The 72,089-nt window shown below is 44.4% G+C and overlaps 2 protein-coding genes and 1 long non-coding RNA gene across 3 annotated transcripts; all 3 read right to left on the reverse strand.

Moving 5' to 3' along the window:
• Nucleotides 1-2,437: 2,437 nt before the first annotated feature.
• On the reverse strand, nt 2,438-39,050 carry LOC134529423 (uncharacterized). Its single transcript, XM_063363486.1, has 3 exons — nt 38,869-39,050; nt 37,532-37,668; nt 2,438-2,735 (listed from the first exon to the last, which is right to left on the reverse strand). The coding sequence occupies exons 1-3, from the start codon at nt 38,968-38,970 to the stop codon at nt 2,510-2,512; spliced, it is 465 nt and encodes a 154-aa protein (XP_063219556.1). The 5' UTR covers nt 38,971-39,050; the 3' UTR covers nt 2,438-2,509.
• Nucleotides 39,051-39,303: 253 nt separating this feature from the next.
• On the reverse strand, nt 39,304-46,629 carry LOC134533895 (uncharacterized). Its single transcript, XM_063371713.1, has 5 exons — nt 46,422-46,629; nt 45,404-45,827; nt 44,357-44,530; nt 42,229-43,347; nt 39,304-39,456 (listed from the first exon to the last, which is right to left on the reverse strand). Exons 1-5 carry the CDS (start codon nt 46,586-46,588, stop codon nt 39,304-39,306), a joined length of 2,037 nt encoding a protein of 678 aa, XP_063227783.1. The 5' UTR covers nt 46,589-46,629.
• A 670-nt stretch (nt 46,630-47,299) lies between these two features.
• On the reverse strand, nt 47,300-59,894 carry LOC134542115 (uncharacterized). The gene is made up of 3 exons (XR_010076739.1): nt 59,286-59,894; nt 47,508-47,717; nt 47,300-47,384 (listed from the first exon to the last, which is right to left on the reverse strand). It is a non-coding gene; the product is annotated as an uncharacterized LOC134542115 (long non-coding RNA).
• Between the last annotated feature and the right edge of the window lie 12,195 nt (nt 59,895-72,089).

Genomic DNA, 72,089 nt, shown 5'->3' on the forward strand with positions numbered 1-72,089 from the left:
GTCAAAACGGCAATAGAGACGCAGTTTACTGTGAATAAAGGCTTCGATGCTTTCACCTTCTGCCTGTGATGTGCAGTACTGCTGATGACAGCTTGCCCGCGCCTGTGGCCCGTCGAAAAGCCTCTCAAATGTCCGCACAAATTCCTCCCAGTCTGTTAGGTAATCTCCGATGTCCATCCACCAAGTCTGTGCGGGACCCCGAAGTTGTCTACTCACTCTGGACACCCAACTGTCCCGTGGCGCCCTCGCCAATCTGTCCCGACACGTACCTAGGAACGACCACGGACACTCATGCACTTCCCCCGAAAATTCTAGCAACAAGATCGTGCTCTCCGTCACTCGCATCACTATTGGTGAATGACCATGGCATTGTCTGTGACTTTCCAGTGTCCCTGTCTGCTTCGCCTTCCCCTTCCGGCCCTTTCACATCGGAGTCCATGGTGACACTCTTCACCCGATACTGCAGAGCCCTTCGGCGAGCTCGAATATTATCCCCCGCGCGATAAGCTCGTATGCGAAGAAGCTGCGAACTCGACACTGTTGTAAGACACTCCTCCCGTGGCTCGCTATCTCGCCACGCGATCCGATCCTAGCGTGGGACGTGACGCATTATCACCCATTGTCGCGCCGCCCTGTCGAGCATGTTTCCGCAACACGCCACCCTGTTTTTGCATGGTTAACATCCTGTCCTACTACTCTGTATGCCACTACAATTATGCACTTTTGTCTGTTGCACTTTGTAAAGATTGTGGCCACACTAGTTGGGCGCCACTTGTCATAGTCCAGGCCGAGCCCCTGTGGCGTACTAGGTGCTCCGGCTGCTCTGGGGTAGAGGGGTTCGAGCAATGTGGCCGTGTCCTCCCAACTCCGCTTCGCACACTCGCACAACCACTCGCTCCACTCGCTCCCGGCCGACTGCTGCGCCGCGCACCCGCTCCATGCCTGCTCCCCCCCTCCATGGCTACACTGCCCCGCACATGCGTAACTGGCAGGAGGGGCGTCGGCACGTCATAACGGCCTGTAGGAAGCCAGGGTGGCACTTGGGTCGACGTCAAGCTACATATTGTAATTTTTCATCAATGTTTTTCTTTTCACTCTGGGGCCGGCCAACATCTAGCTTGATTTAAAGCATTAGCTCCTTCACCTAAATAACCTAATCCTCCTGATGCTTTCGCGGTTTTGTACATCATAAATTTGTAATTGAAGGGCAACTATGCATATATGACCTCTTCGGTCACTGTGGACTAATCACTGAACTTTGAACTTTGCCTGCATTGGGCTGCCTACAGGCTAAACAGATAAACTGATCAACAAATTTTCATGTCCACATTATGGCCTCGGCCGACATTCAAGTCAGAGAAACAATTTTTATACCAACATGGCCGCCTCCCCAAATAAACAGTGTCCCACAGGCTTCTCTACGCAAGCCTATTGGTCTAGGCGACGATTGGTACCACAACCAAACCTAGATGGCACCAATTGTTATTGCCATTTGTTACAGTGTGGATATATTGTATATAGTCCATCCACGGTAACCTCCTACTTTTCTGAAGCCCTGCTTTTCACCGGATCTACTTTAATGTCACTATGTATCCTTCCGCCGTATGTAAACAAAAACATTGCCATGTGACAAATGTCAAATGGTTTGTTTACAATCACCAGCTGTCAAAACAATGTGTGTGTGTGTGTATGTATGTGTGTGTATATATATATATATATATATATATATATATATATATATATATAAAAGTAATTTGAATATGATCTAAGTATACATGTATATGTTCATAACATTTATGATACCCAATGGTAAAAATATTAAAAAATAAGTTTGTTAGCTAAAGAAATAACATATAATTTAAAGTAAATTTTTAGGAGAACATATAAATTTTCAACATTTATGTAAGCAATAAATATCATCCTTTAGTACAGTTCAACACAGTTTTCTGCATCTGAAAAAAAAAGTATTGTAAATTATACATATGGCTGTCCATCTAAGCAATCTGGAAAAGACTAAGGATTGAAGGTTTAATAAAATTAACAAATTCAGATGAAAACATTTAAAAATGAATTTTCTTCTTTTATTTAATAAACCCCTACCATTTTGCCGGTTAAGGCCACAAATAAAAATATGGTTATATACATTTTCCTGAGTATACTTATTAGACAAAATCATAATTTTATGAACAGTAAAATTGTGGTAAAGAATTGACAGTAATTTCTATACCACTTATATGCATTATTTATTTGTGGCCCTGGATGGGGACTGGCTTTTTGTTTTCCAAGTAAGTTCACTGAAAAATGAAGACACACAACAAAATAAAATGTTTCACATACACCTATACGAATCCAGAAATGAAATTTATTATTAATTTCATAATATGTGTAATATAAAGTTAATACATAAAGTTCCAGTAATCAACATACTTAATGGGAATGCATAAAAGAAAAAAAAAATGTTTCAAACCCCAGTACTTACAGTTGCCCAGGTGTTTATTACATACAGACCTCAATAAGAACACCCGGGTAAATCATCAAGAGGAACTGCCAGTACTTCACTGTCTCCATCTACTTGCTGTGTCGTAACCTCAAATTCTTCGCTGTCACTGTCTTCACTTGAACTATCCTCGCCGAGGTGGATGATGAGTGGAGGAATGGTGCCGCTGTCTATGTGGACTTCTCTCTCCCAGTCTGCTTGAATTAGCTTCTCCACGTGATCCACACACCTCGCCCATCTAAAAAAATTAATGTATACAGTAAAACCTCTATATAAATGACCTGTTTATAGCAAAAACCACTCTATAACAAAATATGTTTGTTTCTGTCAAAACGGCATAGTAAACAATGCATGGCATGCTCTTTATTACATACAATTTTGAACTCACTCCACAAGAAACTATTTTTAAACACAACAAAACTCATTTAATGTGTTTTCCTCAACTATCAAAGCTATTATTTAATACTTGAAGTAACATGTTTTGTTTTATGTTATCTGAAAAAAAAATTTATAGTGGTTTATTCAAGATATAATAAAGCTGTAAATATTTTCTATGTTATCAATAAAGGCTTAGAATGCATATGATAAAATATTTATTTCATAAGTTTTGTGTTTGTTTTTGGTTAAAATTTGTCCCAGACAAAAACAGTGAGATATAGCGAAAATTTAATTTTTTGAATAGTTTTGATGATTTACTGTAGTAGTATATAATAGCCAGAGCTGGGACTGGCGCTGGCGCGTGGAGCCGGAGCCGGTGTCTGCCATATTGGATTGTGACGTCACGGCGGCCATCTTGGATGGTTGTGACCTTGACCTTTGACCTTGACCCCGGCGGCCATTTTGGATCCGCCATCTTGGATCCGCCATATTGGATGACGTCATTGTGTTCTCGAAAATTCCGGCGATGTGTTTTCCGCCATATTGGATGACGTCACCGTTGCATTTTCCGTTACGGCCGCCATCTTTAACTTTTTTATTTATTATCCGATTTCAACGAAATTTCTTTTAAAAATTATTAATAAATCCATTTAATAAAATTTTAATAATAAATAATTTTAAAATTTACAATTACGACACGGAGTTTGGAGTCCTCGGTTCGAACCCGACGGGTGCAAAAAAAATTAAAAATGGCGACCGATCCTTCCCTCACAGTGGGTGCTGGCAGACTGACCCCCACCACTTCTTACCAATGCATATACGAACTTACACCCCCCCCCCCTCCACCACCACCCCCCCCCCATAAAAAAATTATGTTTTTCGCACACGACGATCCACCCCTCCCCTTTTTTATTTTATTATTATTTTTTCATCGTAATAGCCACCCTCCTCCACCACTACTCTAGTTTTCTCCCCACCCTCCCTCACTTTACCGTCATTCCCACCCCTACCCTCCTCCTCACCCCTATTCTACCTTTTAAAGTATAAATACCGGCCGCAGGACCCGGGAGCCGTCAGTTTTTTGCCTCAGTTCCTCCTCCTCCGCTACCGAGTACTTACTTCGTGCCGCGGAGATGTCCGTCGACGTCGAGTACTTACTTCGTGTCGCGGAGACTGATGGTTATTTTTTTTTTCACGTAATAAATATAATCATGGTTTCGCTTGCTGAAATGCATGATTTCATCGGTGAACTAATCACAGGATATGAAGGGATGTCGTTCGATCAAATTCGCCAGTCACTAACTGCTACCATCATAAGTACCCTCGAAGCATTTCCCGGATGCGAGGAATTCATCCTGTACCTACACCACCGCATCCTGTGTACGGTGGAGGCGGCCATAGAGCTACAGCAGCAGCAGCAGCAAGACGCACAAGACTCCGGCATCGAAGAGTGAGGCGCCATCGTCGCGGCATCCCCGTAACAACATGTCGACGCCGGGTGACAGCGTCGACGAGGGTCATCGTCGAAGCCCATCGATGTCGCCATCGTCCGACACGTTTTGGACATCTTTCGCAGAGGGGCCGTGGCAGCCGCGCGTCCCAAACGAGGACGTCTCAGCCGTCGTGACGCGACAGCTGCCCCGGAGATCGTCAACGTGGTTCGCCCAGAGGACATCTTCTATCAGGTACCCAGACTTTGTGGATCACGTCGACAACGTCGACGACGTCGTCGACAACGACGATGACGAAGATGTCATCACGTGGTGCTGGGACCTCTGTCCGGACCCACGCCCTCACGAGACTGAAAAGTGTACCTTGTTCGACATCGGTCAAGAAAACTATTCTTTCGTACGATCAGGACAGCAGTGTGTTCAATATCAAGTGTTTTATTACGGTTCCACTACCGACGTGTTCACCACTGAAATTACGTATTTTGAATCTTGTCGTGACGACACGCACTTTAGGCTTAAATGGGATTCCAAGGATCCCTTCGGTACCGTGAAACCTATAATCGCATATGACTGTACGAACCCAAATTGTGTAAACAAACTATGCCATCCGCAAGCGTATTTTCCGTGTTCGATTGATGAACTAAATACATCGAAAATCGGTAATCGTAAATACCGCTACAGTGAACAGTGCGGTGGACTAAAACATTGTAGGTACATGTACCACGATGATTTAGGTTATTGTTCAAAGTTTGAGACACCTTGCTGTCGTGAACTGTGTCCCGTGGCCAGATCGAAACTATTGTGTGACGCTAACTTTAACGCGGCAATGCATATTCATAGGCAATGCAAAATTCAACCGTCATATATTTTATAAATATTATTTTGAAGTTGTATATTTTATGCAGTGAATCTTTTTAATCAAAACGTGAACGAAGAAAAAAAAATTGCCATGTTCTTACAATTATTTGTTTTTTTGCATCTTTGTAAAAAAACTTTGTAATCAAGAAATACTTTTTTAAAAATGTATATCTACAAAACTAAATTAAAATTCTTATAATGTTTTTGATGTTAAAGTATGTATAAAAAAACTTGTTAAACAAATGAATATAAAAAAAAAACTACGTCTAAACGGTACGAAGAAGGTACTTGGTAGGGGGGAGGGGGAATTGGGGCAAAAACTAATGTGTGAGCGATGTATATATATATATGTATGTATGAAACGCAGAGAAAATAAAATGGAAAAAAAATTTTAATGTTTGTGTTTTATCGTATTAATAAATCCCCCAAGTCACTATACACACATTGTTTTTAAAAACAAAAAATTATCTCTTCATGTTTATACTTGAAAAAAAAAATACTTAAAAAAAATTATACATCGTTATACTTGGAAAAAAAATTATTCATCTTTATACTTGAAAAAAAAATTATACATATTAATACTTGTAAAAAAAATTATACATCTTTATACTTGTAAAAAAAAAATCTTTACGACTCTATACGTGTAAAGAAAAATAAATTCTTTATACTTGGAATAAATATTAAAAGTTATTCTTTATAAAATAATTTTTGTAATACATTGTTAGCACGTGGCGACCAGCACACGAGTCCTTGAAGAGGACGTTAGGTCTCTGCACCCAGCGCCGGGTCCCACGGTTCGGCGAGCCACATGGAGGGGGAAGATGCACCTTCATGGTCCAGGGGAGAGGAGGGAAATTTTTGCAAACTAAGATTCCCACCACCTCCACCCCACCTCCACCGCCGCGGCCAGGGGACGCTAGGCCCCCACCACCGTCGCGGGCGCTGTGGAGTAGTGATGGGCAGAACGGTTCTTTTGACCGAACCGGTACTTTCGGATCAGTTCCGAGAAAGATTCGTTCAGAACGATTCGTTCATCTCGGTCATTTCGTTCTTTTCTGTGAATAGGATCTGGCTCTTTTATCAGGTGTCGTAACTCGTTCATCCTTTAGAGTATTGGCTACGTGTTTGCTTCCAGCCTCCCCTCGTTATCGCGTGACCCGATAACGAGAGGAGGCTGGATCGCGTGGGTGGTTATCTTTATCTACTCTGCATGGGTAAATGAAATTTCAAACGTCTAGTTGTATACTGACTGTTATAAAATTATTGACTGTTGATCGCTGCAAATGCTTCATGCAGTGATTCTATATAATACGGGAGCATTAAATCTAAGAATGTTAGGTACGAAAGTGATCTTTCTTAACTTTAATTTGTAATCGCACTATTATAGCTAGTACTTGAACATTGCTTTTCGTAGCCAGTGAATCACAGTTGCGTATATGAAACAAGATTATTTATATTGTATTACTTTTTAAGTTACAAATATTAATATACAGGCTATTTACACTCTAGAGAGAGTAAAGTGTTTACATGTAGACCAACACATTTAGAGAAAAAAAGACAAAAATTGAATACTACTACTGCGATTCAGTATGAAGAGAGAAAAATTAAGTAGGTACATTAATTAACACCTAAATGGTAAGTGTGAACATTTGTAGTTACTTTCCCTGTTATTTTTAATTCATGTTTTTTTTCCCCCCAAATTTGTGTATGTGAATGTGAAAACGCAATTTTAAACCACTACTTAACAGTTTACATTTTCAGGTATAGATACTTTTCATGTTACCCTATTTTATTTTATCAGTTATCGTTTGCTCTTATGAACATGCTCACGCTGTGATTACTAATTCTTCAGACTCCTGACGTCATCAATCATTTCACGAACGAATCAGACCGGGCGCGTGGCCGGTTCTCTCATCTCGTTCTCTCGTTCTCTCCGCGTTTTCGTTCTTCCGAATCTTTCAAGGTACCGGCTCTCAAAGAGCCGGTTGGTTCTCTCGTTCTCTCCGCATTTACGTTCTACCGAATCTTTCAAGGTACCGGCTCTCAAAGAGCCGGTTCTTTACATCGCGAACGAATCGCAAGATTTCGTTCTCTCAAAGATTCGTTCTTTTTGAACGAATCGTTAACGAACGACCCATCACTACTGTGGAGGGGGTAAAAGTCGCCTCACTGCACCGGCGACCGCGTAACGGAGCAGCCGCGCTTCTCGCACGCTCCCCGCATGACGCATATATACACGTACAGAAATAAAAAAAATACAATTTATTACATACAAAGTTTTATTTATACAAAATATGTTTTACACACACAAGTATTTACACAAACTCATTGTATTAAAATATCCTTTTCATCAATCCACGAGTCAAACTCTGGTCCATGATGCAACCATCGTATTAAGACCTTACCATTCTTACGCCGTACCACTTTTTCAACGAGAAAAGTATCTGGATATTTAGTTTTCATAATCTCTTCTCCATAAAACGCCCCTGTTATACGTTTTCCCTTCAGATCCTCGAGAAAATAAGTACGCGGATACGTATTTTTTATTCTGCATACGCGAAATAGTTCACCAGTCCAATTCCCCTTGTAAGGTCTGTGAAAAATTCCGCAATTTTTCGAAATCCGCACAATGTCGCCGATATTCGCTTTTTTCTTTCGCGAATCAAGTATATTCGTCTTGGAGTACACAGTTCGAAGCAGTCGATTGTCCTTTACGTCCTTCGGCTTGAGTTTCGTTGTAGAATGCACAGTAGAATTGTATTCTCGCACGAGTTTAGGAAGTAAATTCAGCCACTTGTAATTACCGTTCGCTGTAAAATTCCTATACAGTTTATTCTTCATCGTACGAATCACACGTTCTGCCATTGACGCTTTGACACCGCTAAACGTAGAATAATGCGTAATGTCAAACTTTTTCATCAATGCCTTGAATGATGCATTGTAGAATTCTTTCCCGTCGTCAGTCTGCAGTAACGAAGGTCTTCGTTTATGTTTCAAAATATTCGCCATGGCATTCGTAACTTCTACAGCGGTTTTTCGTTTTAAGGGTCTAGCCCACAGGAACTTTGAATAGGTGTCTATGACTATGAGAATGTACCTGTAGCCCTTGTTCACACGTGAATACTCAATCATCTCGATCAGGTCAGACTGCCAATTGTCGTCTAATCCTTTGATTTTTATTTTTCGTCGCGGATAATTACGTCTTGCGGGTTTATGCAACTCGCCCGCAATGGCAAACTTTGACATGATCACTATTCAATATAACCCGCTTCCCGTAATTCTTCAAGTATGGAAGTGATTTCGTTGGTGTGCGAATTATTTCCCACGCTCTGAGATGCCTGCAGCAGTCTAAGACGATCAACTAATTCATTGGGGTCGTCATAATATACATAGTCCAATTTTCTACCAGTGTCAAGTTTATAAATTCCGGCCCCTTCGATGTCTAAGAAAAGACTAGCTATCAAAGGATATTTCTCATGTTCATAATCTTTGAATCGACCCGTTTTCGGGTCATTTTTCGCGTAAACGGCGTTGGAAGCATCTAGCAATCTTCTATATTTTCGCAAATCCACCTCTGAATATCGCCGCGGTTTTTTACGAAACAAAAGTTCGCATAATCCGCGAGTAAGTTTTATCACCTCTTTGCCACATTCAATATTATCGCCGGACACGAAATGTACTTCCTTCGAACCAAGGACCCATTTACTACCTCGTTTATGCACGCCATACGTCGCATCGCTGTTTCGAGGCACAGAGGAGGCCAGGTACTCGCTAGCGAGAGGACCGACTTCGAATCCTTTTTTATTTCGCGGTTTCTTCCTAAGAGTTCGACCGACACGAACTTCGTCTTCGCTAGTAGATACGTTGGAATCGTCTGTTAATTGTGGACTTCGCTTTCGTTTGCCCGCGGACGTAGTTGACGGCTCCTCTTTTACCTCGATTTTAGTCGGTTTCTCGTTTTCGACGCTCCCTCGCTTGGCTATGAAGCTATCCAGACGGGCACTCAAGGGCTTCAATTTTTCCTCTCTTCGAACCTCGTCGCTTAATCTATGTTGCTTGGCGAGCAAGTACTTTGTTCGTATGGCCTCGATGACTTCGTGCAGTTGCTTAGCCAAATCGGTGTTAACATCCATACTGTTTATCTCGAAGCACCTTTAGACACCAGACGTGAATTAAGTTTTGACAGAAGCGACTTTAGGTCGTCGCGTCTTTGTGCATTCGAAACTTCGATCATGTCGCGAATTCGAGAATCCGAAGCTTCCACGCGCTGGTCTATGGCTACGAGGTACACTATTATTTCGTCTTTTGCGCGTTTTATTTCTTGGCCAAGTAGCGAAATGTATTTACGTATTTCATCATCGTGTTTCACGGTGCATAGTTCGGTACGCGGAGCTCGACTGCTGCGTCCAAATTTAGAAATGCTATGATTCATGTTTGACGATAAACTGATCGAAACCCTGTCTGTACCTGCCCTTATATAGAGGCCAGTCCTTTACAATGACTAGAAATCCGTGATCGTCTTTCCAACACAAGGAACACATGTCTTTAAATTCCTGAAACGACATGTCGGTGTTTACGTGATCGTCGTAAGCGTGGCGTAAATTAAGTTCGTCCATGCGAAACAAAACTATGACATTCGCATTATCTCGCAGCAAATGTTTGGGTAGTCTACCGTACGTCTGACACAGGTATACGCAGTCTACCTTGGCGTGTCTACCCATGGAAAAGTACTCTTGTATTATGCCTTGTTTCGCACAAGCCACATCATCGAACACAAACACGGAATTAGGCTTTGCCTCGTCGGTAGACACCACATCGGTATTATCGCTAAACGGAAAATACTCCAGACCATCCACCGAGCGCAGAACGGCGGCCAAGCGCTGGTACTTTGGCTGTTGCAACGACTTGGAATACAAGTAAACGTTCTCGAACCGAAGACCGTTTGGCTCCTCCAGTAAACTCAGTAAAACACACGTCTTGCCGCAGTTTGACGGTCCCGCTATGATGCAACGTACGGTGGACGGTAATAATATACCATGTCGCGATTCACGACCGACAGTTTCATCATCTTGCGTAATGCACACTGGCAAACAAATGTCTTGCTTGACTACCTCCATCGTACTGACGTGAATTCTATAAGAGCAATCGTATTTATTGATTTTAGGTCAGTTGCATGTAATGTCTCGAAGAGGCAGGAACAAACAACACATCGGCGCGGGACTCGTAAACTCGCTGATAAACAACCTACCATTCGAGCTACACATTCCCGGCTACAGATTTTGCGGCCCCGGCACGAAACTAGCGAAAAGGTTAGCTCGTGGTGACGTGGGCATTAATTCTCTCGACGAAAAGTGCAAGCAGCACGATATCGCATATTCATTAAGCAAGGATCTGGAATCTAGGCACAGAGCAGATCAGATACTGGCACAGGAAGCCGAGGTAATAAGCAAATCGCCGGACGCGGGACTAGGAGAGAAAATCGCAGCGTGGGGCGTATCTAAAATCATGAAGGCAAAGACGAAATTAGGAATGGGTGCTCATCGCCGGACCAGGTCTCGCAAGACCAAGAAGCGCAAGACACAAAGATCCAATAAGAAAAAGGGCGGGTTTTTACCGCTGCTGGTGCCTGCTATAGGTGCACTAGGCGGGATCGCAGCAGCCGCGGCAAATATCGCTAGAGCAGTCAACACTTCGAAGAACCAGAAAAATCAATTAAAGGAAGCACGTAGACATAATGCAAGCATGGAAGCCATTGCCATCGGTAAAAAAAACGGCGCAGGACTGTACCTACGACCTCACAAGGCAGGCCGAGGCATAAAAAAGAAACGTGTAAAGAGAAAATCCTAAGTTCCCTACCGAAACGACCGCTCACCAACGTAGATTTAATAAAGTACGCACGCAAACTTAAAATACCAAACTTCCGTGGCGTGTTTATGCGAGACACTTTGCCCAGCAAGCCAAACACACGTGAGTGTGCCATAATTAATTTAGACACGTCGACGGGTCGCGGCACGCACTGGGTGGCCTATGTAAAGACGGGGAAAAAAGCAACTTACTACGACAGTTTCGGTAATTTACGCCCTCCGCCCGAACTGCGACAGTACCTGGGCCGGACCACTACGATGTTTTACAATTACGAAACGGAACAGAGGCCTAATCAAACAAATTGCGGACACCTGTGCTTGAGATTTCTGACCAAATATGAAGTATATAAAATAAACGTACAGTAGCGAAAATCAATCAGTCATGTCCGTAACACTCATATTGACAGGTCGTAGCTCGCAGCTACGAGCCACATTCTACCCACCGCTGGTCTTGAACGGAGAATGGAGCATCGGACTCGTAGATTTTCAAACGTATAATGCCATACCTAATATCGACGAGGAAAACTGAAAAATGTGCTTCTTGAAAAGTGATGGAACAACAGCTCGGGAAGTTGTCATACCTACCGGCGCATACGAGTTGAGCGATATTACAAATTACATCAAGCAAGCCCTGTCTCCAAACACAATTTTCGAATTGCGAGATAATCCAAACACGCTACAGTGCGAACTTTACTGCAGTGAAAATGTCGACTTTACGAAACCTGGCACCATAGGTACCATGTTCGGATTCGAACCGAAAATATACGCAGCCAAGACCTTGCACGTCTCCACGCGACCTGTAAATATCATGTCGACAAATGTAATACGCATAAACTGTAATTTGGCAAGTGGAACGTACCTCGACGGAAAACTAAACAACATGGTACACGAGTTTTCGCCGACGGTTTCGCCCGGATATAAACTGGTTGAAGTACCGCAAAGTATCATTTACGCCCCTGTGCTCGCCAAAACAGTACACGAAGTGGTAGTGGACATAGTCGATCAAAACGATAAACTAGTAAATTTTAGAAACGAAGAAATTACACTACGTTTACACTTGAAGCGATGGGACTGATTTTCAAGACCTATAAATCAAAGAAGCGACACGAACCCAGGACCAGTCTGTTGCGAGGCCGCGGCGCGTTAACACCTCTTAACGTTAAGCATCTCCGCAGTTTAGGCTACAAAGTTCACAAGCATGGAAGATTATTTAAACGTGTCAGAAAAAGCTCAGTTTAGCGACGATGTAAATAAATTTGAATATCACTGCTACGCACCCTACCTCCAAGGGCCGTACATGCCCGGTAGGGAAATACGCATCCCGGTACAGAAACAAGACGTATATACTCTACCCTGCCAATCGTTTATTCGTATAAGAGGCACGTTGACAAAGGCGGACGGAACACATCCTACAACTGCGTATTTCGGACGAAACGGAATATTACATTTATTCGAACGAGTTATTTTCGAATTGAATAATATTGCGATCGATGAATCGTGGGACTTGGGCATTACCGCCACGATGAAAAATTACTTGTCTCTAACACCGAACGACCTGAGTGCGACCAAAATCGCGGGTTTTGGAATGGAACCCGATTTCAAAATTCCCATCTACGAATCTGGAAAATTCGAAGTTAGCATACCGCTTTCGATGCTTCTCGGCTTCGCGGAGGATTACAAGAAAATATTGATTCAAGCCCGCCAAGAACTCGTGTTAATTCTAGCGACATCGCACCTGAATGCTGTCGTGGGAGCACCCGGAAACGACCCCCAGCCGGTCGCAGTCACCGTCACGAGCACCGAGTGGTTTGTTCCGCACATAACCGTCAGCACGAAAGAAAGAGTCAGACTTTTAAGTTACGTCAAAAAGGACAAGACGGTCGAAATTGCGTTCAGGAGCTGGAATCTCGTAACGTGCCCCTTACTGACCCAGAATAGACGCAATCACTGGGTCGTCAAGACGTCGAGCAGTACGGAAAAACCTAGATATAAAATATTAGCTTTGCAGACAGACAGACAAATGAACCTCAAGACCGACAGATCGGTGTTTGACCACTGTTTTATGGAAAATGTAAAATTATTTTTAAACAGCGAAAGTTACCCGTACGTGGACATGAACATTGATTTTGAAAATGGCGGTATTTCATTGCCGTATCACATGTACACGCAGTTCCAATCTTCGTACCACGGACGAGAATCGCACCCGATCCTAAGTCCAGACACCTATAAAACATTAGCTCCGCTAATCGTATTTGACGTGAGCAAACAAGACGAATCGATTCGCAGTTCTATGATTGATTGTCGATTGGAAATTTCCACGAAAGATGACGTACCACCGCTCACAACGGCGTACTGTCTAATCCTACACGACAGAGTAATTAATTACGACGCGTTTTCAGGTCTCGTGAAAATATTGAACTAGATATAAATACAACTGCATGTACCATCCCATCATCAGTCGGTTTCAGGATGTACTGCAACCTGCAAGGTTTCCAGAGCCAAAATGGATTCGTGCTCAAGGAAATTGCCGTCACTCACGACGGTCAGACTCGAACCCGCAGCTTCCGACCCCCGTATCCGTGGAAACTACTAGACGAAAAAAGTAAACGGTCGAACGAATGGCTATGTAAATACTATCACGGACTAGAGTGGGACGAAGGAAAAATTCCGTACCACCAAGTGAAAAACACACTTCAAGATTTACTACTGCAAAATCCGCGTGGTATAATCTACGTTGCCGGACCTGAACAGAAGAAATGGCTACGAGAACTGTGTGACGACGGAGCAGCTGAAATCGTAGATATACAGACCGACTACGGCTGTCCGTCCCTGCGCAAACTCTGTTCAATGTACGACGTTAAGCATCCAAACGACAAGTTTGAACGTGTCTGTGCCTGCACAAACTCGCAGCTAATGCAGAAATGGCACGCGCAGCAGTGCGAATAACTTTTTTAAATATTGGCAAACCCGATTTTTTTTTGTCAAATAGTGGCACACCTGAATTGTAATTTTAGTATAAATAGCTCGACAATCGAGCTCTATCAATCAGTTGACGTTCGAACACGATGACGCCATTCCAGCCGGAAACCGAGTACCTGAGTGCGAAACCAGACTACAGCTGTATTGAATACAGTTTCCTGGACGAAGAAGAAAATTTACGCACGTATACGGAAATATGTTACGGTGGAGTATTACATTTCCTAATGGCTCATTCACCACGCATTCATGAGCCATCACAACAACAAATAAACTGTTGCGGGGCGGAAAAGTGCGTCGTGTTTAACCTCAGACCAACATCCGTTCTTCCATGCACCAAGGAAGAAATTCTCGGTACAACTCTAAACGCATCCGACTGCACGTCAGAAGACTGTAGCGGTATCGACCCCGGCACCCCGGGCTGCAGTGAGCAGTCCAAACCCGAGGTTTCGAAGCGCAGAGACCTGTCCAAACTCGTCGCTTCGAAGCGCAGCGACCTGTCCAGACCTGAACTCAAGACTAGGACTCGACGTCGACCCTCTCCCAGACTCGAACCGCCAACTCGACGCCGAAGCACCAAGAAACGTGGATTGAGCGCCGATACGCCGCAGATCTACAGTGATAATGCTACGGACTTTTACGAATTTGATTCTGTAAAAACCATTCGTACCGCCCTGTGTTCTGTACTCTATGCCTTGCTAGATGTTTTGAAGTAATAAAAAAAAATTAAAAAACTATTGTAATGACTTTTTATTTATTTCCCCTTCCGTTTAAAACAATAATAATTTGGGATTGAAAAGGTAATCATAAAATTAAAAAAAAAAAAATTATATTTTACAGTAAATTATTTAAATATGAAAGTGATGAAAATAACCTAATCTATAAAGTTTCATAATATATAAATTTTCAATAACTTAATAAATTTTTTCCTTTGGAGCATGGCGATTCACGTGGTGAATCTTCCAGCCGCCAGGAGCTGAGTGAATCTGATTGGCCAGTGGATATCCCCACCATACCGTCGGTCCTAGGCGGGGATTGTCAGCCTCCCTCCCGATTCCCGCAACATTCGCTCCGCCCACTTTTCCCTCAACCCTTCCCCTGATTGCAAAAAATCGTCCTGACCATGCTGCAGTTTTCGCATGGCCTGATTGGCTAGAGTCTGTGACCAAGGGGGGAATTTACCTATAAATTGGCGTGTGAGACGTCGGGGGCTTCACTTTTGGTCTTGCCGCCGTCACCGCATGTTCCCGTTTGAGCTTCGTTGCGACTCCTTCCACCTCTTCAACTCCAGCAGCTTGGTAAGTACAACTTCTCCGTAAATTTTAACTTTGAAATTTTTTCCGAACGTTTTCAACTTTGAAAATTTTTCGTAAATTTCAACTTTGAAATTTTTTCCAATCGTTTTCAACTTTGAAAATTTTTCCGATCGTTTTCAACTTTGAAAATTTTTTCGGAACATTTTTCAACTTTGAATTTCTTTTAATCTTTTACATTGCGGTTTCGCGTGTGTGTACGCCTTCGCTACGTCCTTCACTCAGTCAGCAAGCCTAACAGCTGGCCACTGGGTGAAGGCCGCTGCTGAGCCAGCTAGTACGTGACGTGGTGATAACACCCGAGCGAGCGCGCGCACGGCTGACGCGACACCTGCCGGCTCCCCGGGCAGCCGGCCGGCAGAGAGAGAGAGTAGAAATAATAATAATAAAGAAAAGAAGCAAGGCGTACGCACGAGGAGTAGTAACCGCCTGTTTTCCAAAAAATTTTAAGAAATTATTACAATTTCCGTCTCGTAATTTTTCGAGTATATTCTTTCACGTCCAAGATTGGTACTGTTTAGATGATGTGTGTGAGTGGTACTGTTTTAGATGTCATGCGTTCGTTAGTTTCAATAGTAATATTTTACAGTCGTGATTATTACAATTACTTTTCTAGTCGAAATTATTAGAGCCATCAGTTGCAGTATATTACATCTTGAAATAATATTTTTTTTCCCCCGGGCACGAAATGTTAGTTATTATTCATGCATGAACGTCTTAGCTTGTGACAAGATGGATGTCGTGTACACCCGTGTCCTACCGACGGGGGACAGCGCGCGCAGAGCGTGCCCTCCCCCCTCCCTGCTTCTCCACTCCACCCGTGGTGCACGGAGCGATGTTTCCGCCGCGCCGTGCGGCTTACGTCTGGCTAGTTACCGGTTACCGCGCACCGCCGCATGGAGCGTTCAAGTCGTCCTGCCTGCCCCCTCGCCTGGCCCAAAAAAAAAAAAACAGATGCACGCGCACTTGCTATCATAATCAAATAGAAAAATAAATTTGTTTCATAATCAAATAGAAAAAAATATTTTGTTTCATAAAGAAAATAGAAATTTTTTTATACTTAATAAAATACAGAATATCTAATCACAACTAAATACAGAAATATATTTTCACATAAATAAAAAAACGAGTAAATTACTATTGTAGTACATTTCGTAAAAAAAAATATTGTATGTGTTGCAGGTATTCAGTGCTTCTCCTTGCGTCGAGCTACTTCCCAGTGTGATCCGCTTGGAGAACGCCTGTCTGCCCTCTGGAGTCCTGCACCGTTCCTCTTCGATTCCGGTCAGTACATAAAACATAAAATTTTGACGTCAGTGTCTTTGCGCTGTCTTGAAAAAAAAAAAAAATTCGAGTGCTAAGCCAGGTGGTCTCTTTTCTGTGTTACAGGTTCCTGTGTGCTGTGCGGCGTTCCAGCCCTCCTCGTTGTGCGTGCGTACAGTACACACAGAGTCGTTTCTGTGTTCTTCTGGTGAGTTGAATTTAATTTTTTGTCATGTGTGTGTGTAGTTGTTTCTGCGTGCGTGTAGCTGTCTTTATGCAAGTGTATTTTGTTTGTGTGTAGGTGTGGTTGTATTTATGCACATGTACTTGTTTGCGCGCGCGCGTGTGTGTGTGTGTGTGATAATTATGATGTTCTTGTTGCTATAATTTTTCCGTTGGTGTTACAGACTTCATCATGAAGAGGACCGCGTCTGGTGTTCCCATGGCAGCCGGCCAGCCCTCGACATCGGGAGCCTGCCAGCCCGCCTCCGGAGCCGTCCAGCCCTCAACATCGGGGCCAGCACAGGTATGTGCACCAACACCACCAGGGCTTGGGTGTGCTTTCTGTGGCAAAGTTTTTACTGCTACTCGTAATGCCAGACGGCACGAGAAAGTGTGTGCATCTAATCCTGGCCGCACTGTTAACAACCAATGCCATACTTGCGGCATGACAATAAGCCGCAAGGACAGTTTGACCCGCCATATGCGAACTTGTGGGGGCACCGTCGAGCACAGCTCGGGCTCGAGGTGCATTCACTGCGGGCAGCATTTCAAATATACCCGCGATGCCAGACGCCACGAAAAGAGCCAGTGCCAGTTCAATCCCGGCCGCATTTCATTTACATGCGTACAGTGCCAGGGAGAATTTATGCGTAAAGATACGCTGTTTGTGCACATCAAAACGTGCAAGGGCCTGGCTCCCAAGAGACGACGCGTAGACGTGACCTCTGGCCTGCAACAGCCCGGCCCCAGCACTCGTCCGCAATACGTGGCGAGTGTGCCCGACCAGGCTCGAGTAGACTTGGAGGCGCAAGCGCCTGACCAGGCTCAGGTAGACTTGGAGGCAGGCGGTACCGGGTTCGTTGAGGCGGAGACTGCGTTCCGCAGAAATTTAAAGACGTATGTTGCAGAAAATAATGGTGCGACAAAAGATATTTGCACGTACATGGTCCAAATGAAGCCGAACCTAATAAATCAGATATCACATGAAGTGCAGGAAAACGGCCCAGTAAAATTCAATATCTGGCTCGAGTGCGACTATGCAAAGCCTGCTCCCTTCGATGAAGGCGTGGACAAAAGAGCGTTCAAGACAAAAAATATTCCCATATATGAGGTAAGCGAAATCGAGGAAGCAATTGATGACAGTATCCTGAAAATATGCAAGGAGGAGGAAGATTATGCCAGCAAGGGATCCGGGTGGACTCTGTCTGTCGTGAAGCGAATCCAGCTCCGCTTCAACAAGCTAGTGCCTCTTAGAGTATCTTCATACATTGACCTGCCTGCCGCCATCAAGAACAGGAAAGCAGTAATAAATCCCATGAACCTGGAAGATAACGAGTGCTTCAAGTGGGCCATACTGGCGCGATATGTAGAGGGGGTACATGCTGAACGTGTGGACAAGAGGTACCACGACCTGGAGGGAAAATTTAATTTTTCAGGTCTTGAGTTCCCTACCCCCCTCCACCAAATCAAAGTATTCGAACGGAACAATCTCGATGTTTCCGTCAACGTCTACAGCATTGACGATGACAACAAAATCGCGCCGGTGCGTGTGGGGAAGGAGGAAAAGCAACACCATTTCGACCTCCTGTTGCTAACGTCCGAAGAAAACAACTCTCATTTCTGCTTTATAAAAAATTTCTCAAGACTCGTCCGGCCTCAGATCACATCTCATGACCACAAAATCCATGTCTGCAAGAGGTGCTTCACGTACTACGATGACCAGCACCGAGTTTCAGGACTGTCAGGGCAGCAGTGTCTCGACGCGCACAAGAAATTCTGCAAAACCCATGCTCCCGTGCGCGTCGAGATGCCTAAGCCAGACAAGAACGGCCAGCCCCCAGTCCTGGAGTTTAAAAACTATCACCACATGTCCAAGATGCCCATTGTTGCATACGCAGACTTTGAGGCCATGCTCGTGCCCGTACAGACATGCCAGCAGGACCCCCAGCAGTCAAGCACTCATGCGTACCAAAAACACGAGGCATACAGCTATTGTATCTATGTAAAGGTCGACAATAGCGTGATCCCAGCCACGCTCACTTCCTCGCTGCCGCAAGAACCAATTCTATATAGGGGTCCCGATGCTGAGAAGAAATTCGTGGAGACCATTGTTGACATTGGTAAAAAGGTTAAGGACATATACGAGACAAGCCTGCCAATGACGTCGCTGACGGCACAGGAGTATGCCAGCTTCGCCGCAGCCCATCAGTGCTGCTACTGCAATGCGGTATTTACCATGGGTAATTACAAGGTCCGAGACCACGACCACTTCAGTGGGAAGTACCTTGGCGCCGCCTGCAACAGCTGCAATCTTCTGCGCAGGCGGCCCAAGAAACTCGTGGTTTACTTCCACAATCTGGCCTATGATGAGAAGTTCATCATCAAGAAACTGGGCTACGACAATAAAGAAATATTCATCATCCCCCACACGCAGGAAAAAATGATTACCTTCTCGAAAAGTCTGGGCAACAAATTCTCCGTACAGTTTGTCGATAGTTTCAGGTTCATGGCTCACAGTTTGGCGTCCCTTGCCTCGTACCTGCCAGCCGACCAATTCACGGACACCATGAAATTTTTTACTCGTGACGAAATGGCCCTCGTCACGAGAAAAGGTGTTTTCCCGTACGACTATGTTTCCAGCTGGGAGAAACTGGACGAGCCGCAACTGCCACCACAAGATAGCTTTTATAATATATTGAATGACTCGCACATAACTAATGATGATTACGAACATGCAAAGGCAGTGTGGGAAACATTCGGCTGCGTGACCCTGGGCGACTACAGCGACGTCTACCTAAAGACAGACGTGCTGCTGTTGACTGACGTGTTTGAAAACTTTCGTCGACTGTGCCTGCAGACGTACGGCCTTGACTGCAGCCATTACGTCAGCGCACCAGGGTTCGCGTTCGACGCAATGTTGAGGCAGACGGGGGTACGACTTGAGTTGATGATAGATTACGATATGTACATGTTCGTCGAAGCTGGGATCAGGGGTGGGGTCGCGCAAGTGATAAAGAGACACTGCAAGGCGAACAACATCTGCCTGCCCCATACCTACGATCCCAGCCAACCATGAACTCATGTTGCGTACCTGGACGCCAACAATCTGTATGGGTGGGCCATGTCGTTGCCTCTTCCAGTCAGCGGCTTCAAGTGGGTGGGCGCTGATATCGACGTGATGTCGATACCTGACGAGGGGCAGACGGGCTACATCCTTGAAGTCGATGTGGAGTATCCGTCTGCCCTCCACGAGGACCACAAAGATCTACCGTTCCTGCCCGTCAGCCAGTGCCCACCCGGATCGCGTCAAACTAAATTAATCACAACACTGGAATCCAAAGAAAATTATATAATTCATTTTAGAAACCTGAAACAGGCCATCCAGCACGGACTGAGACTCAAGAAAATTCATAGAGTCCTTGAATTCAAGCAGCGTGCCTGGATGGAGCCATTCATCACGAAAAATACGTTGAAACGACAGGCAGCTACAAACGACTTTGAAAAAGAATTCTTCAAGCTTGCCAACAACTCCTGCTTTGGCAAGCTCATGGAAAATAAATTCAAGCGGCAGCGTATGGAACTTGTATGTAGTGAAGGCAGGCTACGTAAAGTTGTGGCAAAGCCAGCGTTCCAGGACCGCACCATCCTTGATGAGTCTCTGACGCTGGTGAGACTACAACAAGAAACCATCTTTCTTGACCGCCCAATATATGCGGGGTTCGCGGTCCTGGACTTGTCCAAGACGTTAATGTATGGGTTCCATTACGACATAATGAAAGAAAAATATAAGGATGACATCACGCTGACGTACATGGACACGGACAGCTTCATATACGAGATCAAGACGCGCGACTTCTACCAGGACCTGGCCGACGACGCTGCGCTCCTGGACGAGTTTGACACCAGCAGCTATCCCATTGACCACCCCTGCTACTCACCTACGAACAAGAAGGTAGTTGGCAAGTTCAAAGACGAGTGCAGTGGAGTGGCAATGGAGGAGTTCGTCGGCCTAAGGGCAAAGCTGTACACCTACAAATACAATAGTAATATCACAAAAAGGGCCAAAGGTATACAGAAATGCGTGGTGAGAAATAAAATATCGTTTGAAGATTTTCTCGAGGTCCTGGAGCAGCACACGGAGAAGCGCGCAAACGTCCGGTCCATACGTTCACATAATATGGTCTTGTATACAGAATGCTCAAATAAATTAGCACTAACATGGCACGACGATAAACGCATAATATGCGACGATGGAATTCATACATTACCGTACGGATATATGGCCTGAATAGAAATATATATACATACGCGAAAGAAAGAGAATGCTATAAAGACTGAATGGTTTTTAATGAATTTTTTTCTCCACATAAAAAACCTTATAACATGAAATGTTGAAACTTGCGTCTGTGCTCGTACGTTTCGCACAGGATTCTCTGTCGGGGTCCCAGGCTGCTGTGGGAGCCGAGAAAATGACCTTGACGGGAATCTGAACCGGAATGTGCGAGCACAGAGCCGGTGTTTGCCACTTGCTAGCCACTCATGTACCTGTTGATGATGTTGTACATAGCCTTCACCGTTGGATTTTTCATCGTTGGTTTCCTGAGTCCGCTCGTTGTAATTATGTTGCACCCACACTGTTTCGTGGTGCTCTTTTTTTAAATTTTTTTGCACCTACATTTTTATGGTTTTCTGGTGCTATTTTTCCTTGTTTTGTTCATGCACCCACACACACTGTTTCGTGGTGCTATCTTTTTCATTGATTTTTTTTGCTCCTACATTTTTATGGTTTTCTGACGCTATTTTACCTTAATTTTTTGCACCCACGCTGTTTCGTGGTGCGTTTTGTTTTGTTCATGCACCCACAATATTCGTGGTGCTTATTTGGTTGGATGGTTGGGATGGAAGTGGTGGTGTTTTGCATCCTCGTTGTTTGCGATGCTACGTTTTTTTTGGTTGGTTGGTTGGGATGGAAGTGGTGGTGTTTTGCATCCTCGTTGTTTGCGATGCTACGTTTTTTTTGGTTGGTTGGTTGGGATGGAAGTGGTGGTGTTTTGCATCCTCGTTGTTTGCGGTGCTACGTTTTTTTGGTTGGTTGGTTGGGATGGAAGTGGTGGTGTTTTGCATCATCGTTGTTTGTGGTGCTACGTTTTTTTGGTTGGTTGGTTGGGATGGAAGTGGTGGTGTTTTGCATCCTTGTTGTTTGCGATGCTACTTTTTTTTTTGGTTGGTTGGTTGGGTTGGTGGTTGGTTGGTTTTCTGCACCTACGTTGTTGTTTTGTGGTGCTGCGTTTTTTGGTTGGTCGGTTGGGATGGCAGTGGTGGTGTTTTGCATCCTTGTTGTTTGCGATGCTACTTTTTTTTGGTTGGCTGGTTGGGATGGAAGTGGTGGTTTTATGCATCTACGTTAATTTGTGGTGCTACTTTTCTTTTGGTTGGTTTGTTGGGTTGGTGGTTGGTTGGTTTTCTGCACCTACGTTAATTTGTGGTGCTGCATTTTTTGGTTGGTTGGTTGGGTTGGAAGTGGTGGTGTTTTGCACCTACGTTGTTTGCGATGCTACATTTTTTGGTTGGTTGGTTGGGTTGGAAGTGGTGGTTTTATGCACCTAAGTTGTTTTGTGGTGCTACTTTTTTTTGGTTGGTTGGTTGGGTTGGTGGTTGGTTGGTTTTCTGCACCTACGTTGTTTTGTGGTGCATGCATTTTCTTGGTTGGTTGGTTGGGATGGAAGTGGTGGTGTTTTGCGCCTACGTTAATTTGTGGTGCTACTTTTTTGGTTGGTTGGTTGGGATGGCGGTGGTGGTTTATGCACCTACGTTGATTTGTGGTGCTGTATTTTCTTGGTTGGTTGGTTGGGATGGAAGTGGTGGTGTTTTGCGCCTACGTTAATTTGTGGTGCTACTTTTTTTTTGGTTGGTTGGTTGGGTTGGTGGTTGGTTGGTTTTCTGCACCTACGTTAATTTGTGGTGCTGCAATTTTTGGTTGGTTGGTTGGGTTGGAAGTGGTGGTTTTATGCACCTACGATGTTTTGTGGTGCTGCATTTTTTGGTTGGTTGGTTGGGTTGGAAGTGGTGGTTTCATGCACCTATGTTGATTTTGGTGCAATACATTTTTTTTACACCGATGCGTTTTTTTACACCAATGCGTTTTACACTGATGCGTTTTTTTACACCAATGCGTTTTACACTGATGCGTTTTTTTACACCAATGCGTTTTACACTGATGCGTTTTTTTACACCAATGCGTTTTTTTTACACCGATGCGTTTTTTTATGCATCGATGGGCTCCTTACGACGTTGGTGTCAAGACGATGGGCTCCTAACATCGATGGTGTCCTAATGATGGGGTCACTACGGTGGGCTCCTATCATCGATGGGGTCATGACGTTGGGCTCCTTACATCGATGGTGTCATGTCGACGGTGTCAACGCTGGACTGTTACGTCGCTGGGTTCCGCAGTCGTTGGCATGCAAGATTTCGGCGTTGTGTGTCAACGATGGACTGTTACGCCGCTGGGTTCCGCAGTGGTTGGCATGCAAGATTTCGGCGTTGATACATCGTTGTTACTGGACAATTTCAGCGTTTGTATGTGACATATGCTAATTTAAGCACGTGCTTTGTGTCAATGTATCATATGCTAGTTCTTTCTGGTAGGCTTGCATCGTTGTAATGGGCCACGGCTAAATAGAGACGTTGTTCATAAGTACTTGACTACATATGTGACGTATATTGCATATGGAGGCAAGGGGCTTGTGCGTGACCTGCCTGTTTAGCGGTGTCGGTCTCAAGCCCGTTCCGAACACAGAGAGCTGCGATGCAAGCTTTTTGTTTGGTTACTAATATTCTGTTTAAGTATTTAGCAGGTGAGCAGTTGCTGGGGATGGAGAGAGAGATTTGGCATGAGGAGGAGAGAGAGACGGCGGGGCGAGAATGGTCTGCTGGGAGAGAGAGAGAGAGACCTGCGAATCTAAACACACATGCATACATGTCAAATAAAATATGGATATATATTTAATTGTATATGTTAACGAAAATATATCTGTAAAATTTTTGAACTTTGAGTTTTATTTCTATACTACTAATACCCTTGTTTTTTAAATTGTTAATTTTTTAATATAATTTATGCTTGGAATTTAATTGCTGAGAATAATGTAAAATGATTATTATATTTTAATTTTTTTTCGAAAGAGTATAATTGTTAGACTTTACAAAAAGAAATACAATGAAATAAAGGTGAAAAGAATAAAACGAATACATTGGTAATTATTTTTTTTATTTACATAATTTCATCAGTCGATGACATTGGAAACAATATTTACAATTGTAATAAGGAATAAAAAACAATTAAACATCACTGTAGTAATAAGGATGCTCATAGAGCCACAGTTTCAGTAACTGGCTATTACAATGTGCACAGTGGAAACCATTATAGAATTTATCACACTTTTCAATTTGGTTTCCGTACATTTTTAACAGTGTTTTGAAGCCAGGACAGTTAGTAGTATACAAATGTATTTCCTGAAACTGGGTTCTGGGTGTGGATTGAAGATTGTCGACGCCATATTGGATTGTGACGTCACGGCGGCCATCTTGGATGGTTGTGACCTTGACCTTTGACCTTGACCTTGACCCCGGCGGCCATTTTGGATCCGCCATCTTGGATCCGCCATTTTGGATGACGTCATTGTGTTCTAGAAAATTCCGGCGTTGTGTGTTCCGCCATATTGGATTATGACGTCACCGTTGCAATTTCCGTTACGGCCGCCATCTTTAACTTTTTTATTTATTATCCGATTTTAATGAAATTTTTTTTAAAAATTATAAAAAAAATTAAATAATAAAATTTTAATAAAATAATTACAAAAAACAAACATGTACGACACGGAGTTCGGAGTCCTCGGTTCGAACCCGACGAGTGCAAAAAAAATTAAAAATGGCGACAGGCTCCTTCCTTAATGGTGTCTGCAGGCAGACTGACTCCCACCACTTTTCTTAAAGCATATATATCGTCACCTAGTATGACGTCATGTCCGCCATCTTGTCTTCGTTGCTGGAGACCACCATCTTGTTTTCGGCCGCTAGAGTGCGCTGACACCATGTTAGTTTAGTTCTTATCCGCTAGAGTGCAGTAATCATTTATTACTGTGACACCCGCCATCTTGAAATTTGGACGCCATCTTGAAAATCCGTAATTATTTAGCTAGAAATTCGGGAAAAATTCTAAAAATTCATTAAATAAATCACTCATTAACTTACATATTGATTCGATGGATTCCCGTCTTTGGTTCGATACCCGATCGATGCAATAATGTTTAATTTTATGTAAAAAAATAATTGCCATAAACCATGTTCAAAATTCATTAAATAAATTTGTAATCTATATACTGATTGAATAGATCGACTAAGGTCCATGGTTCGATCCCTGACCTATACCAAACAACAACTTTAATTTTAAAAAATACCACTAAAGTGTAAGGTTTGAGTAAATAAAAACACCGCAAGTTCTTTTAAAAAAACTTTTATTACATACATACTACACTACTACAAGTACAAAAAAAATACACAGACAAATTACTAAAGTCTTGTGGATTTCTCGACGTCTGCATCTGCCACCCACGAATTGAAGCGAGGTGGAAAGCCCCACCACTTGACGTAGGACAGTCCATTTCTTCGTTTTATAATCTTCTCCACCAAGTACGTATCGGGATACAACGTAGGCTGAATCTCTTCGGCATAGAAGCCGCCATGGATAGGTTTGTGGTCCAAATCTTCGAGGTAGTAGGTCCTAGGCTCTGATTCACGAACATGTGTCACACGGAAAAGTTCGGGACTCCAGTTTGCAGTGAAACCTTTCTCGAAGATACCTTTCTGCTTGGAGATTCGCACAATGTCGCCGACGTTAGCTTTACGCTTTCGTGGATCTTTCTTCTTCGTGTTGGGAAAAACTGTTTGAAGCAGGCGATTATCCTTTACGTCCTTTGGCTTCATTTTCGTGGTAGAATACACAGTGGAATTATACTCGCTTATTAGTTTCGGCAAGATGTCAAGCCACTTGTAATTTCCGTTAGCCGTGAACTGCCGCCACATCTTGGAACGCAAAGTTCTGTTAAACCTTTCGACAACGGAGGCTTTGACGTTACTAAATGTAGACTAGTGTTTGATGCCATACTTCTTCATCAAAGCCTTGAAGGTCGCATTGTAGAATTCTTTCCCGAGGTCCGTTTGCAGGTGCGACGGTACACGTCCATCACGCAAAATATTGTTCATGGCCTTGGCTACGTCAGTTGCAGTCTTTGATTTGACAGGTCTAGCCCAAGCGAACTTGCTATAAACATCGATGACTGTCAACATGTACTTGAAACCTTTATTCAATCGGGAATACGGTATCATCTCAACAAGGTCCGCCTGGAATAAATCATCAATTCCACGAACTATGACTTTGCGACGAAGGTATTTCCGTCTAGCAGGAGCATGAAGTTCGCGAGCGATTCCGGTTCGACTCATTGTATGTAGCCGGCTTCCTTCAGTTCTTCAAGTATGGAGACTATTTCGTTGATGTGCGAATAGTTTCCTACACTAAGCGATGCATGTAGAATTCTAAGGCGATCAACTAATTCATTAGGGTCGTCCCAATATACATAGTCAAATGTCTGACCACTTTCTAGCTTTTTCAAAACTTCGCCATGTATTGTTAGTTCACTGAAGAGATTAGCGAGAATGTCGATTTTTTCATGATCTACGTCTTTATATACACCACTATCTGGATCGTTATCGCGAAAATGTGCATTGGTTAGCTCTAGCAGTTTTTTGTACTCTTGTAAGTCGTTGTGAGAATATCCTTTAGGCTCCCTGCGAAACAGCAATTCGTACAGACCCGGAGTCCCGCGCGTTTTGAACTCTGCTACGCGCACGATATTTCCTGGTAGAAACTCTATTTCTTTAGCACCGAGGAACCATTTATTATGTTTTCTGTACACTCCGTAGGTCGTGTCATTATTCCGGCTCGTAAACGATATCAGGTATGGTCGGACCATTGCATTAACTTGATGTCCCTTTTTCGGTATTTTTTTCTTGTGCATGGACTCTGTACTTGTTAAGTCCTCTTCTTCTCGATCTGGTTCATACTTTCTCTTCTTTACAGTCGGCATTTCATCTTCAACTTCTGTCTTCACAATGAAGGCTGGTTCTTCCTTGTTTTTAAGTTCGTCGAGGCGACTAGTGATTGGTTTAAATATCTCCTCATTTTCCATCTCACGTGCAAGTCTGGTTCGTCTAGCAAGTAAATATTTTTCGCGAACAGACTGTATAGCTCGATGAAGGTCACTGGCCAGGTCCGACATTGTACTGGCTGAAAACTTATTGCAAGACCTCCTTTTATACTTTTCTATTCGTTCGCAGAAACTTCTTTCTTGTGTTTGGCCAAATCTGAATTTGTTGATTGAGATAGTGATGCTTTCAGACTACTTTGAAAAGTCCTCAGATCGTCCCGTCTTTGTGCATTCGAAACTTCGATCATGTCGCGAATGCGAGAATCCGAAGCTTCCACGCGCTGGTCTATGGCTACGAGGTACTCAAGTAATTCCTTTTTCACCCCGTTTATTTTTTGAGCCAGTAGCGAAATGTATTTGCGGATAACGTCGTCATGAGACTTGAGAGCAGTACGTAAGTCTCGACTGCTACGACCGAATTTCGAAATGCTATGATTCATGTTTGACGATAAACTGATCGAAACCTCGTCTGTACCTGCCCTTATATAGAGGCCAGTCTTTGACTATAACTAGAAATCCGTGATCGTCTTTCCAACACAAGGAACACATGTCTTTGAATTCCTGGAATGTCATGTCGGTGTTTACGTGATCGTCGTAAGCGTGGCGTAAATTAAGTTCGTCCATGCGAAACAAAACTATGACATTCGCATTATCTCGCAGCAAATGTTTGGGTATTCTACCGTACGTCTGACACAGGTATACGCAGTCTACCTTGGCGTGTCTGCCCATGGAAAAGTACTCTTGTATTATGCCTTGTTTCTCGCACATTACATCGTCGAAAACAAACACGGAATTGGCTTTTGCTGCGCTTGGAGGTACAACATCGGTATTATCGCTAAACGGAAAATACTCCAGACCATCCACCGAGCGTAGAACAGTGGCCAAGCGCTGGTACTTTGGCTGTTGCAACGACTTGGAATACAAGTAAACGTTCTCGAACCGAAGACCGTTTGGCTCCTCCAGTAAACTCAGTAAAACACATGTTTTACCGCAGTTTGACGGACCCGCCATTATGCATCGTACGGCAGAAGGCAACAGTAAGCCATGTCGTGATTCACGTGCACTAAATACATCGTCTTGCGTAATGCACACTGGCAAACAAATGTCTTGCTTGACGACCTGCATTGTACTAAAGTAATTGTATAAAAGAAGCGTATTTATACTTTCTGGTCAGTTGTGCGTAATGACTCGAAGAGGTAAGAACAAAAAACACATCGGCGCAGGACTCGTGAACTCTCTGATAAACAATCTACCATTCGAGCTACACATTCCTGGCTACAGATTTTGCGGCCCCGGCACGAAACTAGCGAAAAGGTTAGCTCGCGGTGACGTGGGCATTAATTCTCTCGACGAAAAGTGCAAGCAGCACGATATCGCATATTCATTAAGCAAGGATCTGGAATCTAGGCACAGAGCAGATCAGATACTGGCACAGGAAGCCGAGGTAATAAGCAAATCGCCGGACGCGGGACTAGGAGAAAAAATCGCAGCGTGGGGCGTATCTAAAATCATGAAGGCAAAGACGAAATTAGGACTGGGTGCTCGTCGAACCAGCTACATCAAGTCAAAGACTAACTCACGCAAGACCAAGAAGCGCAAGATCGGTGCAGGCGTGCAAAAATCCAAGCAAAAACTACAGACTCTCGACAAGAAGATTATAGGAGGATTTCTTCCTTTGCTTTTGCCTGCATTGGGTGCTCTCGGAGGCTTTATCGGTGCAACGAGCGGTATAGTGCGGGCAGTCAACACTTCGAAGAATGAGCGCAAGCAGTTAAAAGAAGCACAGCGACACAATGCCAGCATGGAAGCCATTGCCATCGGTAAAAAAAACGGCGCAGGACTGTACTTGCATCCTCACAAGACAGGACGAGGCATAAAAAAGAAACGTGTAAAGAGAAAATCCTAAGTTCCCTACCGAAACGACCGCTCACCAACGTAGATTTAATAAAGTACGCACGCAAACTGAAAATACCAAATTTCCGCGGCGTGTTTATGCGAGACACTTTGCCCAGCAAGCCAAAGACACGTGAGTGCGCCATAATTAATTTAGACACGTCGGCGGGTCGCGGCACGCACTGGGTGGCGTATATAAAGTCTGGAAAAAAAGCTACTTACTACGACAGTTTTGGAAATTTACGCCCTCCGCCCGAACTTAGGCGGTACCTGGGCCGGTCCACTACATTGTTTTACAATTACGAAACGGAACAGAAGCCTAATCAAACAAACTGCGGACACTTGTGTCTTCGCTTTTTAACAAACAAAAATTAGCTGACAAATAAAAAGTGCTACTTAAAGGTTGTGCAGTGATGTTAATTTATTAGTCATGTCGATAACACTTACCCTGACAGGTCACGCATCTGAGCTGCGGGCGGTTCATTTCCCGCCTCTGGATTTAGACGGAGAATGGTGTATCGGACTCGTAGATTTTCAAACGTATAATGCCATACCGAACATTGACGAAGAAAATTGCAAGATCTGCTTCCTGAAAAGTGATGGGACCGCTCATGAAATACGGTTACCTGTTGGCTCTTACGAAATTGACGACATTGCAAATTACATCAGGGATATGTTACCACAGGATGTAGACTTTCAACTGCGTGGAAATCCAAACACTCAAAAAAGCATTCTAACATGCAGTGAAAATGTCGACTTTACGAAACCTGGCACCATAGGTACGATGCTCGGATTCGAATCAAAGGTTTATGATACGGGAAGAACGTACGAATCAACACGCGCAGTAAACATTTTGCCTGTGAATGTCATAAGAATAAACTGTAATTTGGCAAGTGGAACGTATCTCAACGGAAGACTAAGCAACATGCTGCACGAGTTTTCGCCGATGGTCCCGCCAGGATATAAACTGGTAGAAGTACCGCAAAGTATCATTTACGTTCCAGTCGTCGTGAAGTGCGCACACGAAGTCGTCGTCCGAATCGTTGACCAGCGAGGACGATTGGTGAATTTTCAAGACGAAGAAATTACATTTACGTCTGCACTTGAAGCGATGGGCATAAAGTTCGTAACACCGAACAATTATAAAAGAAATCGTATTGCCGTGAACAAGAACAGTTCTCTACCAGACATCGGTGCATTAACACCTGACAACATAAAGTATCTTCTCAGTATTGGACAAGTGCCGAATAAATATGGAAGACGAAATCCTCAACGTGGAAGATCCAGTCATTTTTGATGACAGCATTACGAAAATGGAATTGCACGAGTACCAGCCTTTCCTGCTCGGACCGTACGCACTACCATCGGAAGTACGCATTGCAGTACAGCACCAAGATATTTGTACTTTACCTTCGCAGTCATTTCTACGTATAAGAGGCACGCTTACAAAAGCGGATGGTACGCATCCGACAACGACGTCAATATCCTGCAATGGTATTCTTCACCTAATCGAGCGCATTACTTATGTACTCAATGGTGTCGAGGTAGACCAGACGAGAGATGTAGGCATAACATCTGCTATGAAAATTTACCTTTCGCTCACGCCAAATGAACTGTCTGCTGCAAAGATGGCCGGTTGGGCTCTCGAGGATGAATATAAGCTTCCGGTTTATGCCGAAGGGAAGTTCGAAGTTTGTGTTCCTCTGTCCATGCTTCTTGGATTCGCTGAGGACTACAAGCATATAATCATTAATTCGAAACAAGAGCTCGTACTGCTTCTAGCCAACACGCACATTAATGCAATTGTCGCCGCTGCAGAAAACCCTCAAGATGTCTCGCTAACACTACAGTCTATCGAGTGGATGCTGCCCCACATCCAAGTGAGCACCGTTGAACGAGTCAAGATGTTGAAGAACATAGAAAATGGCAAGAATTTCGATGTGCCATTCCGATCCTGGAGCCTGGAAACTTATCCTGGCTTGCCTCATAGTCAGCGTATCAATTGGATAGTAAAGTCCAGCTTCGCTACGGAAAAACCAAGATACATCATCGTCGGGCTTCAGACCGGAAGACAGCTCAATGCAGGAGTAAGTCGCTCCGTATTCGATAACTGTCAAATACGTAATGTAAAAATATTTTTAAACAGCGAAAGTTATCCGTACGTTGACATGAACATGGACTTTGAAAGTGGAAGATTTCTTCTAACATATCAAATGTATGCCAAGTTTCAGCAAGCTTACTATGGACGGAGACAGTCACCGATACTGAGTCCCGACAGTTTCAAGAACAAGGCACCGTTAATGGTGTTTGACGTTTCCAAACAGGATGATCGAATAAATTCAAACATCATCGGCTGTAGGATCGAGATAACGACTAGCGGAAATATTCCGCCAAACACCTATGCTTTTTGTCTGATACTTCACGATCGGCTTGCATCGTACAATTGTCGAGACAAACTTGTGAAAATCCTGACATAAATACTGTTTCGTTTTCGATAATAATTTAGTTACGACCGAGCATTGCTAGCGACAACATGTACTGCAACCTGCAAGGTTTCCAGAGTCAAAATGGATTCGTGCTCAAGGAAATTGCCGTCACTCACGACGGCCGGACTCGAACCCGCAGCTTCCGACCTCCGTATCTGTGGAAACTACTAGACGAAAAAAGTAAACGGTCGAACGAATGGCTATGTAAATACTATCACGGACTAGAGTGGGACGAAGGAAAAATTCCGTACCACCAAGTGAAAAACACACTTCAAGATTTACTAGTTCAAAACGAAATAATCTACGTTGCCGGACCCGAACAGAAGAAATGGCTACGAGAACTGTGCGACGTTGGAGCAGCTGAAATCGTAGATATACAGACCGACTACGGCTGTCCTTCCCTGCGCAAGCTTAGTGCAATATACGACATGCAGCCATGTGACAAGTTTGAACGTGTCTCTGCCTGTACAAACTCGCAGCTAATGCAGAAATGGCACACACAATGTTAGTAGGAGCCTGCATATATAAATGGCGTACATACGTACGTGCCTTCAGTTGACGTTCGACCTGCAAGAAGATGTTTACGTTTCATCCTGCTAACGTGTACGTGAGCGCAAGACCTAGCTTCAGCAGTGTCGAGTACAGCTACTGGGATTCCGGGTATCTACGTACATATACAGAAACCTGTGATGGAGGCGCTCAGCATTGGCGGTTTGCGCACTTTCCTGTGTCCTACGAACCGACCCAGCAGCTGGTAGATTGTTGCGAACCTGGAAACTGTGTCGTCTATCACATGAGACCACACACAATCCTTCCTGCTAGCATCGCTGAGATAGTCGCCTCGTCTTCACGTGCAACACCAAACATGGACGTGTTGCAACCTGTTGCGACCTGTGATGCTTCTACGCAGACGTCCAAACGGTGTGTGTCTCGTCGTCGCAGTTCAGGCAGTGAATCTGTCCCAATTAGCACTGAGCCAAAGCCCAGGCGTAGACGTGGTCACAGACGTCATCGACCATGTCTTGTCGGAGTTGTCAACGTCGCAGAAGATGACCAGCTGGAAACCTGTGTTCCTGATCCTGTGGCCTGCGAACCAGTTGGAACCGGAGTCAACGAACCAGTTGGAACCGGAGTCGACGTGTCAGTTCGTGCGGCATTAAAGACTGTGCTTGTGAAAATGCTTGATTCCTTAACCTAATATGTATTTGTGTAATTTTTATAAATAAATGTGTAAAACTTGAACTCGTATGCTTTTTATTTCTACAATTTTTAGATACCTAATAAAAAAATTTTAAATACAGACAATATTTTGACTCATGAGGTATACCAGTAGACCGCGGGTATATAAGCGAGGTTCGGACGACTGGACCCGCAGTTCACCTCTGGTCGCGGTGCAGTACGGACGTGCTCTCTCCATTAAGTTTCGTGAGATTTAGTTATGTCGACCGGAATAGAATGTTTACCGACAGCAGCTGGGACCTCGATGGCAGCAACGATGATTGAGTCGGAGATCCCGATACCATTTGCAGAGGAGACCACGGCAGCGGAGAGCTCAATGGCTGAGGTGTCGACAGCTGTGGAGATCCCGATACCTGCTGCAGAGAAGACAACGATACGTGCTGTTCCACCATCAGCTGAAGTTTCATCATCAGCAATGGATTCTTCAACTAATGAAGAGCGTACATCACATCAATGCAAATATTGTGGTGCATCAATAACCTGCAGTAGGTCTCTGACAATCTCTCGAGAGACATATAAGTGCGACAAATGCGATAAGGTTTTTTCGCATTGTAACAGTCTGGACAGGCACAAGATTATGTGCATAGGAAACGAATCAAGTGATAGTATGCTTCCATACCATCAGACATCATCATTTATTGCCTTACCTGAGGCGATAGTCAACAAAAGAGCAGTAGTCAATTGCCAAAACTTCAAGGACCAGTTTTGTTTTAAATGGAGTATTTTGGCAAGATTTGTCGAGGGAAGTCATCAAAACCGTGTTGATAAGAGGTATTATGCTTTGGAGAATAAGTACAACTTCGATGGACTGTGCTATCCGCCACCGTTAAATCAGATAAAAGTTTTTGAGAAAAATAACCCTGAAGTCTCAGTTAATGTGTATGCGCTAAATGAGGATAATAAGGTGTGTCCGATTCGGGTAACCAAACAAGAAAGAAAAAATCATTTCGATTTGTTGCTTGTGACAAGTGAAGGCGGTTCTGCACACTACTGCTACATCAAAAACTTCTCCCGACTTGTGAGACCCCAGGTTACAAAACATCAACATAAGATTTATATGTGTAAGATGTGCTTTAAGTATTTTGCTAATCGACCTCGAAAATCAGGACTCACAGCTATACAGTGTCTTGAACAGCACAAGATTAAATGCGGAAATAAATCTTAACCAAGACTTTAGTAATTTGTCTGTGTATTTTTTTGTACTTGTAGTAGTGTAGTATGTATGTAATAAAAGTTTTTTTAAAAGAACTTGCGGTGTTTTTATTTACTCAAACCTTACACTTTAGTGGTATTTTTTAAAATTAAAGTTGTTGTTTGGTATAGGTCAGGGATCGAACCATGGACCTTAGTCGATCTATTCAATCAGTATATAGATTACAAATTTATTTAATGAATTTTGAACATGGTTTATGGCAATTATTTTTTTACATAAAATTAAACATTATTGCATCGATCGGGTATCGAACCAAAGACGGGAATCCATCGAATCAATATGTAAGTTAATGAGTGATTTATTTAATGAATTTTAGAATTTTTCCCGAATTTCTAGCTAAATAATTACGGATTTTCAAGATGGCGTCCAAATTTCAAGATGGCGGGTGTCACAGTAATAAATGATTACTGCACTCTAGCGGATAAGAACTAAACTAACATGGTGTCAGCGCACTCTAGCGGCCGAAAACAAGATGGTGGTCTCCAGCAACGAAGACAAGATGGCGGACATGACGTCATACTAGGTGACGATATATGCTTTAAGAAAAGTGGTGGGAGTCAGTCTGCCTGCAGACACCATTAAGGAAGGAGCCTGTCGCCATTTTTAATTTTTTTTGCACTCGTCGGGTTCGAACCGAGGACTCCGAACTCCGTGTCGTACATGTTTGTTTTTTGTAATTATTTTATTAAAATTTTATTATTTAATTTTTTTTATAATTTTTAAAAAAAATTTCATTAAAATCGGATAATAAATAAAAAAGTTAAAGATGGCGGCCGTAACGGAAATTGCAACAGTGACGTCATAGTCCAATATGGCGGAACACACAACGCCGGAATTTTCTAGAACACAATGACGTCATCCAAAATGGCGGATCCAAGATGGCGGATCCAAAATGGCCGCCGGGGTCAAGGTCAAGGTCAAAGGTCAAGGTCACAACCATCCAAGATGGCCGCCGTGACGTCACAATCCAATATGGCGTCGACAATCTTCAATCCACACCCAGAACCCAGTTTCAGGAAATACATTTGTATACTACTACAGTTGCCTTGTTTACGTAGGTCAATTACATTGCCACTGCACAAATCACTCACAATACGTTTCTGTTCATTACCACGGACGTAAACAGCATCGTCTTCTGGCTCGACGAGATCACGTAGCACGGATGTAAGTTGTTCATAGTCCACATCACCTTCATTCCACGAGAGTCCGTTCACTTCATAGGTCAGACGTCGGTTCTCGCGTTGAGAGAATCTGTCTAGCTTAGTCCAGTCACACGGCGGTTTAAAGATGTATTCGCTAGTCTTGACTTCGTCACCGCCAATGACGGATGTCACGGACAGTTGCTTCACTACAGGCCCCTTTTGGGACGTAAGACACTGGACGTTGACAAGAAAGAGTGTCATATTGTCATTACTCACAGTTACGCATACGACGAGGCTGGAGTGACGTGGCTAAGATGCTGGCTCTGCAGAAATGCTGGGGTGGTACCTAGATGCCGACTGTGGCACGGCGCTCAGGATCTAGGCTGCTGCCGCCACGCATCTCGTCGCTTCTTGCACCATGACTTCATGTGCGGTGTGTCGGGGACGCTGGAGCTTCCTCTGTCGCACTCGGTGCATGGTAGACAGTCTTGGATGTCTGGGTCTAGCTGTAGGTACACCGGCAGGAACTTGTACACATATCTAATCTCGTACGGGGCGTATACCAGGAGAAACTCCTTTGGTAGGTAAGGTAACTCCGTCTCCTTATCCAGTGCCGCAAGCGTGCGCACTTTACCATAAGCTAAGATGGCCGACAAGATCTTTGCTCCGCTCGCACAACAAGCATACATCGTCTTTCCTTCAGGATGGGAGCGACTGCAAAACTGAAGGCTCCCGGGTCCTGCAGCCGGTATTTATACTTTAAAAGGTAGAATAGGGGTGAGGAGGAGGGTAGGGGTGGGAATGACGGTAAAGTGAGGGAGGGAGGGGAAAAAACTAGAGTAGTAGTAGTGGTGGTTATTACGATGAAAAAATAATAATAAAATAAAAAAGGGGAGGGGTGGATCGTCGTGTGCGAAAAACATAATTTTTTTATGGGGGGGGGGTGGTGGTGGAGGGGGGGGGGGGGTGTTAGTTCGTATATGCATTGGTAAGAAGTGGTGGGGGTCAGTCTGCCAGCACCCACTGTGAGGGAAGGATCGGTCGCCATTTTTAATTTTTTTTGCACCCGTCGGGTTCGAACCGAGGACTCCAAACTCCGTGTCGTAATTGTAAATTTTAAAATTATTTATTATTAAAATTTTATTAAATGGATTTATTAATAATTTTTAAAAGAAATTTCGTTGAAATCGGATAATAAATAAAAAAGTTAAAGATGGCGGCCGTAACGGAAAATGCAACGGTGATGTCATCCAATATGGCGGAAAACACATCGCCGGAATTTTCGAGAACACAATGACGTCATCCAATATGGCGGATCCAAGATGGCGGATCCAAATTGGCCGCCGGGGTCAAGGTCAAAGGTCAAGGTCACAACCATCCAAGATGGCCGCCGTGACGTCACAATCCAATATGGCAGACACCGGCTCCGGCTCCACGCGCCAGCGCCAGTCCCAGCTCCGGCTATTATATACTACTTACTGTATATGTATTTCACTATAATAACATAACTTTTGAAAATACTAATGTGCAAGAACTGCATGTGTAAATACCTATTCAAGTTCGCTAGATGAAAATATTCAAAATTCTCTACGTTGAAATTTTATCTGAATATTGAAATCTGCCTACAGCACTGAACCCACCATAACTTTAAAGTCATTGACACAAGATTAAGCATAACAGAAAGTAATATCACAATTACTAATAAATACAAAACTATTTATGGAAATGAAACAATTGCAAATGGACTGCAATTACAAAAAAAAAACCTTGCAAATAAGTCACCACTGTTAGATCTAGAAACTACACAGATATGTATGAATCACATGGGAATAAAATTACAAACACAAACACAAACACAAACACGAACACAAACACATACATGCAACACATTTTCAAAACGACAACTACACAAATTCAAACCACTTATTTTTACCAATTGTTTTAAAACTGTATTACTGGTATATGAATATACACAAAATGATAATCACACTATACACACACTAGCACACAAAGTTATCAAAAGGAATGGTAGGACCAGGCTGCTAGGCAACAATACTTACGTATTATGTAAAAATGTATGGTAAGGGTTTTGCTGAAGCTTGAGGAATGTTCTACAGGAAAATAAAACAATTTCTACTTCAAAAGGAATACCCCATTGGTCATGCAACATGAAAATACCTCTCTGGTGTGGAAGCATCAAGAGCCTCTTTCCAGATGGCTGCAACTGCATCATTGTCAAATCTCTTGGCCCGCCCCACGTTACTATTGTAATGGTGTTTACATTGAGCCCAAACTAGTTCGATTGCATTATAGTGGCAGTGATAGGGTGGGAGTCGTAGAATTTCGTGGCCATAGTTACGAGCCAACTCGTCTACCTCATATCTGAAAAGTGTGTTAGAACAAGGCGTATACGTAATTTTTTGCAACTATCTCACTTTTAAAGAAATGCTGTAAAAAAAAACGAAATAATATACCGTATTCGGGGCTTGTTTTGTTTAGCTATTCTCAGCAGCCCCACTTTCAACAAATTATTTTCATGTTTTATCTCATTCTTCTCCAGCCACGCGATCAGTGCATCCTTGCTCCAGTTCGTTGTAGGTGTTTTCTCAACCTACGTTATGCCAACATTTAACTAAATACTCAAGTAGCTGATAAGAATTCATGACAGTAGAACCCTGTTACAATTTTACTGCTTATAAAGTTTTCCTGCCTATAATGTATTATTTTTCAAGTCCAATATTTTCCCTATAAGGACAATGTATTTAATTCCTGGATATAATGTTTCACAAATTATGCGTTTCGTGCTTGTAATGTTCACTTCATAAAATTTTAGAAGACGAAAAAAATTAAAAGCCTTTGTCTATACTGTCTATGTATATGTGTATGTTAGCAGTTAACTGCCTGTTGACACCCTTGGAAAACAAATAAATTCATAAATTTTTAGCCATTCTGTGTGTTTTCAAATGTATTCACTTAAATCACATGTTCAAGTGGCAAAAGAACTGGACTTAAGCATTTCCACTGTAAACACTGTCGTGAATTATGACAATTATACAGAAATGAGACAATTTTACAGCAATGAGACAATGTGTAAGTAAAGACAAAGCAGATAGAAGCTGGAAGCACCATGATGTTAAAGAAAAATTGTTTTTGGCTTGCTACAAGCAAATTGGAGCATCAAATATATCTTTATGCAGCTTGTTGAGTCCATTGGCAATAAATCCACACTAAAAAGTACTAAATTGAATTTCCTGCTTATGTTTTTTTTTTCTTGTAGCCCCTTAAAAACAAATTATAACAGGGTTCTACTGTACTTATGCAAAGCAAACATGTGTTTTGGCATATTGTCGTAATGAATTTCTAAATTTAACAAAGCATGTTAGTTTAGTGACTAGAAATTTTTTTGAAAATATTATTTTAATTTATTAAGTAGGGCAACAGAGCATTCATAAAGTGGGTCCTTTTACCAAACAAGTAATTATGTCATTTTCAAATGCTATTTGCAATAAAAAAATTTTATTTGGTATTTCAAACCCTCTACTAAATTAGTTTGCACTACGATGTAATTCAATTACATTATATATATATATATATATATATATATATATATATATCTGTGTGTGTAATCAATTTCAGCTCAAACATTATAGTTTATAAAAATGTAGTGTAGGCATACTATTAAGATAACAATTATTGCTGGCAAAATGTATTAGTCTCGAATATTCGTACTTATACACAATAATAAACACATGTAAATTTTTCACATTACAATTTGAGCAATAAAAAGACACTGCTTTACCATTGCACATACCTGGGTGCTGTGATATGAAGCATTGTCCATTATGATGACACTGGGTTCCTCAAGATGCACCAACATGTCTTCAAACCACATCAAGAAAGTTTCCCCATTCATCTCGCCATGGTAGTCTGCAGTCTTCTGACCTGAAACAAAAAGTAATCCTGCTCCTGGCACAAAGCCAGTGCGCCCTCCAGCATTAAGGGGAAGGTTCATAGACTAAAAATCGCTACACTTCCAAATCGTGTTAATTTTGGTAAAATGTGAATAAAACCTTCGAAATCAACTACCCGACCACTCCGCCCGGTCGGTATAAGTACCTGTGTAGCTGGGAGCAACGGTCATTCGAGTCAGGCTCTTCATACGGCGAGGGTGTGCTTCTCCTCTCTCCTGGCCGGCTTTAGACACGCGAAGACGGTTGGCCGCCCCCTCCCCCTGAATGTGCGGGTTCTACCCGCGCATGCGCAGGACACGGCTGAGGGCCGCAGTGTTGCCGGTTCTACTCCACCCGACCAGGGCCACGAGCCTCCGCAGCCGATGGAGGTTTACAATTCGCCGTGCCGGCCGGTGAGCGAAGTTTGACGGCCCGTCGGGAAATTGTACCTTCGCGCGCACTTTAGACATCAACACATTTACGTGCTGTACGTAATATTTTATGTTAACTAAGATTCACTATAAAACCATAATACACATTTAAAAAATATTTTTATTATTATTTTCACTAACATTTCAAACATATATCTTTAAATGAGACGTTAAAAATATGTTATATTATCACATAATAATTTAAAATTTGCTCACGGTTAACTCAGTTTCTGAAGACTCGAAGTTATGAGAAGTAATTTATATCTCATACTGAAAGAAATAAAATCTTCACTGAGTAACTTAAATCCAATTACTGCTACAGTAAATTCTCTAATTAGAGGCGTTACTATTAAATATCACCGCAGGCATTGTACACTATTTAAGGGGATGGTTTACACCCCAAAAATCGTCCCCCCCCCCCCCCCCCCACATACACACACACACACACAAATTTTGCGTTGACACTTGTTTTGGGATCTATGGACAAATTCAAATTCGAAGTCTTTTTATTGTACACGATAACACTTTACAACTTAAGAGTTGTTACATTGACACTCCAGAATCTTTGCTCTTTTGCCAATTGCACAATCGGTTACATTATTAGAATTAAACATCATAATACGCATTACACTAACATAAAAGGAAAGTTTAAAAAACCTTTTATGACATGAGACGAAAAGGGTACAAACATTTTCCGAAATTAGTACTGCGGTGACGGCCACAATAGGTAGTCTCTTATAAATATACCTAACAATAACACACGTAAGTACATAAAATTTGTGTCATACTATGATTAACTTTAAATAAAAACAAAACCCCAAATGTTTTTTTCGGGTTACAATACTAGAAATTAGCAGTGTAAATACTTGAATATGCAGTTTAAACACTATACTGTCGAATATATTGGTCAAACAATTTTTGCTATGTTAAATATCAATTTTAATATTACCTTTTTTTTAAATTCTGTATTAAATTTACATTGCATTAGTAACTAGACGACTTTGCTCATAAAGATACTCAATAATATTTATTTGTAACATTAATATCCAAGTTATAAACTTAAAATTAAGTGGCAGCTTATTTTAGCGTGGATAGCTACGGAGCATAATTATACTTTTCTTGCCTAAACCTGACAAAATTTTGTTTTAAAATAAAAATGCTGGTTTCGATTACAAGACAGTATTTATTCTAGTTTTAAGAAATACTAGGTGAATTAGTGCGTAAATGCGTGATGCTCATGTAATTGTCAGGTTTTCAAGCAGCGTTCCACACAGGCTTAGTAATATATGCCTATCATCGTAATCTATGTGCATTGACAGTTTCATTAAAATCTTAACTTTAACTTGGTATATTTCCTGCTTTTATCACAATTAGCTGAAAATAAATAACCATACCTCCATATATATCATGAAAGCCCAGTTTACAATCTCATCGTTACGAAGAAAAACATGCTGTCTGGACCCTCTCTTTCAACTTTTATCATTGCTACTTTACAGTTTCTACAAAATAAATAAATACATATACATACATCAGCAGATTCAATGTAAAACAGTGAAACATAGTGAGTTATAAAAATAACATTTAACAAAATTACATATATGTACTTTTTTTCAGAAATGATATTTGCAAACACTTAAAAATACTTAGCAGCAATTACAGTTTTTAGAAATAGAAAATAAATTTTATTAAAATTAAAAAAGAAAACATACTACAGTTTCATCATTATATGTTATTCTGTTTAGCGAATATCATATGTGTTTCTATTATTTCCTATTTTATTTATTACGTACTAGATAATATTTGTGTTCTAAATTACAAACGGAAACTCGGCATTTACTAAGTATATTTTCTAAACATCATAATGTTACAAAACATAAAGTTAACCCTTTTTATTTAAGTACACGATGAACAGAATAAAAGTGTATATGTTCATATGTTTTGAAGGATTCGTATTGAAGTTTTTTGTAAATAATACCAGTAACAATGGCACTGATGCTGTTTAACATACGTGGATTACTTTAAATGTAAGTGCAGGTAAAATTTATGCTTATTTGAAGGCGAAAAAACATCACAACTTTACAAAAGAAACTAAGATTTTTTGGACTTTTTTGCATTTATTTCTTCTTTTGCCTTTGATATATACTCTGGCTCTCTCACTTGTTTTCCTCTAATAACTCGTGAATCAACAATTTCGGGTAGTAAACACTTTTTATAGAATCGCGTGAGTTTGGGCAGCATTTCATTTCTCCAGAAATCTTCATTTCGTTGAACTTTTTCAACAAACAAATCTTGTTTTGTGTCAGTCATGACAATTAAATAACAAAAATCTTTTTTTGTTATATTTAAAGTTCCCTGGATCTGATAGAAGTGATGATGTGTGGTTTTAAGCTGTAACTTCTTGCTGGCAATTTCTTGGAGAAAGAATCCTTTCTTACTTCTGGCCAGCTCTTGAAGCCCAGTAGATATGCCTGATGGAACACATTTTACTTCAATTGTAGCATTTTCTGTGACCACAATTCCATCTGGACTAGCTCCTAAAAACCCATTTTCTACATCTATGTACAGTCCCCTCTTCTCTACATTCAAGCCTGTTAGTGCTTCGAACCTTTTAATAGCAACATGTTCATTGCGGCGACCGTATTCTGTAGCTTTGGTATTCACAGAGGGTTTGTACAAAAGATTTTTCACCAAGTTCGCACATGGAGTTGATTCTTTTCTTCGGCACACTGTTCCAAAATTACTAGCTGTTAAGCGTACTCGCCTAAGTTCATGCCAGATTATACAATTCGCCTGATCTTTAGTTTGAATGGCAATTTCTTCTTGCTGCTCAGAGGTCACATTCAGAGATTCAACAAAGTTCTCACACTTTTCTGCTAGCTGTGCATCTGAAATCTCGTCACACGGATCATCTTCTACTTGTTCAGAGCTTGGTCCATAGTCGATGTCTGCTGGATGAGTTGTATCAGTTTTGCTTCTTTTCTTTTTAGGGAACGCGTCATGGAACTGCAATTTACGGCGTGTTAATGTCTGCTGTCTCTTTCGGATAACCTTATAATGACTCAGTCCAGGGCTTCTTCCTGCCAGTTTCCTGAAAGGGCTTATTTCCCAAGCGTGGCCTTTCTGAAATCTTAAAGCCGCGGCGTGGCATCGTCTTTGAAAAGATCCTCTTTGAGTAAAGTTGAGACGTTTTCCAGCATTGAACTTTGCAACAAGACTCATGTAAAATTCAGCTGCATTGCTTGTTTTATTTTCCACAAGTCTTGGCGCTTTTGCTACCAGGCTTCCTAAAAGACCTTGAATATGGTCAAACAATACAGATCCGAGTAAAATATTTACCCTTTTACCATCAGATTCATTGCCTTCGCAAAAGTAAGGTCGGCACTCAGAATGGTCTCCAAATACATGATTTGGACCATTTCGCAAGTCCTTAATTAGGTCTTCAGCTTTCTCACCCACTTTCCCACAGTGCCTTATGGCACCTCGTGCTGCAGAAGTTAGCCTTGGAATGACTGATTTGAGCATCCGTCGAGCCTCTGGGTCAAAACTCTTATCACTTGCCAAGGTATGCAGGTGACTGGTATAGTTGCGTATGCAATGGTTAGCACATTCAAGTTTGTGCACAAAACGTCCATAAGGGACATTTTGAATGATTCTTGCATAAACACTAGAATCTCCATCACCCACGAAGTATTTGTACTTTAAACCATGCATTTGTATACTGTTACAAAAACCTTCTACAATAACACTTTGCTCCATCGCTGTGGATGGCTTTTGTTGGCTCCAGTTTTTGTAGCAGAAATGTTTTTTCGGTTCTTTATCTGCTCCCGAATGAAGACGACAGATGGTACAATACTTATTTTTTACGCCCAAGAACAAAAGTTTTCCTGTTCTTTGGCCTATGATCACTGCCTGGAAAGAGAAGTTAAGAATTAGTTTATTTATGTTGAAGTCAAATCTATTTAAAGTAAATTTTTTTATGTAATACTAGTAGTATATATTTTAATGCCTATGTATTAAAGAACTCAATTTATTCAGGTTGAAAAGAACTTAATGTTTTTTTCTAATGTAAGAGTTACATCTATTACGAATTTTATTACAATAGTGAAGAAATTCGTGAGTAAAAAAAAAACATTCAAACATCCTAACATTTACATTCTTGCATTAGAGGAATGGGATTATTTATATTCCAGTTTTGCACAATAATTTCCGTATGTAGTAAACATTTTTAGATGGTTTAATATCATGAACATTTCTTAGTACAGACATTAATAAAATAGCATTGGACTGAACCTAAGATCCGAGAATCACCAACCAAATGGCAGACACATTGTTAATGAATCGACTAAATCAAAATACATAGGTGGCATACATAGGAGTATATCCATATACGTATGGAAACGTCATCCAAATATCTCACTTGCAGAAAATGTGGATTAACCATACAGGAAAATTAGGAGATCGAATTCATATGGGACGTATATGGTCTGACAACCTCGCATCTTGCAATTTCAAATATTTTGATACTGCTTGTAACAAATCTTCCGTGATAAATGTTTCGAGTCAACATAACATAGGACTTAGCTTTGCCCACTTGTTGAAGTCAACACTTTTGAACTGATGTGATTATCATGTTCGTTGTAATAATGAGTGAAATAATAATTATTTCCTTTCAGTGCTTACATAATAAGACCTTTTTTTAAATATATGTTATTACAAGTTATAGGTCTGGGAGATATTATTTATGCCTTGAAATTCATATATATTTCATTAAATATAATTAAAATATAGGAAAAATCCAAACTAGCGGGGCCTAACTTAGCCAAAGAAATATGTATTTCGTAACAGTACCTCAGCCCTTTACTTCTTAACAACTGCGACATTATTGAAATTGATATTGTTAGACCCGTAAGTAACTTACCACTCCTGAAAGAGAGTTGTATTTATGCCCGTAAGAACGCTTGGCCCATCCACCGTCCACAATGACTGTAGTAAATGGAATGCCATCTTCGTCTACATCTCCTTCTTGAATAGCCAGAGCTCTTTCTTCTTTCCCTGCATCTGATATGGTTCGGTCCAAGTTCTCGCTCCAAACCTTAAATACACTCAATGAAATCATATACCATCGCCAAAATACTATAATACTACATTTTACAATTTCTTAGATTTTCGTAGCAGCAATTGTAGTCCTAAAAATATTTATTATGAATAAATGTGTTTCTCCCTGAAACAAATCTAAGATGTTTAGTGATGTATTATACTGTAGACATAAGATGATTTCAAAAAATACTACTTTAGAATGGCATAGGTAGTCTTTGTTTTGATTTATTGTTTTATTGGGGTTGTGAAATGCGTTACTTTTGTGCTATTTTAATGTGTTGCACCAGTTTGTAAGCGAGTAAAAAAAAATCATTTGAACTGTTCAGTTTTTCACATAATTTGTGCAAGTGTTTCAAATAAAAGCTGAATGGGGGCTTTTGCAAGTAATCAAAATAAGGTTAGCATAATCAGATTTTAAATTTTTTCATTAAACTGAAACTTTAGTTTTATTTTATTTTGAAATTTGTTTTGACGGGCATGGATAATAATACAGAACATTTTAAACATGTTTGAGTTGCACTAGTTTGTAAGCAACAATAAAAGGATTCACGCATTTATTATGTACTTATAAGTAGGAATTAATTTTCTTTATATGTGCAATCATTAACTTTCTAGATTTTGTACTAAAACACTAATTATAAAACGTAGTTTGATGATATTTTGTTCCTAAATGAATAATTTCCTTTGCTTTTTGTCACTTGACTTATATTGTTTATCTAATCGAACATTTGTATTTTAAGATCCTTAACCGTGCCCCGTAAAATAAGGCGACTATTAACCGGTGATGGATGAGTAGTGAAAAGTAATGTACTAAGATTAACATAATATTTTATTTTATTTGAAAAAGAAATTAAAATTGTTTAATTACCTTATCTAGTTCTACTTCTTTCTTTATGTAAGTGTTCTTTGACATTGAAGGAACATTTAAAATGCTCAGAATGTTTTCTAATTGTGTGAATCCGATGCCAGATGACACAGCAGCCCATGCCCCCGTACTATTCATTACACTGCTATCACATTCTTCATTCTGTATCTCATATTGTCGATTGCAGCCATCACATTCCATGAACCACTTACAATGTAAGCCATTTCTGATTTCTTTTTTGAATTGGATTGTACCCAAAGTGCACTGCTTCTTGTGGCTGCTCTGAAGGCTAAGAATTTTGGGAATTACGTATGCAGGATTGAAGAGCCGGTTTCCTTTCAGATTATCCCAAGAAGAACCTCCTTGATCAACTTCAATTAAAAGTGGTGGCATACTATCATCCAATTCTGTCTGTTCATTTTCATTCCTATATGTAACAAAAAATATAAAAACCACATATTTCAATTAACTTTAAAATAACACAAATATTTTAAAGCTAAAAGGTGTACAGAGGTAGAAGGTGTATGATATACTTTAATTTTTTTTAAAAACAAGGTGATTACAGTTAAAAATCAAGTCTCAAGTTTTGCATTAAATTGTATACAAATGTATGCAAAAAAAACCTACGATTTAAATTTTTTGCTATTGAATTTTTTTTTTATTATATATTCTTAGGCAAAATAACTTAGGGACACGTTTTCTGCCACGGACTATATACGGGCTTGGAACCTCGGCCACGCAAGCCGTTGCCATGAAGCTGCAGGCCGGGGGACATGTCGGTAAGATTTTTTAACAACATGAGTACGTAAAACGCATTACCGCCGTTCACATTTTTTTTTCCAGGGAGAAAATGTACCCCCGTTTCTTATAATTATTTACTCGTTGTTGAATTATTTTCATGTTGTTGCCAATCAGAATATAGCTTTTCAATAGTTTCTACTATCAAGTTTCATTAGCGAAAATAAATACATGACTTTGCTGTTATAAATTAAGTCTAATTAAAAATAACAGAAGTACTTACTGTGATGAAATTTCATGCGGTTCAGTTTCTTGTGCACTTGGGTTGCTTTCTGCTGTTGATACTGTTGCAGAATTGTTAGAAGTATTCTGTCTTCTCCAGTAGGCAGAAACCGACAAAGCTCTTTTATTTCGCTTAAGATTGCGGTAAGACCTTTTCCTCTTGCCCATTGTAAATAATAGTAAAAATTGCGCGCACTGTGTCACCACTACAGAGATTTCAAACTACTAAATATGGACGACTTGGCATCACTGTGCCAGCGCGTGCCCTACACAGCCGGCGAGCAACGCACCGAGCGAGCATTGCACTGCGCTCTGTTAGCGGAACTGACAACTATCCGTTAACCTTGCAGTATAGGAGAAAACGTTTGTTTTTGGTTATTTTGCTCGTCTATTGCTCTGATTTTAATTGTTGTACTACCAAAGTCAACATATGACGTTACTCCTTTAAGCAAGACACTTACTTATCAAAAATAATACACTACAACGTCTTAAAAACAAATATTTTTACTAGAAAATTTTCATATCAAACATCAAAAAATTAAATTTAAAAGAAAATATCAAATTATCAGTAAGTATGTTTAGACAAGTTGATGCCCAAATGACTGACGATTTATTGGACATAAAATTCAATACTCGTTTATTTTTATTGCACGTAGAGACGTACTATTTCTGATGGTGCCGAAGCTTTAAAAAGGTCTGATTTCAAAAATTGTTATTAAATTATGTAAATACATTAATGCATTTAACAATATTCCTAAAAATAGGCTGAACATTCCTCTTTAAGATATATCATACGATATCTCTATAACTTAAATCATGCTGGCTCAGTTTTTGATCAAATGACATGCCAATTCGCAAAAATCGTGAACTATGGCCTTAACAACAATAAACCTATTACCATCTCCAACAGTACGTCTCTTCGCAGATTGTAGACTCTTGTCCTGCCATGACTTTGATACAGTTCCTGAAAAATATATGAAATGGAAATGAAATACTTTGTATTGGACCACAGAACAAATTTTCAAATAAATTAATGCCTTGCCTCTCTGGAAAATCCATGTTTCATCAACAAATATGAAATTGGCACCTCTTTCTTTTTCTTCTTTATACTTTCTCAAGAAATCTATTCGCTGCAATACTATGTTTTCATTCTCTATCAAAGCTTTTCGTCCATCAACAGTTGTCCATGAAAATCCCATCTTCTTTAACAATTTATGAAGACTTGATCTTCCACCATAATAATCTATTTGTCTTTCCCTGATTTCTTTCAAAATGGTGTCGACTGTAACATTCAAACCTGTAAATTTATTGCATACATTAACAATACATGAAATAACAGAGGTACACAAAACTAAGCGAAACCACAACCCCGTAGAAGATAATTTAAGTGCACAATTTACATTTATTAAATAGTTTTAATAAACTTACATTTCAAAAATACTTTTAAATTAATTTAAATTTTGTAGTTTGCTTAGAGGAATTCTACATTGCAGTATTTTTGTCTGCAATGATATGACGATTATATTGCGCGTTTGTATTGAAGTTGTGTAAAACATTAGTATTTCAGCATTCAATTTAGCAATCAATAAGTTACAAGCTCTACACTGTGTTATAGGTATCGTGAGTAGTATATAATAGGGCATACTGGCACTGGGTTCTGGGTGTGGATTGTGATTGTCGGTCCGCCATATTGGATTGTGACGTCACGGCGGCCATCTTGGATGGTTGTGACCTTGACCTTTGACCTTGACCTTGAATTTGATCCTCAAAAATCGCCAAAACCCTCCAAAATTGGGCAAAATTTGCCCAAAATTCCTCAAAAATCGCCAAAATTTCCATTTCTGTGGAAAAAAGTTCCGCCAAAAATTCGCAAAAAATTCCTCAATTCGAAAATCAGGATTTCGAAAATCCTCAAAAGTCGTTTTGCCCTAGAAAGAACCCTAATTCCTAAAACTGGCTTAAAACTCCTAAGAGATAGCCGCTTATAAGCCATTTCTAGGAATAAGGATACCATGACCGACATCTTGGATTATGTCGTCACCGTTGCAATTTTCGTTACGGCCGCCATCTTTAACTTTTTTATTTATTATCCGATTTTAATGAAATTTTTTTTAAAAATTATAAAAAAAATTAAATAATAAAATTTTAATAAAAAAATATTTAAAAAACAAACATTTACGACACGGAGTTCAGAGACCTTGGTTCAAACCCGACGAGTGCAAAAAAAAAATTAAAAATGGCGACCGATCCTTCCCTCGTGGTGGGTGCTGGCAGACTGATCCCCTCCACTTTTATTCAAAGCATATATAACATCATATAGTATGACGTCATGACCGCCATCTTGTCTGCGATGCTGGAAGCCACCATCTTGTTTTCGGCCGCTAGAGTACGCTGACGCCATGTTAGTTTAACTATTACCCGCTAGAGTGCAGTAATCAATTATTATTGCTGTGACACCCGCCATCTTGTCATTCGGCCGCCATCTTGAAAATCCGTAATTATTTAGCTAGAAATTCGGGAAAAGTTCCAAAATTCATTAAATAAATCACTCATTAATTTACATATTGATTCGATGGATTCCTGTCCTCGGTTCGATACCCGATCGATGCAATAATGTTTAATTTTATGTAAAAAATAATAATTTCAATAAACCATGTTCAACATTCGTAAAGAGACTCTAAATCCTCTACGACCACCATCCTATCAGACATCAAGACCACCATATTGGAAATGCGTAATTTTAATGCTAGAGATCCGGGAAAAAGTTCAGAAATCATTAAATAAATTTCCGATCTATATACTGATTGATTGGATCGACTAAGGTCCTTGGTACGATCCCAGGCCGATACAAAACAACTTTAATATTTTAAAAAAGCACCACTAAAGTTCGAGGAATTAAACACCGCAAGTTCTTTTACAAACATAATATTTATTACATAATTTCTATTCTACTACAGGATCACTTACGAAAGCCAGCAATCTTATAATCATTTAGTTCCGCAGCGGTGTGAAATGACTAATTCTTAGCTCCAATCGGTTTATACTAGACAGAGTCCAGCCAGAACCTTTACAGACATAGTCCACCTCTTCTTGACAGAGTTTCTGGATACCGTTTTTAACAGTTTGCTTCACATCGTTAGAACTGTAAATTACTGCAGCCGATGTCTTGAATGCACACTTCTTCACTTTGTCATCGAACGGATATGGCTTTCCATATATACAGTCCAGCCACAAGTTATATTTCAAAGGTCCGTTTGTTGCTACATCATCAGTAAGCTGATTGATTATCTTCTGTCTGATATCGTCAAGAAAATTACAAATGTCCTTCGACTCACCGAACGTATTTAGATAATAGTAGTCTTTCAAAGTTCCACGAAATGCAGACTGCGCCAAGTAGAAGCCATTATCGTTCACTTGTAATGCTCCGAACACAGTCTTAGGTTTAGTTCCATGTTCAGACGTCATAACAATCGGTTGCTGGGCATCTGTTTTTTTGGTTGTACGCTTTCGTGTCTCCAATCTAAAGCGAGGAGCCGAAATGTCGGCAGGTAGTTCAGCAGTAGGAGCACAGACTCCACCTTTACATTTTTTCGCATGATGTCGCAAACTGTCAATTCGAGTAAACCATTTAAGGCACTCATCACATCGAAACTTCATGCGAGAAGGATTCTTCGTGCATTTGCTCCGCTCATGTCTTCGTGCATCATGGGAAAATGCGAACGACGTATCACAGTAGCTGCAAGTATACCGTGGTGATGAAGACGATCCTTTCAGACCCGATCCAGATACAGACATTGCAACAGTAGTACCATTTCCAGGCATTCTCTTATGCACATCGATGCATCGTTGTTGCGCCGGAACCTTTACTTTCTGCCGCACAGCAGGACCTTTGCATGCCTTCATGTGCGTTTTCATATTATCTTTTCTGGCAAACTGCTTATGACATTTCTCACAAACAAACATTTTACGATATAGGTTCTTGGCACATTCGCTCCTCTCGTGTCGCCGGGCATTGCTGTTGTTTGAGAAAATCTTGTCGCAGTAACAGCACCGATGTTCGCTAGTTGTCAAATCTGCATCCATTGAAGTCTCCATCGAGGTCGTATCGTCGATCGTCGTGGTTTCCTGCACATCCAGCTCAGTAGTCATTAAGCTATCTTCTGCTGGTGGTATCACATCTGTTGAAATCTCCTCCAATGTCGACGTCGTCGTCGTTGCCAACGGGATCTGCTCCACCATTGTCGTCGCTGACGTCAAGGTTCCCGTCGACGATGGTACAACGTCCATCGAGTTCGGCGTTAAAGTCGGTAAAGATGCCATCGAGTTCTCAAGAACAGGTAATTACACGACTTTGCACCAGATGAAATAATCTAGGTGATCCTTACACCGTCGACGACAGTAACAAACTGAGCGACCTGCTGTCTAGGACTCGCTTATATACATGCACCGGATGGAATAATACGCAAGTCAAATCAAGAACCATTTACTATAATACTAGAGTCAAAACAACATTAAAAATAGAAGGACCATCAACGAAAAGGCAGCACATTTGGAAGCACCGACAACGAAAAGGCAGCACATTTGGAAGCACCGACTACGAAAAGGCAGCACATTTGGAAGCACCGACTACGAAAAGGCAGCACATTTGGAAGCACCGACAACGAAAAGGCAGCACATTTGGAAGCACCGACAACGAAAAGGCAGCACATTTGGAAGCACCGACAACGAAAAGGCAGCACATTTGGAAGCACCGACAACGAAAAGGCAGCACATTTGGAAGCACCGACAACGAAAAGGCAGCACATTTGGAAGCTCCATCAACAAAAAAAAAAAAGGCAAAAAGGAAGCACAAGTTACGAGATCTATGTCTTAGTTAGAAATCAGAATACAAGAAATAAAAACATTAAATTCTTATAATTTAAATTATTTATTTTATTGCTTTACACTATACAAATGCAAGTAAAACAAGCCATTATTGTATGTAGCCAGCATTCCTCAGTTCCTTGAGTATGAAGGATATTTCTTTGATGCACGAATAGTTTCCTGCACAAAGCGAACCATGTAGAAGTCTTAGCCGGTCAACCAATATGTTTGGATCTTTCCATGATGTGTAATCATTCTCTTCTACCACCATCTTCCTTGCACCTTTATAATTATTATGATCTCTGGTGTCTTCCGTTTTACCACCAACCGCAGGGTAACTTTCATGTTTGAGACGGTGATCATCACAAGCTTGATCAGATTTATTTAATATATCACGTCGTTTCCATCGTTTCGGTCTCAGGACACCGCCACATTCTTCAATCTTGGCAGCTTTAGGTGCTTCATCATAGTCTATGTCTTTGTCAACAGCCTCAGAGTCACTGTAACAATCACCGTAGAAGGAATCGTCTTCACCCAATTTACCGTAATAATTCGATGTTGATGATGTTGAAGTGTCTTCATCGTCTTCATGCTTCCTTTTTAGGAGTCCATCATTTTTACAAAGTAGGAAAGATCTACTTGAATTCGGCTGGAATATATTCTCACTTTTCACGTTAAGGATTCTTCCATTGTCTTCATTCTTTCGTAAATCATCAACCTCCTTCAATTTAAGTTCGTTGTCGAGATCGGAAGAGCCAAGAAAATTATTGGCGTAATGCAGATCACTCTTCCTTAGGCTAGTAGATTCATCGTTGTCCTCTAGCCTGTACGCAGGCTTGGCGCTACAAGTTCTGCCATGTCTTTTTAGGCTCTCTCTCCGCGTAAACGACTTGCTACATCTAACACAACTTATCATATTGCGCAGTGGATTTTTAACACAGTCATTCTTCTCGTGTTGTCTTTTATTCTTTCTCAAGATAAACTCTTTACTGCAAAACTTACACCTATGTTCTTTCGATACAGCGTCAGATCCCAAATCGGAATTCATATTAGTTACTGAGACTAACGTCAGATACCAATTGAGTGTTTTAAATTAGATCCAATACTTAAATAGAAATATTTTCATATTTCATCAGCGAGAATTAATATATCTCATGCAAAAGTACTTTATGCATGTAGTTCTGCTTTTCAACAACAGATGTCGCCACATGTTGCTTGCAGGTAAATAATATTTAGTTCTTTTATGCGGGATGCGGGATGCTCACTAACGATCGCATAAGAAGGATGGCTTCGCTAGACTCCAAGGAAAAGGAAGTTCGTCTTGCATGTTGGTGCTCCACAGATGTCTCATGGCGTAATATTAATTTGACTGAGTAATGATATTTTTTAATTCCACCTGATAAAAATATTGCAAGTTTTGATTTAGTAGCAGAAATTATCGAATTAAATGTAACTCCAAATAAAATGACATGTTTCATTAGTCAAAAAAAAATCCATGCAGACAGTGGTTTCTCAGAATAGTCAGAAACACTTGAAGAAACCACAGGAATGATTGCAAGAACACGGGAAAAACCATCAAAATACTGACAAGAATAATCAGGAGCACACGGGAAAAACCATCAAAATACTGACAAGAATAATCAGGAGCACACGGAGAAAACCATCATAATATTAACAAGAATAATCAGGAGCACACGGAGAAAACCATCATAATATTGACCAGATTAATCAGAAGTACTCGGAGAAAACCACCACATGTTTTCTTTGATATCATAAAATTACAGGAAAAAATATTTAAAAATAAAAATAAATTAATAAAAAAATGCATAAATTTCTGGCTTGTACAAGAACTCTATCTTTGCTCAACAATGATAAGTTTACAAGCTAGCAGAAACTGTTTATGCATTTTTTTTATTAATTTATTTTTATTTTTAAATATTTTTTCCTGTAATTTTATGATATCAAAGAAAACATGTGGTGGTTTTCTCCGAGTACTTCTGATTAATCTGGTCAATATTATGATGGTTTTCTCCGTGTGCTCCTGATTATTCTTGTTAATATTATGATGGTTTTCTCCGTGTGCTCCTGATTATTCTTGTCAGTATTTTGATGGTTTTTCCCGTGTGCTCCTGATTATTCTTGTCAGTATTTTGATGGTTTTTCCCGTGTTCTTGCAATCATTCCTGTGGTTTCTTCAAGTGTTTCTGATTATTCTGAGAAACCGCTGTCTGCATGGATTTTTTTTTTGACTAATGAAACATGTCATTTTATTTGGAGTTACATTTAATTCGATAATTTCTGCTACTAAATCAAAACTTGCAATATTTTTATCAGGTGGAATTAAAAAATATCATTACTCAGTCAAATTAATATTACGCCATGAGACATCTGTGGAGCACCAACATGCAAGACGAACTTCCTTTTCCTTGGAGTCTAGCGAAGCCATCCTTCTTTTGCGATCGTTAGTGAGCATCCCGCATCCCGCATAAAAGAACTAAATATTATTTACCTGCAAGCAACATGTGGCGACATCTGTTGTTGAAAAGCAGAACTACATGCATAAAGTACTTTTGCATGAGATATATTAATTCTCGCTGATGAAATATGAAAATATTTCTATTTAAGTATTGGATCTAATTTAAAACACTCAATTGGTATCTGACGTTAGTCTCAGTAACTAATATGAATTCCGATTTGGGATCTGACGCTGTATCGAAAGAACATAGGTGTAAGTTTTGCAGTAAAGAGTTTATCTTGAGAAAGAATAAAAGACAACACGAGAAGAATGACTGTGTTAAAAATCCACTGCGCAATATGATAAGTTGTGTTAGATGTAGCAAGTCGTTTACGCGGAGAGAGAGCCTAAAAAGACATGGCAGAACTTGTAGCGCCAAGCCTGCGTACAGGCTAGAGGACAACGATGAATCTACTAGCCTAAGGAAGAGTGATCTGCATTACGCCAATAATTTTCTTGGCTCTTCCGATCTCGACAACGAACTTAAATTGAAGGAGGTTGATGATTTACGGAAGAATGAAGACAATGGAAGAATCCTTAACGTGAAAAGTGAGAATATATTCCAGCCGAATTCAAGTAGATCTTTCCTACTTTGTAAAAATGATGGACTCCTAAAAAGGAAGCATGAAGACGATGAAGACACTTCAACATCATCAACATCGAATTATTACGGTAAATTGGGTGAAGACGATTCCTTCTACGGTGATTGTTACAGTGACTCTGAGGCTGTTGACAAAGACATAGACTATGATGAAGCACCTAAAGCTGCCAAGATTGAAGAATGTGGCGGTGTCCTGAGACCGAAACGATGGAAACGACGTGATATATTAAATAAATCTGATCAAGCTTGTGATGATCACCGTCTCAAACATGAAAGTTACCCTGCGGTTGGTGGTAAAACGGAAGACACCAGAGATCATAATAATTATAAAGGTGCAAGGAAGATGGTGGTAGAAGAGAATGATTACACATCATGGAAAGATTCAAACATATTGGTTGACCGGCTAAGACTTCTACATGGTTCGCTTTGTGCAGGAAACTATTCGTGCATCAAAGAAATATCCTTCATACTCAAGGAACTGAGGAATGCTGGCTACATACAATAATGGCTTGTTTTACTTGCATTTGTATAGTGTAAAGCAATAAAATAAATAATTTAAATTATAAGAATTTAATGTTTTTATTTCTTGTATTCTGATTTCTAACTAAGACATAGATCTCGTAACTTGTGCTTCCTTTTTGCCTTTTTTTTTTTGTTGATGGAGCTTCCAAATGTGCTGCCTTTTCGTTGTCGGTGCTTCCAAATGTGCTGCCTTTTCGTTGTCGGTGCTTCCAAATGTGCTGCCTTTTCGTTGTCGGTGCTTCCAAATGTGCTGCCTTTTCGTTGTCGGTGCTTCCAAATGTGCTGCCTTTTCGTTGTCGGTGCTTCCAAATGTGCTGCCTTTTCGTAGTCGGTGCTTCCAAATGTGCTGCCTTTTCGTAGTCGGTGCTTCCAAATGTGCTGCCTTTTCGTTGTCGGTGCTTCCAAATGTGCTGCCTTTTCGTTGATGGTCCTTCTATTTTTAATGTTGTTTTGACTCTAGTATTATAGTAAATGGTTCTTGATTTGACTTGCGTATTATTCCATCCGGTGCATGTATATAAGCGAGTCCTAGACAGCAGGTCGCTCAGTTTGTTACTGTCGTCGACGGTGTAAGGATCACCTAGATTATTTCATCTGGTGCAAAGTCGTGTAATTACCTGTTCTTGAGAACTCGATGGCATCTTTACCGACTTTAACGCCGAACTCGATGGACGTTGTACCATCGTCTACGGGAACCTTGACGTCAGCGACGACAATGGTGGAGCAGATCCCGTTGGCAACGACGACGACGTCGACATTGGAGGAGATTTCAACAGATGTGATACCACCAGCAGAAGATAGCTTAATGACTACTGAGCTGGATGTGCAGGAAACCACGACGATCGACGATACGACCTCGATGGAGACTTCAATGGATGCAGATTTGACAACTAGCGAACATCGGTGCTGTTACTGCGACAAGATTTTCTCAAACAACAGCAATGCCCGGCGACACGAGAGGAGCGAATGTGCCAAGAACCTATATCGTAAAATGTTTGTTTGTGAGAAATGTCATAAGCAGTTTGCCAGAAAAGATAATATGAAAACGCACATGAAGGCATGCAAAGGTCCTGCTGTGCGGCAGAAAGTAAAGGTTCCGGCGCAACAACGATGCATCGATGTGCATAAGAGAATGCCTGGAAATGGTACTACTGTTGCAATGTCTGTATCTGGATCGGGTCTGAAAGGATCGTCTTCATCACCACGGTATCCTTGCAGCTACTGTGATACGTCGTTCGCATTTTCCCATGATGCACGAAGACATGAGCGGAGCAAATGCACGAAGAATCCTTCTCGCATGAAGTTTCGATGTGATGAGTGCCTTAAATGGTTTACTCGAATTGACAGTTTGCGACATCATGCGAAAAAATGTAAAGGTGGAGTCTGTGCTCCTACTGCTGAACTACCTGCCGACATTTCGGCTCCTCGCTTTAGATTGGAGACACGAAAGCGTACAACCAAAAAAACAGATGCCCAGCAACCGATTGTTATGACGTCTGAACATGGAACTAAACCTAAGACTGTGTTCGGAGCATTACAAGTGAACGATAATGGCTTCTACTTGGCGCAGTCTGCATTTCGTGGAACTTTGAAAGACTACTATTATCTAAATACGTTCGGTGAGTCGAAGGACATTTGTAATTTTCTTGACGATATCAGACAGAAGATAATCAATCAGCTTACTGATGATGTAGCAACAAACGGACCTTTGAAATATAACTTGTGGCTGGACTGTATATATGGAAAGCCATATCCGTTCGATGACAAAGTGAAGAAGTGTGCATTCAAGACATCGGCTGCAGTAATTTACAGTTCTAACGATGTGAAGCAAACTGTTAAAAACGGTATCCAGAAACTCTGTCAAGAAGAGGTGGACTATGTCTGTAAAGGTTCTGGCTGGACTCTGTCTAGTATAAACCGATTGGAGCTAAGAATTAGTCATTTCACACCGCTGCGGAACTAAATGATTATAAGATTGCTGGCTTTCGTAAGTGATCCTGTAGTAGAATAGAAATTATGTAATAAATATTATGTTTGTAAAAGAACTTGCGGTGTTTAATTCCTCGAACTTTAGTGGTGCTTTTTTAAAATATTAAAGTTGTTTTGTATCGGCCTGGGATCGTACCAAGGACCTTAGTCGATCCAATCAATCAGTATATAGATCGGAAATTTATTTAATGATTTCTGAACTTTTTCCCGGATCTCTAGCATTAAAATTACGCATTTCCAATATGGTGGTCTTGATGTCTGATAGGATGGTGGTCGTAGAGGATTTAGAGTCTCTTTACGAATGTTGAACATGGTTTATTGAAATTATTATTTTTTACATAAAATTAAACATTATTGCATCGATCGGGTATCGAACCGAGGACAGGAATCCATCGAATCAATATGTAAATTAATGAGTGATTTATTTAATGAATTTTGGAACTTTTCCCGAATTTCTAGCTAAATAATTACGGATTTTCAAGATGGCGGCCGAATGACAAGATGGCGGGTGTCACAGCAATAATAATTGATTACTGCACTCTAGCGGGTAATAGTTAAACTAACATGGCGTCAGCGTACTCTAGCGGCCGAAAACAAGATGGTGGCTTCCAGCATCGCAGACAAGATGGCGGTCATGACGTCATACTATATGATGTTATATATGCTTTGAATAAAAGTGGAGGGGATCAGTCTGCCAGCACCCACCACGAGGGAAGGATTGGTCGCCATTTTTAATTTTTTTTTGCACTCGTCGGGTTTGAACCAAGGTCTCTGAACTCCGTGTCGTAAATGTTTGTTTTTTAAATATTTTTTTATTAAAATTTTATTATTTAATTTTTTTTATAATTTTTAAAAAAAATTTCATTAAAATCGGATAATAAATAAAAAAGTTAAAGATGGCGGCCGTAACGAAAATTGCAACGGTGACGACATAATCCAAGATGTCGGTCATGGTATCCTTATTCCTAGAAATGGCTTATAAGCGGCTATCTCTTAGGAGTTTTAAGCCAGTTTTAGGAATTAGGGTTCTTTCTAGGGAAAAACGACTTTTGAGGATTTTCGAAATCCTGATTTTCGAATTGAGGAATTTTTTGCGAATTTTTGGCGGAACTTTTTTCCACAGAAATGGAAATTTTGGCGATTTTTGAGGAATTTTGGGCAAATTTTGCCCAATTTTGGAGGGTTTTGGCGATTTTTGAGGATCAAATTCAAGGTCAAGGTCAAAGGTCAAGGTCACAACCATCCAAGATGGCCGCCGTGACATCACAATCCAAGATGGCGGACCGACAATCACAATCCACACCCAGAACCCAGTGCCAGTATGCCCTATTATATACTACTATCGTGTATCCCATGTGATTCCTTGATCTTTATGCATGAACCTGTACATACTATTGATCGTGTGGTGCATGCTTTTTTTCATTTATTCAGATCAAAGATCCTGAACATAATCAAATATTGTGGTATAGCAAGAATAATTATCATAAGTTTAATAAAACATATATATTTTCATTATTATTCAACTTTAAAACATAACTCATTACTACATCACAGGTTTTTAGTTTTGGTTTTGTACAGGATTTTTAAACGTAATAAATTAGAAAAGCAAGCATCATCAATCACAGGATCAATATTTGCAGGATCATGCGATCAGGATCAATGTATCGAATCGGATACGCGATACTAAACTTTTACTGTTTTATAACCTTCTGTTACTTCATACACTAACACACAGTTTGTCTGGCTAAGTTGTGTTTTCATATGATACTTCATTACAATGAAGTAGGCCTATTGTTTATAAAATAACAATACCCCTATATTTTCTAAAGGGTTAGGCGGGGCATGACACTATTTTGCAATAGAATATATATTGTACTGGACCCTGCCACACAGTACAATTTAGCCAATTAAGTATCCCAATTTTTTTTTAATAACCATGCTTGCTTAGACCACAACTCACTAATTTGTAACCAATTACTGCTAAAGCGCACAACTGGATATTATTGATACTGGAAATAGTCATTATTTAACCTTCTGATACATCATAAAAGTTGAGGTTATTTAATATGTATACTGTGTATAACGATATAAACATTACTTGTAGTTTTAGAATGTAACAATTTTCTTTCTATCTTTAACCTAACCTTAAAAGGACGTGTACCTATTTCATATGTTGCACAATATTCTATATATCAATACCATATCAATAAAGAAACCTAACAAACCACCCAAAAATGTTAAGTATTTTTAAAGGACAGATGATATCGGGAAGAAAACTGAACCGGTCAATCTGCATATGGATATATGAAATGAATACAATTAAGTAGGGCCTACCCCAGTGATATTGAAACTACTCTTCAGTATCAAATTTTTACCTTCAGCGTACATCCTGTAAATTGCATTCCTGATTGCATTTACTGTGAAATCGTCGACTGTGTCAAGTGACTTTCCTTCCTGTGGCCTTTTTTTTCCTCTTTTTTCCTGGTGTTGAAACTTCTTCAATGTCTTTCTTGTAGTACCTAACCAAAAAAAAAAAACATTTGTCATAACACTTTTCCGGGGACCCGTTCACAATACGCAGTTAGGCAGTGTTCCAAATATGGCATTTTGTCACAAATATTTGCTTTGTGGTCACTAAATGGAAACATGACAGACTTTGTCCACGAAATTAATGAAGTGTTTTTTCATTTATTTTGTGATCTCCCAAACAGATGAAAAACTAATTAAATGCAAATTATAAAATCACTCCCTTATGTTATAGTTAAACCTATCATAAAGTTTATAAACATCGTTATAAACAAACGTGTATCACACCCATAAAAATACTTGAAAGTGCCTATATTGTTATTGTTAGGACCTGAGTAGGCCTAATATGATTTTAGGTTAACTTTTCAACAGAGATGCCACATGGCGGTGTTGTCTCACACCAAAAAATATAAATTGGAAATAAAACACAAAAAACCTCGTGAGTTAAAACACAGGCCGACAATACTTAGGACACAGTCTGACACCGTTCCGGCTGCCTCCCCGTCAAAGCTATCAAGTTTTGCGGGATGGGTCTCGGGGTTTGGGTTCGGCCAAGTGGCGGGAGGCAGGGACGTGTCCGTAGAGGTGATCCTTGGGCTGTTTAGGCCACCCAAGACGCCTTATACTACAAATGATGCACTCCGCTACGTGAAGTGTGGTTTTTATTACACACCAACCTCTACATGGTGCTATCCATCCCCTGGCCGCGACTGTTCGGGGTTAGAGAGCTCTGCGCATGTACGGCTGTTCGGCGATGACCCCGCTTACTATGGAGAGGGGGGAGTTTTGAGCGAACAGTACGTGGCGGACGTTGCTGCTAAGACCTGCGCGGTGATGCGCGGTGATGCACGGCCAGTGGTGTTGTAACTCACGATCTAGATGCGGTTGCGGAATTGGCGCGAAGGTGGCCTCTCAACGTTGCGCGAAGACGACCAGCCTCTTCGAGCTCCCGGTGGGTACTGACTCACTCGTGTAGCACAGCGCTACAGCAGGCCTGCCAATTGCGCGCCAGAAGCGCAGCGCGCGGGAAACAGACGCGGCCAAGTTTAGGACCTATTCGCACGTTGAACAATGGAATTAACAAATAAAAACATTTGATGAAATATACATTACATAGTTTATGTCTGTGAGAGGAAACATGTGCCCTTGATGCTATAGTCCGGCGGAAGCACATTGCCACACCCGGCGGAGTGCTTCCGCCGAGGTGGCCGGTAGTGGTGCTAGCTGCGGGTCGTTCGGTGCACTCACACTCGTTGCACCATGTTGCACGCGCGGGCGTGTTCGTGGCACACGGCTTTGAGAGGCGTCGGAGAGGCATCGCGGCCTGTGCGACTAAGAGGCGCACTATCGGCTGGCGTCAAATGCCCCCCTCTATCTGAGGCCGCTATGTGCACCGACGCCTCACAATGATCGCACGGGAGTGATGCACTCGAAGCGCGGCACTGGGGTGGTGTACTATGCCTGGGGTGAGATTCTAGGCCCTGAGCATCTCTCTTCAAACAAGAAAATGACTGTGTGCCTCCCTCACTATGCTCGTTCCCCCTCAGTAGGGGCAGTGATGTTTTGATGTGGATAAGCTCCATTGAGTTGCACTGTGGTGGCACTGTAGGGTCCCTGGCCTGGCCCTGATGATTGGTCCATTCGTACTCAGCAAGGTGAACCGGAGCCCTGCGGGTCCTCTGTGGCCGCAGTGGAGGGGAGGGGGCTGCCGCTTGCTCGGGTGTGATGTTCGGCGGGAGGAACCCCTCCAGGGGCAAGAACTTGTCCGAGGTATTGTCCTCAGTCTCGTCCAGGGGAGTGATATCCTCAATAATGTATCTCCCGGGCTCGACCAGGGTGTAGGCCTGGCTAGCTTGGTCTCTCTCAGGCTCGTCCGGGGGGGTGACATCCTCAATTATGTATGTCCCAGGTTCGGCCAGGGTGTAGGCATGGCTAACTTGGTCTCTCTCAGGCTCGTCCGGGGGGGTGACATCCTCAATTATGTATGTCCCATGTTCGGCCAGGGTGTAGGCATGGCTAGCTTGGTCTCTCTCAGGCTCGTCCAGGGGGGTGACATCCTCAATTATGTATTTCCCGGGCTCGTCCAGGGGCGTGATATCCATGGACTCATGTTCGTCTAGACAGCACGTCCGGACTGGAGCCCGCCGCGTGCGTGATGGGTACCTTCCCCCAATGTCAGTTCCTTCCTCCCCCCCTTCTGACTCATCACCTGACTCGTCGACAGACATCTGGGGGTTGGCATCTACCAAGCTCATGTTCAGCATCCATGATGGCTCATCCCATTCCTCTGTCTCCTCCTCGTCATTCTGTTGCCATATCGGGGAGTCCTGATGGGAGCCACCCGCGGTGTCGATCGGAGGGCTCAGTGTATGGGCAGTTGGAGTTTCCAGTTCGGGGGGGGCAATATGTATCGGCTCAAGTCCCATGTTATCATCAGATGGTGGGGCGGTGCCCTTTGGCAGAACCTGCTGGTTTGTTACCTGCTGGCCCTCTGATTGAGGCACCCTCGAGTTGGGCCCTGGTGACACGCCTTCCATTACCCCGGGTGCTACCAACCGCAGGTCATCCCTGTGGACCTTGGCAGGCCGTCCCCGGGGGGTACGGACCGCGTATGACGTGGGTCCGGATTTCCAGAGCACTTCCCTTGGCTCCGACCACTTGGGGGCCAGCCCCGCACAGAAATTGCGAGCGACCGATGACAGATGGTGCTGCCTCACGTACACCCACTGTCCAGGTTGTAGGGGCGTTGGGGGGTGACTGGTCTGTGGTGTGTGCTCCGATAGGAATTGGTTTTGCTGTTGCCTGGCCTGTTCCCTCCCTTCCTCAATCTCCGGACGGATTAGAGTGTCCGTGATGGCCGCTGCCACCCGGCACTCCCCTGGTAGGGCGAGGTTCTGTCCATACAGCAGCTCGGCCGGGCTGTGGCCTGTGACGGCATTCGTACGGCGCCTAAGATAATACAGTAACTTGGGTATATGTACATCCCACTTAGAATGGTCGTCCCCCAGGCGCAATCTTAACTGTGCTTTTACTTCTTGGTTCCGACGCTCGGTCGGATTGGCCTGGGGGTGATAGACAGGGGTGGTGTGGTGGTCTAGGCCCCACCGACGACAGTCAGCTCGCCAGCGCTTCCCAGTGAATTGACACCCATTGTCTGTCAGTAGTACCCTCGCGAAGCCGTAGCGCGGGAAAATTTCCTGGTCCAGTAGAGCTGCTATGGTCCCAGCTCGCACATTGGACACTGGGAAGGCCTCAACCCACCTTGTGAAGATGTCCGTGATGACCACTAAAAATCTTTTGCCCCGAGTGGTCCGGGGATATGGCCCCATGATGTCGAGTGCCAGTGTGTGGAACGGGTCACGGGGTCGACGGGGGCGCTGTTGCTCCACTCCGTCCATCCGCCGCGCCTTCCGCTGTTGGCAGCGCTGACACTGTCGCACATAACCCCTAACGTCGCGGGTGATGCCTGGCCAATGAAATGTTTTGCGGATGTCCGTCTGCGTCTGGTCTGCCCCGGGGTGGCCAGCCAAGTCATGGTCGTGGTGAAAATGTAGTACGCCAGCTCGTGCGCACCCGGGTACGTAGAGACGCCATGCCTCCATGTCGCCAGGCACCCGTGTCTGTAGCACTCCGTCTACTACCCGTTGGTAGGGGTGGACTGTTCCCTCACCCGCCTGCACTTCGGTCTGAGTGGCCTCGTCCGTCTGCTGGGCATGCTGCACGGCCGCCACTAGGGCAGTGAGGGTCTCGAACACCTGGATTGGGGCAATGTCCGGGGGCGTGGTCACGGCGCACAACACCGCTGGTGCCTCCTCCCCGGTGGCGACAGGTAGGGTACCTGGTGGGGGTAGTAGCCCCTCCCAGCTGTGGTCGTCCTGGAAAGTGGACCTAGGGTCGGGGTGACGTGACAGCTCGTCAGCGAGCTGGTTGTCCTGCCCCTTCACATGCTCGACCGCGAAGTCGAAGCTCTGGAGCATGAGTGCCCACCGCGTGAACTTCGACTTGCGGCCTTGGGCGGAATCCAGCCAGCTTAGACACTGACTGTCTGTCCTCAACGTGAAACGCCGGCCCTCCAGGTGGTGTCGGTACCGCCGCATCGCCCAAACGACGGCCATGCACTCCTGTTCGTTCACATGGTACCGCCGCTCGGGCTGGCCGAACTTGGCGCTCGCGTACTCCACTATCCGGCGTTCCTCGTTTTCCCCTACCTGGTATAGGACGGCCCCCATCCCCTCTTGGCTTGCATCTGTCTGCAAGTATAGCGGGGAGTCGGGCCGCAAGCGGGCGAGTCGGTGGCACTCCCGGAACTCGTGCTTGACGGTGGCCAGTGCATGATCTGCCTCCTCTGTCCACCGAAACCGGGTCTTCGGTGACAATAGGTCGGTCATAGGGGCAACTATGCTGGCAAAGTGGGGTACAAAGGATCTTAGCCAGTTCAAGAGACCTAGGAGTTTTTGTAGCTGCTTACGGGTGCTGGGTGCAGGTTTGGATTCAATGAGGTTCAGGTGTTTGGGCAGCGGCCGACAGCCTTCGGCATCCACGAGGTGCCCCAGGTACTCAATCTCTCGCGCACCCACGTGGCATTTGTGGGGGGCGCATGTGAGTCCATGTCTGGCCAGCCGCTCAAGGACCAGGCCTAGGTGGCGTGCGTGGTCCTCCCACGACCGCGACCAGATGATCACGTCGTCTAGGTACGCTGCAGCAAACTCGCCGGCGTAGCCATCCAAGACGCGGACCATCATGGCCTGGAAGGTCGCAGGGGCGTCCATCAGCCCGAACGGCATGGCGCAGAACTGTAAACGCCTCCCATCAGGCCCGGTGAAAGCTGTTTTGTGCCGGTCCCCCGGGCGTACCGGCACCTGCCAATATCCTGATTTTAGGTCTAGCGAGGTAAAGATGCATGCATCGCCCAGCCCCGCCAAGGCATCTGTGATGTTGATGAGGGGAGGGGGGGCAGGTATGGTGACTGCGTTAATTGGCTTGAAGTTGACACAAAAGCGCATTGAGCCATCCTTCTTACTGGCTATCACAATCAAACAATTGTAACGGGACTCACTTGGCTCAATGACGCCATCGCGCAACATCTCAGCGATCTGCGTCTGGATGACCTCGTTCTCCTTGGGCCCGAACCCGAACGGTTTGACGAACCGGGGTTCATGTGGCCTGGTCGGAATGGCGTGCTCAGCGACCGTGGTGCGTCGTAGCATATCAGTAGCAGCAAACACTTGCGGTTGTTGTGCCAATACCCGGTTAATTAGGTCTATCTGCTCGGGTGGTACGCCATTTTGCAATTCATCTAGGGTGATGGGGTTCTCTCGCCGAGGTGATAGCCGCCGACCCAGGCCGTATACGGTACGCCTCTCCTGCTTGCCGACGTGCACCCTCCCCGCCCGCACTTCTACTGTAGCATCCTCCTGGGCTAACCATGGCAACCCTAAAATCAACTGGTCCCTGAGCCCATCCATCACGAGGGCGGTGGTTTGACTGGTGTGATCTCTAATGGCAAGGGTGATTTGGGTGCGGCCGACCGTAAGTGCCTTCGCCCCCTCGGTGGCTAATTGTACATTCTCACGCTCCGGGATCAGGTCTCCCTCGGGTATGAGTTGAGCTGACACGTAGGAATGACTGGCAGCCGTGTCCACTAATGCGTGCACAGGTTGCCCATTCATGGCCACCGGTATCCTAAGTAGGTACCCAGCCTCAGGTCCCAACTGTCCCAGGTGGGGCGACTCACCCGACTGCTCCAAGGGCGCTGCCGACGTCGTCAGAGGCACGTGGTGGCTGGTGTAGCTCGCCGACGACCTGGTGCGGGCCGCTGACGGGTGGCGCTGGTCATCCCCGTCCGTCCTGACGGGGTACGCCGGTGCATAAGGAGGCACCGCAGGTGCTGTCGGGGTCGCCGGGGGCACCCGGTGGCTGGTGTAGCTCGCCGGCGACCTGGTGTGGGCCGCTGACGGGTGGCGCTGGTCATCCCCGTCCGTCCTGACGGGGTACGCCGGTGCATAAGGAGGCACCGCAGGTGCTGTCGGGGTCGCCGGGGGCACCCGGTGGCTGGTGTAGCTCGCCGGCGACCTGGTGTGGGCCGCTGACGGGTGGCGCTGGTCATCCCCGTCAGTCCTGACGGGGTACGCCGGTGCATAAGGAGGCACCGCAGGTGCTGTCGGGGTCGCCGGGGGCACCCGGTGGCTGGTGTAGCTCGCCGGCGACCTGGTGTGGGCCGCTGACGGGTGGCGCTGGTCATCCCCGTCCGTCCTGACGGGGTACGCCGGTGCATAAGGAGGCACCGCAGGTGCTGTCGGGGTCGCCGGGGGCACCCGGTGGCTGGTGTAGCTCGCCGGCGACCTGGTGTGGGACGCGAACATCGCGACCAGGTGAGGTGGGCCGCCCCCACCCGCGCTAGGTGGATGGGACGGCAGCTGGGTGGCCCCCGCAGCAGCGTGCGGGGGCGGCGCCGACGCCAGGTGGACGGCGTCGCTCGCCGGCGACCTGGGGCAGGCCGCGAACGGGTAAGGCGGGCCGCCCCCACCCGCGCTAGGTGGATGGGACGGCAGCTGGGTGGCCCCCGCAGCAGCGTGCGGGGGCGGCGCGGACGCCATGTGGACTGCTTCGCTCGCCGGCGACCTGGGGCAGGCCGCGAACGGGTAAGGCGGGCCGCCCCCACCCGCGCTAGGTGGATGGGACGGCAGCTGGGTGGCCCCCGCAGCAGCGTGCGGGGGCGGCGCCGACGCCAGGTGGACGGCGTCGCTCGCCGGCGACCTGGGGCAGGCCGCGAACGGGTAAGGCGGGCCGCCCCCACCCGCGCTAGGTGGATGGGACGGCAGCTGGGTGGCCCCCGCAGCAGCGTGCGGGGGCGGCGCGGACGCCATGTGGACTGCTTCGCTCGCCGGCAACCTGGGGCAGGCCGCGAACGGGTGAGGCGGGCCTCCCCCACCCGCGCCAGGTGGATGGGACGGCAGCTGGGTGGCCCCCGCAGCAGCGTGCGGGGGCGGCGCCGACGCCCGGTGGACGGCGTCGCTCGCCGGCGACCTGGGACTGGCCGCGAACGGGTGAGGCGGGCCGCCCCCACCCGCGCTAGGTGGATGGGACGGCAGCTGGGTGGCCCCCGCAGCAGCGTGCGGGGGCGGCGCGGACGCCATGTGGACTGCTTCGCTCGCCGGCAACCTGGGGCAGGCCGCGAACGGGTGAGGCGGGCCTCCCCCACCCGCGCCAGGTGGATGGGACGGCAGCTGGGTGGCCCCCGCAGCAGCGTGCGGGGGCGGCGCCGACGCCCGGTGGACGGCGTCGCTCGCCGGCGACCTGGGACTGGCCGCGAACGGGTGAGGCGGGCCGCCCCCACCCGCGCTAGGTGGATGGGACGGCAGCTGGGTGGCCCCCGCAGCAGCGTGCGGGGGTGGCGCCGACACCAGGTGGACGGCGTCGCTCGCCGGCGACCTGGGGCTGGCCGCGAACGGGTGAGGCGGGCCGCCCCCACCCGCGCTAGGTGGATGGGACGGCAGCTGGGTGACCCCCGCAGCAGCGTGTGGAGGCGGCGCCGACGCCAAGTGGACGGCGTCGCTCGCCGGCGACCTGGGGCAGGCCGTGAACATGTGAGGCGGGCCGCCCCCACCCGCGCTAGGTGGATGGGACGGCAGCTGGGTGGCCCCCGCAGCAGCGTGCGGGGGCGGCGCCGACGTCAGGTGGACGGCGTCGCTCGCAGGCGACCTGGGGCAGGCCGCGAACATGTGAGGCGGGCCGCCCCCACCCGCGCCAGGTGGTTGGGACGGCAGCTGGGTGGCCCCCGCAGCAGCGTGCGTGGGCGGCGCCGACGTCAGGTGGACGGCGTCGCTCGCAGGCGACCTGGGGTGGGACGCGAACATCGCGACCAGGTGAGGCGGGCCGCCCCCACCTGCTCCAGGTGGATGGGACGGCAGCTGGGTGGCCCCCGCAGCAGCGTGTGTGGGCGGTGCCAACGTCAGGTGGACGGCGTCGCTCGCCGGCGACCTGGGGCAGGCCGCGAACATGTGAGGCAGGCCGCCCCCACCCGCGCCAGGTGGTTGGGACGGCAGCTGGGTGGCCCCCGCAGCAGCGTGCGTGGGCGGCGCCGACGTCAGGTGGACGGCGTCGCTCGCAGGCAACCTGGGGCGGGACGCGAACATCGCGACCAGGTGAGGCGGGCCGCCCCCACCCGCGCCAGGTGGTTGGGACGGCAGCTGGGTGGCCCCCGCAGCAGCGTGCGTGGGCGGCGCCGACGTCAGGTGGACGGCGTCGCTCGCAGGCAACCTGGGGCGGGCCGCGAACATGTGAGGCGGGCCGCCCCCACCCGCGCCAGGTGGTTGGGACGGCAGCTGGGTGGCCCCCGCAGCAGCGTGCGTGGGCGGCGCCGACGTCAGGTGGACGGCGTCGCTCGCAGGCGACCTGGGGCGGGACGCGAACATCGCGACCAGGTGAGGCGGGCCGCCCCCACCCGCTCCAGGTGGATGGGACGGCAGCTGGGTGGCCCCCGCAGCAGCGTGCGTGGGCGGCGCCGACGTCAGGTGGACGGCGTCGCTCGCCGGCGACCTGGGGCGGGACGCGGACACCGCGTCCAGGTGAGGCGGACCCTCTCCAGCTGTGATAGGTGGGCGGGGTGGCGGCTGGGTGGTTCCGCGGCGCCGGGGTGCGTCTCTCCGCGGAGCTGGGCTGTTAATTGGGGGGTGGTGGCCAGCTGCGTCACCGCCCCCTAGACGGAGTTTCCCGGGAGCTTCACCTCGCCCCCTCGCGTTCGCCAGACTGCCTCGCGGGTCGGGCACACCGTGTGCCAGTGGTACTGCTCTGTCGCGCAGTAGCGGCAGCGGGGTGGCCGGCTGTCCTGGGCGCCCTGTGTTCCCCCGCGGTGGTCGTCGCGACGCGTCTGTACAGCGCCACGGTGAGGAGGGCCCGGTAGGGGCATCCCCTCCCCCATCGGGGACGGGTCGGTGGGCCGGTAGTTGCCCCTCGGCGGCGGCGGGCCCGTGTACGGCACTACGGCACGTTCGACCTCTGCACGCGCCGCCCCCTTGGTGGACGGGGCTGACCGGGGCGTCGCGACGCCCTTGGCGCTGCGAGCTGATTGGAGGTCATGCTCTACGGCTCGTGCTCGTGCGAGAAAAACATCCAGCCCGCGAGTCACTGCTTCGCGCAAGAATGGGCGAAGTTCGGGGGACACTAGCTCCACTATGAAGGGCAGTATGTCGCTAGTTTGACCCCCGGGTGTTAGGCGGCGGTATAGTCTGAGCTTGTTATAAACAAACGTCTCCACCGCCTCCCCGTCACCTTGGCAACGGCTGAACATCTCACTCCGACATGTGTTCAGGGCTCGGGTGTCATTGAAGCGCGCCTCCAGCTGGCGGGCGAAGTCTTCCCAGTCTGCGTCGTAGCTGCCCGCCTGGGCCCACCACTCGCGCGCCTCCCCGCGCAGCTGCGCACTCACGCGTTCCGCCCACTCTTCCCGCGGTATCTGGTGCCGCACGAGCCTCGCCTCGCATGCTCGCAAAAATACGCGTGGATCCTCGTGGTTGAGGCCCGCGAACTCCGGGAGGGTAATAGGCCCGGTGAGGGGGCGGGACGTGGTAGCTAGCTGACCCCCTGGGTGCCCTCGTGCGCGTCGCTCGCACCCCCCACACAGAAAAAGTCCGTCCCGGAAATTTACGAATTCCAGCGCGTCTGCGCATGCGCGGTGTTTAATTGTTCCGCACTGCTGGCATCTCGCTATCTCGCCTCGGTAACCGGGACAGTGGACAGCGGCGCACTGGGGACCCGCTTGGGTTCTGGGCTGCCCCTCCGTCTTGACGCGTACCGTTTCGCATGTGCAGTACAGGTGGGGGTACTCACCGGTGCTGTGGCTGGTGGTGTGCGGCTTGCCGCACCCGGCGCAATAGCTCTCCATGGTGATGGCTACGTCCGGCCTCTTGTCCATACGCGATCCGCGGCTGTCCGACCCGAGCGTCGGGATGAAGCGTCGGTGGCGGGCGCGGGCAGATCCGGGGGTGCGCCCCCTTGCGCTTACGACCGAGCGGTCTTGCCCGCACGCACGCGCCTCGCGGTTGTTTATGCGGCCGCGGCTGGTGACGGCTCGGTGATCTTCGGGCGCGCTCGTTTGTCCTCGGCGCGCGATCGGTCGGGGCTCGAGGGGTTAGTCGGGAGGGGGTGAGCGAACGATCTGTACGAGTTTTAAGGGGGGGGGTGGAACCGTGGAATGCGGGAGGGAGTGAGCGAGCGATCTTGGGGCGGGAGGGGGGTGGTGTGGCCTGATTACCCCGGCGCGTCCCGTTCCACGGCGCCTGCACGTCTGCGCGCGCTTTCTCTCCCCTTTGTGCTGTCCCTACGCGTAACTCTGCCGGATTTTCAGCGATTCGGATGGCGTTTGCGGCGTTGTTATGTTGCCACACTAGGTGGGCGCCATTTTGACACCGTTCCGGCTGCCTCCCCGTCAAAGCTATCAAGTTTTGCGGGATGGGTCTCGGGGTTTGGGTTCGGCCAAGTGGCGGGAGGCAGGGACGTGTCCGTAGAGGTGATCCTTGGGCTGTTTAGGCCACCCAAGACGCCTTATACTACAAATGATGCACTCCGCTACGTGAAGTGTGGTTTTTATTACACACCAACCTCTACATGGTGCTATCCATCCCCTGGCCGCGACTGTTCGGGGTTAGAGAGCTCTGCGCATGTACGGCTGTTCGGCGATGACCCCGCTTACTATGGAGAGGGGGGAGTTTTGAGCGAACAGTACGTGGCGGACGTTGCTGCTAAGACCTGCGCGGTGATGCGCGGTGATGCACGGCCAGTGGTGTTGTAACTCACGATCTAGATGCGGTTGCGGAATTGGCGCGAAGGTGGCCTCTCAACGTTGCGCGAAGACGACCAGCCTCTTCGAGCTCCCGGTGGGTACTGACTCACTCGTGTAGCACAGCGCTACAGCAGGCCTGCCAATTGCGCGCCAGAAGCGCAGCGCGCGGGAAACAGACGCGGCCAAGTTTAGGACCTATTCGCACGTTGAACAATGGAATTAACAAATAAAAACATTTGATGAAATATACATTACATAGTTTATGTCTGTGAGAGGAAACATGTGCCCTTGATGCTATAGTCCGGCGGAAGCACATTGCCACACCCGGCGGAGTGCTTCCGCCGAGGTGGCCGGTAGTGGTGCTAGCTGCGGGTCGTTCGGTGCACTCACACTCGTTGCACCATGTTGCACGCGCGGGCGTGTTCGTGGCACACGGCTTTGAGAGGCGTCGGAGAGGCATCGCGGCCTGTGCGACTAAGAGGCGCACTATCGGCTGGCGTCAAGTCGATATTTTTTTTACGTGCATGAAAACGAAAAAAGCCTACTTACTTGAGAACAGTTGACTTTGCGATGTTGAGAAGAAACGCGGTCGTCTGCGTAACGTCACATTTCTTCAAGTCGCCTTTCCTAATTAAAACATATAAGTTCTGAGCGACGTTAATGATGTCCATCTGACGCTGCGAAGAAGTAGCTTTCCCCATCCCGGAACCAATTACCATTACAGCAATCACAAGAACCACACAAAATATAAAAACGATAACAATTTCCATCATTACAATAGTAGATAATAAATAATATAACAAAGTTAAAATACACAATATTAACACAAAATCCTGAAACACAAACTGTACGTTATTTCTCGGTCAGTAATATATTAAAACACACTGCAATATGGCGTAAAGAGTGCAGACTGCAGACAAACGGCTGAAAGAGAAAACAAACAAGTGACTATTAACATTATTAATGCGCGACCACGGTTTCGGCACGTAATATTTTTTTACCGTTAACATAACGTTTTTATTTCACCAGAGATTTAAAAAAAATGTTCAAACTTAACAAATACCCAAAAAATTCTTAAATACACGCGGAAAGTCAAAAAATATATATTTTGGCTATGGAACTATTTCGTTCTAATCATTGCCAACACACCACTTCTCTCACTGTTTCATTTACACACATGCGAGATCATTAATATTAATAATATTGTACATAGATAGTTACTTTTTTTGTAAAATTTTATTTAACATCATTATACGGTAATTTAGTGTTAATGCATATGATGGAAAGTATTTTTGCAAACGAACCAAACATGCTGCATCCTGGTGTGTTTTTTCAAAGGTTCGTTTAAAAAAGTAGGAGGTTACCGTGGATGGACTATAGTTCATGTACGATGTTAAATGCTTGACAGTGCTATGTGGTCTGAATTGTTAAATAGTGACCTTGATTGCTGGTTGCTGGGTGGCAGATGATGGCCTGTTTTTGTAATGTGTCCCTTTTGTATCAGTAATTATTATATGGAGAATTTGTATATAAACTTGGTTATTAACTTCTACATAATAGTGGAACTTCAAGTTAAACGTCGCGCTGGGCCTGGAGTGTTGGCACTGCCGGCGATGCACACACTTCTAAAGCTGCACATCGTTGGCAGGAGGGGAAGAGAGTGCCCTCGGAACCTCGCGCCATGCATTAAGGGTCCCGGCGTGTCGGCTGATGGAGAGAGAAACCTGAACGAGTGAATCGGTGAGGGACTGGAGCAACCGTCAGCTTCGGGGGCTGCGCAATCGCGCGGGGCACTGGCTGTCTGCGGGAGCGGACTGACAGAATCCCGCGCGGTTGCCTGCTTAACAAACCTCTTTCCCAAAGCGGAACTCTA

This window comes from Bacillus rossius, chromosome 1, assembly GCF_032445375.1.
Source record: "Bacillus rossius redtenbacheri isolate Brsri chromosome 1, Brsri_v3, whole genome shotgun sequence".
Taxonomy (NCBI): domain Eukaryota; kingdom Metazoa; phylum Arthropoda; class Insecta; order Phasmatodea; family Bacillidae; genus Bacillus; species Bacillus rossius.

Excerpts from the sequence above, each read along its gene's own strand:
- LOC134529423 (XM_063363486.1), bottom strand. The coding sequence starts at position 38,970 with ATGAATGGGGAAACTTTCTTGATGTGGTTTGAAGACATGTTGGTGCAT. Across the intron at positions 37,669-38,868 it reads CTTCATATCACAGCACCCAG|GTTGAGAAAACACCTACAAC; the intron begins GTATGTGCAATG and ends GGCATAACGTAG. Across the intron at positions 2,736-37,531 it reads CAAAACAAGCCCCGAATACG|ATGGGCGAGGTGTGTGGATC; the intron begins GTATATTATTTC and ends TAATTTTTTTAG.
- LOC134533895 (XM_063371713.1), bottom strand. The coding sequence starts at position 46,588 with ATGGGCAAGAGGAAAAGGTCTTACCGCAATCTTAAGCGAAATAAAAGA. Across the intron at positions 44,531-45,403 it reads AAGAAGTAGAACTAGATAAG|GTTTGGAGCGAGAACTTGGA; the intron begins GTAATTAAACAA and ends AGTGTATTTAAG. Across the intron at positions 39,457-42,228 it reads CCATTCAAACTAAAGATCAG|GTACAATTTCCCGACGGGCC; the intron begins GCGAATTGTATA and ends GTGCGCGCGAAG.